This window comes from Gobio gobio, assembly GCF_949357685.1.
Source record: "Gobio gobio genome assembly, chromosome: 11".
Lineage (NCBI taxonomy): Eukaryota > Metazoa > Chordata > Actinopteri > Cypriniformes > Gobionidae > Gobio > Gobio gobio.
The window spans coordinates 24855428-24927516 of NC_137104.1; the positions used below are offsets into that span (position 1 = coordinate 24855428).

Below are 72089 nucleotides of genomic sequence, written 5' to 3' on the forward strand. Positions count from 1 at the left end.
GCACTAATGAACACTTTAGCAACCAAATAGCAACACCCTGTCAACCACCCACAACACTATAGCATCATGGCAGAAATGTTTGGCCAAACACAAAAATGTATTTGCACTGAGCAGAACAAAGTAAGACTTGGCTAACACCATAAAATGGCATTTTCAACATGTCGTCAACATCTTATAATTGTGTTTTCTATTCTCTCCATGGAAAACCCAATTATATGAGAAGTTCTGAATGACTCGAAAGAGTTTATTCTCAGCAGGAGTTTGGAAACAAGCAAACTCTAAATAAGTGCACTGATTGTATTAATTAAAAAAACACATAGGCCACCAGAAGCTTTGTCTTATTTAATTGCTTCTCATTCTTTTTATGGTAATTCTATTTACTCAAATGAACAAACTCTGCTCTGGTGATAGACTTTCTACCTCCCCTCTGTGGTATAAAGAACTAATGCCATTTTGTTTTTCTTTCTATTTATCCATATTGTGCTTCCCCTTCTTTAAATTTTAACAAACCAAGTCACTTTCAACTTAGCAAACTGAGGGTGGCTGTATTTGCTTGCAGTGAGACTAACAAGCTGTCCAAAATTGGGCACCTTTGATTTAAATGCAAAGTATGTAGCTGTCTGTTCTCTAGTTGTTGTATTGGAACAATATTACAACAAGGCTTTACTTTTCTTAATCAACGCCCACTCTGTCAGTGCCTATTGTGAGTCACTCAGTGGACAGGAGAGGTTTGGCTCATAGAGCTGACACATGGACACATACTTACAGCTCATGTGCAATTTTGTTTTATGAACTAGATTTTTATATATTCTGAGAAGAATATGAGTGGTGTTGCCAGAGCATAAGTTGACACCATTATGGGTGTTCTGATGGTTGCTTTCTGTTGGTCAAATCCAACAAATATGAGCAATAACCCAACTGGAGCATTCTCAGAACTTTATGACAAGGTTTTCTTAAAGTTATGAACAAATGTTCTTCGAGTATTGCTAATAGAAAAAGTTATATGGCCCTATCATACACCTGGCGCACCGTGCCAGGCACGACACAAGTGTTTTTTTGCTAGTTTCAGCCCGGTGCAGTTATCATTTTCACGTCCAGCGCCATGTGTAGCGACTATGAGTCAGATCAAATAACTCAACGGGGAATTTATTTAAAATGAGAGAGACTTGAATTACATTATAATTTATAAATAATTCAGAATTAATGTTTACATCTTAACTTATTCGTCCACCGATATGTAAGAACTTAAAGGGGACTCTGTTAAAGGGAAACATGTATATTTAGCTCAAATGAATGAATTAATGAATTCATAGGGAATTTTGAGAGTCTATTTTACAGCCGGGCAAATGTCTCTTCCAGCGTTCATTTGAACGGGCCGTAAATATAAACTCTGCAGTGGATATTAATATCCGAACAATAGTGAAACACTATTTAACACCCAGGTAACTTAGATCGGCAGTTCAAGACATTAAATTCGTAAGCACATAACACAAGAACAGTTATCTTTGAATACAAACGGAACTTTATTGATTACTCTCACACATCAAACTAAATCTATCATAAACACTCGCACATTCACACGCGTTGCAGAAAGGAAGGAAGTGAGGAAAGAATGAGTTTTAAGAGAGAGAAATGATGAAATCCCAAGCAATATATGCATTTATGACACATGACCTGAAGAAACCATTGATCAGTAATTTAACCTCCTATCGTTTCTTAGGCAGGGTTATTAAATTTGATCTAATGCACCAGTTCAGCTCGGAATCTAGAGGTATTACTTGCGTTTGTGTCTTGTGTGTCGTCTGACAAGGGGGATTCCCTTTTCCTGGGGAGAGGGGTTTTCCCGGGTCTTTGATTCGCTGAAGGTCTGGTCGTGTCTTTTGATTGACGTCTTGGGAAGCCAATCACGTGGCGTGTTGGCGGCTGGATGGAAGTCTTGTGGGCGTTGTTTGAAGTTGAAGCGCGCTGTTGGAGCCTCGTTGAGAAACTTTGCAGCAAAACTTAACAGAACCCGAGACTTAACAGAAAGAACATAAACTTTAAGTAAAAGAAAGGAAAGTGAGAGAAGAGCAGATGGCCTGAATGAAATCGTTGTTTAACCCATTTTCTCTGATCTTGGTCTGCCACGATCGTCAGTTCGTCTCCTGGGAGCTCTCCGTTCAGAACTCACTCTGGTCAACTGTTAGGACTCAACTCATCTGGTCAACTCTGAACGACTCTGAACTGGCTGCGAAGAGGCCTTGAACTGGCTCGAACTGGCCGCGAACAGGCTGTGAACAGGATCTCTTTGTCCGTGTTCTGAGGTTAAAACTCAAATATTTGCCCATCCCCTGGATGGGTTCTGGTCAATTAGGGTTCAGGGGTGACTGTGTTTCCACCCCTCCCACAAAATTGGGTTATCTACGGTAATTTAGTTTCCTGCTCTTAAGCAGAGAGTAAATTTAAACCTAATTTCTTACTATAAGGACATGATCAATTCTATAAAGATTTCATTCAGGGTTTTGGGTTCATCTGTTGGATTATACCCATACAAACAAAAAGATATCAAACATTTACATTTACATTTATGCATTTGGCAGACACTTTTATCCAAAGCGACTTACATTGCATTGAAGGTACACATTTTACATTTTTGTCAATTCTTGCTTTCCCTGGGAATCGAACCCATGACCTTGGCGTTGCTAGCGCCATGCTCTACTGTTTGAGCTATAGGAAAGCTCGGTGCCAACTCGATCAAACACGGTGCCTTTTCATCCACTCATTCAATACTTACATAATTGCATGAATTGGGAGTGATATACATGCAAAATAGTCACGTGTATCAGTTGTAAACACACTAACAAGCTATGTCGAAGGCTATTTGAATGCAAGTCCAATAATCAATGATTTAATGCACTTTATATGTAACAGTTTCTGTGAGTTTGCTTGGAGTTTTAGCTGTGTCACGTGGAGTTCATTTACCGGTCATTGAAAAGACAGAGATCTGGTTTGTTTCTTTGTCTTGTGATCACACCGAGTCTTTTGTCCTCTTTGTCTAAGTTTTGGTCAAAAGTTCATAGGCAATCGAGTAATTATTATTTAAAAGTAGTAGCTCCGGGCAGAATGGAGCCTCCGTTTCTTTGGTGATAGATGGTCGATTCCCTGGGGTCTGGAGCTGAATTGGGCTTTGTAAAGGGGTCATTTCTGATCGAATCATTTGAAAGATTCATTAAACTATGGTGTCTGCGCCCCAAAATTCCTACAGACGCTACAAATGCACTCGCGCCCATCTGTTCGCCCATTGGCGTGCTGGTCTGAAAATTAGGTGATGGTTTTGCTACTCTAGCCACAGTTTAATCATCATAGCTATTTGTAGTAAAACTGTGGTAATAAAATAGTAATCAATACACCAAAAAAACATGGTTACTACATTTTTACTATAACCATGGTTCATTTTCATAATATTCTCAAAATGTTTGCAAAATGATCAAATGCAATGTTGTCGTACCGTTTGTACAACAAAGAAAAAACATTTTGATAGTTAATGGATTTATAACTTAATGGGAACGGTTGCAAAATGTTCTTAGAACATATGTTTGTTAGCTGAGGTGATGCTGTCTTAAAGTCCCCATGAAATCAAAATGAAATTTTTTTTAGCTTTTAAATGAATATGTTAGCCTTACCGTTATCTACTATATGCTAGTGTGATCCAAAACAATGATATAGAAGATATACTGTAAGCATTCAAAACTTACCGTCTCTCATTTCCGTCAATATGGATCAATGATTTTGATGACATCCCTCAACACTTCCTTCTCATCAGATTTTCTGTCCAATTAAATGCTCTCTAGACTCTAAAGTGTCCCCCCCCCTACATTATAAATAGACAATGAAGCTGCGGCTAAAATCGGTCACTTGTTCACACATTTACTATTTTCTACTATGCGGTGAATGGCACATAGTGGACTAGGGATAGGGAAAGTTTTAATGTAAGCATGTAAATGCTTTCCATTGGGGCGAATTATGTCTGGTTTCACGTTAGTGTCACGCGAACTGGCGCAGCTCCGGTCCAGAGACACGACAGCACAAGGCAGAGTCGGCGCAGACCAGAACTCTATATTTTAAAGCGATATGGAGGAGATTATGAAGAGAAACGGTTCGAGATTTTGAGAACACAGAGTCTTTACCAAGCTCAATGGCCCTGGCTGAGCTGTGATATAAACAAAACGCTATTGGCTGTTTTTTTTTAAAAAGGGGAGGGGCTGTTCTATATTTCTATATTCCCTGTCTTCCTGTTTCAGTGCTGCACGTTTCAAGGAAGGCACTTTAGTGGACCTTTAACACCACTAATAATAACAAAACAGAAACTGTCTAGATAAAATGTTTTGCCTGTACAGGTGTAGTATGCTTTGCTCCTAAGAGTGTGAAAAAAACAGTGCCAGAATTAAGCCAGAAGTGCCTAATGTAAGCCAGACTCGGCCCAGACTTTGTTGCTATCTGGGTAACTTTTGATTTCTTACTGAGACATCACAGTTATCACGTTAAAAGTTCAATTTATAAGTGGTGTGGATATGTGTGTAATTTTTGAACAGGAGGAGTTTTATAATAAAGCGCTTCTGCCATCTGCTGGTTCCTTTCTCTGTTTTCATATGGTAAGTAATTTAAATTGTTTACCTTAAAAATAGTAATGAGATATAAATTATATCATTATTACATTACATACTAATTTCTATATTATGTTTTTCTGTATTGTGTGGGTTTTCCCCCCAAAATGTATATTTATGTACTTCAATTTTACATTAGTTTCCAATGCAACATTTCTTGTCTTTTCATGTAATGTTCATATATTATTTCAACTTTATTTAGAAGGTGTTTATAGGTCTTTGCTAGGTTTAGTTTTAGTTAACAATAACAACATAACAGTAACTAGTAAAGGCATAAAGTTATTACATTTGCTTAAAATCTAAAATAATGACCAGTTACAGGACAGTTAAGATTATCCACATGAATTTCTCTAATACGGCCACATCTCAAGACAGAATTGAGATGGAATTATCTTGGTGGCAAATGTTTGCTATTTCCTCTGATAACATTATGAATATGGCTAATGTCTGTGTTTTCATATATGGCATGGAGGCTGGCTTACGGGATGTTGACAGGGAAATACCTCAGCTGTGGTCTGAGACCCCTAGCTGTCTCTGTGGTGCCTCTGGGTCAGGAGAGGGAAAATAAACATACGGCCCCTCACAGAATGAATAGACTACTTGTTCAGGAACAATATTCAATTTTTTCTCCTTAAAAAGTCTTATACGCAAGATTTCACAAGTCACCCTAAGAGACCCCAAAGCCATTTTATTCCCTCAAAAAGTATCCGGTTGATACTTTTTGACTTTTTGTGTGAATGACATTGTGATACAACAACATTTTTTTAAATCACTTCCTGTTAAAATTAAAATAATTACGATATTTTGAATGGCCAGCTTTAGCAACATTTAGTGTAAAAAAATAAATAAAAAAAAGGATGTTATTTACACTGGGTGTAAGTAGATGCTGTTTGTACTAAGTTCGCCTACAGTAGAGCAAGATAGCCTACTAGGCCTATTGTGTTCTCACTACAGTGTGAAAAGATCTATTGCTAAACTAATATCTGAGCAATGTGGGTGGAGTTAGTGAGAATAGACTGTGAAGTTTATAATTTGGGTGTCTTGCCACGTGGTACTCGTGAGTTTTCTTTTCGCTGGTCTGGAAGGATCAATCACAGTCGTTTGTGATTAGAGGATGAAGCTATGTATGAAATAGAGATTATTGGAGCGGATTTTCATTTATTAATCCTAGAAATGTAAGTAGGCCACACATATCTATCTTCAATGATACACATCCCGAGATTAGAATACTGGTCTATAGTTGTCACGCGCCCCCTGCAGGAAGACAGAAGAGTTTCCGTCTCTTAGAAAAAGTTATTAGTTGGCATTGGCAACAAGCAGGCGCGCGCACACTGTAAACCTCTGCAGTGCAGTGTAGCAATGATGGTTAAAATACTGGCTCAGCTTCTCATTTGCTTTTGGATAACTTTGCCATTCTGTGTCACCGAAAAAGTTAAAGTAAGGAGCGCCCGGCAAAGAGACGCGGAGTTTACTGACAAGGTAGGCACGTTTTCAAGAAATGTTAAAAAGCAAACTCAGGTCAAATATAGGGAAGAGCCATCGAATCAGATGATAAATATTGTCCTCTTCTAGCCATTTATAAAATGTGTTTAAGATTGAAACAGACTGATGCGGAAAGATGAAAGTTGCAACTTCATTTGGATAAAGGAGTAAATTATTGTTAAAGTGCAATTGTTTTCTGTAGGCTTGTGATTAGTTTAATTGCGATTGATTAAACAAATCTATAAAAGTTCTTGGCAGAATTCAGCCTCTTAATGGATTCAGAGAATAGGTTCATAATGTACATTGGTGTGTTAACAATGGCTTGACTGTGGAGTGATGTTCGAATCGCGAATTAACCCTCACATTGATTTGGTATTCATTCAGTTGAATCGATTCGCAATGCGTTTGTAAGAACTCGATTGTAAGAATTTGTGAACCAAAGGTGGTTGACGTGTTGGAACCACAAACAACGCAAGAGCTGACGCGCGCTATGTAATTTAGGCTAATCTAAAATTATAGTCGGTAATTACACATCAACGGTGGAAAAAATCGGCTCAGAGAAACAGCCTTTTGAAGCTGAAACGAATCAATTCGCCAAAATGATTCGGACTACTCGATGGCCGTACCCTCAATTGACTCTTTAGAAAAAATGCTGCATGCTGTAGAATTGTTTCGTGAACACATTTTAAACTAAGTCTATAAAAAAAATATGTATAACGGTAAATGGACCACAAGATTGTAGTCTGCATATCACACACACACATTTCAAATCAAAGTTAAAGTCAAATAAAACTTTTATTTTTATAATAAGATAATAATAAAAACAACAGTGATAACAATATACTGAATTCTGTCATATGGTGTAATTGATTATATGCTGAACTGAAGAACAGTCTAATATGTAATAAATAAATTCAATATTGCTAATCAAGATCCACTAATTTCACTCAATTAATTTGATTTAATCTCATTCATTCAGCTTCTCACTGGAACAGAGACTATGGTAAAGTGTGACAGATGCTTAAATTGAAATTCTGATAATTTCCACAATGGCCAAGTGTGATCAAGATTTGTATTTAGTACATTTCTTGGTGAATTTTGAAATGCTTTGCTTGGCTACCTTTAAAACGCAAGTGAGTAATATATAACGAAACAAAAAACTTTCCACATTCTTATCAGCGGATGCAAACAAACCACAGCACTAAGACTCATTTGGATTTTTTAAAATCCCATTGGTGTTTATACATATGGGTATGATTCCATAAAACCTGTGAGAGATGGGCTTGGTCTGTAAAACTACCACAAGGCAAAAGAGAACTGTCATTATTGAAAAACCCCAAGAAAGTGAATTAAACTTACTCACTGGATGACAACTCAAGAAATCTGACAGACTAAAGGCCAGTTCAAATCAAGGACGATAACTAACAATAAAGATTTGTTTTAAAAAATAAATAATTTTAAATTTAAAAAGAATAGCAGAATTCACATCTATAATGATAACGGCACAGAGGAACGATATTGCTGGAAACACTTTCAGAACAATATTTTTTTCCAGCTGATGAATGATACAAATCTTTCTTGGTGTGAATGCGCCTTAATCCATATATTTTATTGTTATTATTATTTCATATTTATGTGTTAACAAACCCTCAAAATTTCCCCAGAATTCTGCCTGTCAGAATTCCTGTAAATATTCATGTTTTGTGTAAGAGCTTAAATAAAGTGACTGTGCTCAGGGGATTTAACAAGTTCTTCATCCAATTTTATGTTTTCATTGTTTTTGCCATTTCGGCACAAATGTAATCTTCTTTAAGAACAGCGTCACGGTGCTCTCCCACCCACAGCAGACTGTGCATCATGGTGAATCAGTGGCATTCTCATTAACAAGGCAAAAGCCTCTGAAAAGTACTGAAATAGTTCCATGCCTCTTTTCCTCATGTTTTTGTCATTAGTACCAGGCATGCATGCAGGGTGTACCTGGAGTGCAAGGCAGGGATGGGAACCCGGGGATAAATGGCATTCCAGGAACACCAGGAATCCCTGGGAGAGATGGACATAAAGGCGAGAAGGGAGAGTGTGTGACAGAGAGATTTGATGATCCCTGGAAACCCAACTTCAAACAGTGTGCTTGGAATTCTTTAAACTACGGCATTGATCTGGGCAAGATAGCTGTAAGTACTATGTTCTTAATGGAAGAGCTATTCAACTCCCTTAAATTCTCTTAATGTACTGCTAATAAGTGCTGAGTTTTGCTGCCAGGTTGTTTTGAACCAGTCACCTGAGAGTCATAAATGTTATGTGACTAATGACACTGGAGCCTCAGGAAATGACATCATCACAACACTGATTGGCACCACAAGAACATAAACGGAAAACCGTCGCTAGTGAAAAAGCTATAAGAAGGGGCTAACAGGGCCATGCCAGACTAACATTTCGATGGTAAAAGGTAAATAAGGTTTTCTAGAGCTAATCAACATAAATAATTATTGGTAACAGTAAGGTTCCATTTGTTTATATTAGTTAACTATAGTACATTGGTTAAAGCTGCCGTCCGTAACTTTTTTGTGTTCAAGATTTACAAAAAAATTATATAATGAGAATGTAAAACACGAATCCATTTTCCAAACCGTGTTTTTGTCTTACCCTGAATCATTATACACTTATAATAAGTGTTTATATTGGAACTATTTCAGACCGGTCTGGTAGGAACCGTTGTGGAGGAGACATAGACATAAACAGAGAGAAGCTCCGGCTGCAATGTTCTTCCGCAAGACGCATGCAGTTCTGTTTATTAACCGCTAGAGTTACGGACTGCAGCTTTAACATGAACTAACAATGAAAAATTAATCTTAGTTAAAGCTGCAGTCTGTAAGTTTTGCCTCTTTGACACATAAAATAACACAAAAAATAGTGCAGCATTGACTTTAGACCAGAGTTTTGTTGGTCAATGGCGCAGTCGCTTTCAGTTGCCTCAAAATAGCGCCTGAACACACCTCGTTTTCAGACCAGCACGCCATGGGCGCGAGTCCATTTGCTATTTAAAAAAAACGTGGCGCTGGACGTGAAAATGATAACTGCGTCGGGCTGAAACTAGCAAAAAACACTTGCTTTGCGCCTGGCATCGCATTGCGCCGGGTGTATGATAGGGCCCTTAGTGTGTATTAGTGTTACCTGCAACTTAGATTTCAATTTCCATACAGTCTAATCTTTTGCTTTTGACTACGGGTGAATCTCCAGTTGTCACTGATGATTGTCATTTGGACCTTTTGGATTACAATCCGCCATCAAAATGATACATCTAATTATTCCAGCTGCTGTGAGAAAAGGCTATAAATTATCCGCCACCTGCAGCATCCTCACATGCAATAGCCTTCTAGCCGGGACTCCTTCTTTATGTATACAGACGTGACGTAATGACACAAAGACTTGCTTGAATTTCCCACAGAAATCCACCAGTACCACTCAAAAATTATAACACATTATTACAAGCTTACCGTTGTGAATCGGGCTACGGTAAGGAGATAGTTTTGAACACTCGCTGGTTATGTACTTGTTCATAAAGCTCTTGTACTACTCTACACTGAAAATGAGTGGTTTCCGTCATTTGTTTGGAGATGAAAAGTTCAAAGGATGACATCTTTGTTTGGGCAAACAGCCAAACAGGACTGCTCAAACAAACACAACGTTTTAAAAGTGCTACCGTGTTCACATAGTCTTCAGGAAATCAACCGACAAATCAAATGGATTGGAAGTATTTTAACATTCAAACAAAATTACACACTTCAACTTTAACATCAATGGTAATGGCTTTAAACGTGTTTATAGAGTGCTGCAGTGATGATGTCATTTATGTCAAACTGTCAGTTCGCATTAGCCTAGTTCCCTCCACAAAAACCCAATAGTATTTTTCCATTGGCTTTTGGATTATTGCAGAAAATAACCTCTGTAACAAACAAAAGTTTATAATTCTTACACATTTTGTTCATCATGACAATTAACACTTTTTTTAATGGATTTTGAAGTACAGTCGCCATGAGTAAAAAGTTAAATGTAGGCTATAAACAAACCACACTACATTCACATGACTTCAGCATCACCATAGCTTTCGAGTCTTTGGTCTTTATTTATTTTTTTAATTCTCTGAAAGTTTGAGTTAGAATATATTGCAAAAGCACGATTATAAACATTATAAGGCTGTGAAAGCAGACTAGCATGATGATGTTTAATGTCCCGACTCTCAGACAGCCTCTGTAGTCCCATTTAGCCACTTGTTAGCAACTGCCTTTATCAAGACAAGTAAAAGCTTTAAAAACCACAAGTGGGGTATTACTGATGTATTTTATGTGGTGGACTAAAATAGCTTGAGCTTGGGTTAAACACAGACCTTATTTCAGGCGTTTAACCAAAAATCTATTCAAAAAACCCATTGTCTTCAGGGTGCTGGAACCGGAAGTGGTAAAATGCAATTAGTTTCCGGGATTTAGCCTACAAAAATACATCATCCTTCCAGCACTTTATTGTTTCCAAACCGAAATAGTCTATAAGACACTATAATATAGACATAGGTTAAAAATGATTATTCAGACATTCATTCATTCTGTGATTTAACAGTGGAACATGTCTTGATTTCTCTTTCACAGGAGTGCACATTCACCAAGCATCGTCCAGACAGTGCTCTGCGTGTGCTGTTTAGCGGTTCGCTCAGGCTTAAGTGTAAGATGGCCTGTTGTCAGCGCTGGTACTTCACCTTTAATGGGGCAGAATGCACTGGACCGTTACCCATAGAATCCATCATTTACCTGGACCAGGGCAGCCCTGAACTCAACTCCACCATAAACATACACAGGACGTCCACAGGTACCATTTACAAACTATATATCCTTTGCGTTTTACCTGATCTGTAAGATAAGATCATTGTTTTGTTTTTTTTGTCAGAACATTTACAAAATTGCAAAGATGATACAAATTGTACATAGTCAAATAAAATAAATACTGTGTAGACACTTAAAAAACACAATAGAAATATCGCCAATAAAATGATTAATAACATATTTCAAACTCATTCACTTTGATCTTATGATTAACTACATAAATATACATACATACATTAATTCATTCCCATATATTCTAAAATAAAACAGCTTGATGTCATAAAATATTTTTAACCATAATGCTTGTTTATGGCTGCATGTGTGAATCACACACTCTGCAATTATGCAGATACATTTCACATCTATTTATGGCTTTGTGGTTTCCAAAATATGGTACATAGCAAACATAAAATGGACTCCAATTGACACCACCAAAGTATATATTCCATTAAAATATACACTCCACATATATTGTGTACAAAAAGGTGTGCATTGAAAACTTCTGCTTCTAACCAGATTGTCAATTTTTTAATCACATGTTCATTAATCACATGACTTACACTTTCTCGTGATCAGAACTGTTTAAAAATATTGTTCTGTTTGAAATACCATTATTCCATAGCCATAATCCACTGTTGTAAAGATTCACACATTTAATTTTTTTGGAAGCAGAAACTCCCATGCAGATATCTTTATCACATGGATTCCTTTGAGTATTCTTTTGTGTGGTTAAAAGCAGTTTGGCAGTTTTTGTAACCATCTATGCTGCAATTACAGAGAGACCAGAGGAATTTGAGAGCTCTGTGTGGTTTCTCACCAGCTCACATCTCAGCATTCACTCTACACTTACTCATCATTGCTCATCTTATCTACAGTATATTGTACAGGGATTTGAGATACAATTTGAATTCATTTCGCAAAACTGAACTGACTGCACAGTGCACAAATAATAATACTAATAAACTAAACCGATTCCAGTGAAATATATGCCCTAACTGACATCACAAATAAATAAATAAAAAATTGTGATTAAAAAACTAAACTTGTAACTTGTTCAAATACTTTCTCTAATCCCAATTAAATAGATTAAAAACTGTTTGGATGAATATATACTGATGCCACAAACAAACAACTTTACATTATTTCATAAATATTTATTAATAACTGACAGCACTAATTAAAAACAATTGTGACTTGATAAAATACTTAAAAATATCAGTTGCACTTTATTTTGCACTTTCAAATTACTTACAGTGTACTTAGCAATAAAGTACTAAGTAATATAAAGGTAACTACATGAGTTAAGGTTAGGTTTAGGGGTAGGTTCAGGGTTAGTACCTAGTTATTACCCAGTTATTGTAATTACTACAATAAGTATATAATTTGTACATGTAAAATAAAGTGCTACCAAAATATCTATACTTAAGTTGGTACAAATAAGTTATTTCGTGCTATGAATATTTTAATACAATTATTTTTTTTATTTGTGTTATGAGTTTGTGTATATATATATATATATATATATATATATATATATATATATATATATATATATATATATATATATATATATATATATATATATATATATATATATATATATATATAATCAGGTTTAATATCGTCACCTTCCTAAAATAATTGCCCAAGTCATTTTTTCAGGTTTCTGAGAAAACACAAAAAACTGAACCAATAACTTCAAAGGTTGAGTAGATGGTCATTCTTCTTGATGCAGCTGCCATCTTGAAAAGCTTGTAAAATTGCCTAAATCTCATTGTCTTTTGACTTAGGCAAAATAAAACGGCCTAAGTCACACTCTTGACATTATACTACAGGGGTAGAATTGCATGATCTGTTCAACTGAGGATGTGGGTGATTTTACCAGAGGTGGCCAGCATCATGAGATGACTTATGCAAAAAAATCTTTTTTGTCAAAAAATTACTTAAAGGCCCCCTGAAATCAAAATTAAGTTTTTTAGCTTTTATGATTATGTTAGCCTTAAGTTTATCAATAAGCTGGTGTGTTCCAAAACAATGACAAAATTCGCATTTAGGAAATATAAGCATTCAAAACTTATCTCACTTCCGTTAAAATGGATCACAGAATTTGATGACATCATCGCAGACTTCACCTTCTCATCAAATCTTCTGTCCAATCAAATGGTCTCTAGAATCTGAAGCGCCCACCCCTACACTATAAATAAACGCTGAAGTTGCGTCTGAAATCGGTCAGCTGTTCACACATTTACTATTTTCTACATAGTGAATGGCACATAGCGCACTATACATGCGATAGGAAACGGTTCAGACAGTGTAAATATGCTTTCAGTTGAGGCGAATGAAGTCTGGTTTCACATTACTTTAATGCGCACCGCAGCAGTGCACACACATAGTCAAGACCAGAGCCGTTGACTAGAGACACGAGACGAGAGCGCAGCGCGGATCATATGCGCAAGTCGGCGCATACAACAAAGCATATCGGACCCATTTAAATTCTGCACAGAATGCTGTATTTCAAAGTGATATGGAGGAGATTATGATGATAAACGGTTAGAGATTAGGAGGAAACTCTGGCTTTACCAAACAGAAAGGTTCTAGTCAAACTGTGAAATTAACGAAACGCTATTGGCTGTTTCAAAAAAGGGGAGGAGCTGCTAACAGCTTGAGCCGTTTCAGGGGAAATTACGTCAACACATTGAATAATGCTGCGTGTTTCAAAGCACTTCAGTGGGCCTTTAAGGAATTATTTTAGGAAGGTGACGATATTATGTTTAATTAATATTAATACAAGAGAAATTTGTATCTGCCTATATAATAACACATTTATTACAATATACAATATTGATGAGCGCTACTGCTTGTGTTTTTTTCTGTCAGTTGAGGGTCTCTGTGAGGGGATCCAGGCTGGTCTGGTGGATGTTGGGATATGGGTGGGCACTTGTGCCGACTACCCTCGTGGTGACGCATCTACAGGATGGAACTCTGTATCCAGGGTGATCATCGAAGAGCTTCCAAAATGATCACTGTCGTCGTCACCATGGCAATAGAAGACAGCGACATCATGTTCCTTTCACAGAAAGGACCTTCCTCATAGAAATGGGACAAATTAAAGCTAATAGTGTTGCTTTGATTCTGTACAACTCTCATGTTGTATAAGATTATGATTCTCCGGCTCAGTATTGTGACAGTTAAGACTTCAGTATGTTCAGTATGCTCAATTTAGATACAGTTCAGACAATTAGAGAGAAATAAGTATCATGTTAGTACTATATGGTTCTTTGGAAAATACCATGATACAAATTTTAATGATGAAAAAGTACCTTGTGCTGATGGTAAATTAATATGGTAATGTTAACCTAAGATGCCATCACTTTACCATGTTATTGCCATCATATTGTTATTTTTTTATGTAGAGAGTCCAACAAAGATGATCCTTGCTTTGCTAATATTTATTTAGTGGTTCTTCTTTGTGCCTGGATGACTAGAACTAGATATTTTTGTATCCATTGTTTTTTTTTTATTACCAAAACGTCAGAGTCTTGTTTCACCTCACAATTAAAAAATGTAATGTGGAAACAAATCTCAATTTATTTACTGTAATATATTACTGTTCAAAAGTTTTTTTTTAAGAAATTAAAACTTTTATTCAGCAAGGATGCTGAATATGAAAAATGTTATATGGTTTCCACAAAAATTTGAAGCAGCACAACTATTTTTAATATGGATAACAATAAGATATACAGAATCCGAATATTAGAAAGATTGTGAAGAATCATGTGACATTAAAGATTGAAGTAATGACTGCTGAAAATTCAGCTTTGCCATCACAGGGATAAATTACATTTTAAAATTATTTAATATTATTTATTATAATAATATTTCACAACATTACTATTTTTTATGTATTCTTGATCAAATAAATGCAGCTATAAGAGCCTTCTTTCAAAAACGTTTAAAAACACGGTAACACTTTACAATAAGGTTTCATTTGTTAACATTAGTTAACATGAAGTAATAATACTTCTACAACATTAATTATTCTTAGGTAATGTTAATCTCAACATTAACGAATACGTTTTTAGATCCAAAGTTGTATCCTGTTAACATTAGCTATTGAACCGTGAACTAGCATGAATATGAACATTTTTAATAGCAAATATTAACAGGTTAATAAATGCTGTAAAAAATATTGCTCATTACACATATTGCATAAATCAAGCCACGTACAAGATTATCCTGAAAGAAAAATTGATTCCTTCTGCTCTGACAATGTTCCCCAACTCGAAGGATTGGTTTTTCGTACAGGACAATGCAGGATGGAGGACCACCAGATGAAGACCCTGTCATGGCCATTGCAATCTCCAGATCTGAACCCACTGAAAACCTCTGGATTGTAAGCAAGAGGGTCACCAGCCATTAAATAAAGCCAAGGCACTTGGATTTTTTCACCAGGAGTGGCATAAAGTTGCCCAAACAGCAATGTGACCGACTGATAGGGAGCATACCAAGATGCATGAAAGCTGATTGGAAATCGGGGTTATACCATCAAATATTGATTTCTGAACTCTTCTAGTATTGTGTTGTTTAAAAATGTATATAAACTTGTTTTCTTTGCATTATTCGAGGTCTAAAAGCATGGCATCTTTTGTCGTTATTTTTACCAGTTGTCATTTTCTGCAAATAAATGCTCTAAGTGACAATATTTCTATTTGAAATTTGGAATAAATGTTTGTAGAATAAATAAATTTTTAAAATTTTACTTAAACAGATATATAAATAATAAAACAAGAGAAACTGCTAATTTTGCAGTGGTCTCTTTAATTTCTTTCATTTAAAAACACACACACACACACACACAATATTGCCAAAAGTATGGGACACCCCTCCAAATCACTGAATTCAGGTGTTCCAATCACTTCCATGGCCACAGGTGTATAAAATCTAACACCTAGGACATTCATTCTAAACAACCTACATTCTAAACTATTGGAGTTAGGCAACATGTCTCAGGACCCACTCATCGCCTTAATCATACTTTAGACCTAATATTGTCACATGGAATAAATGTTGATACCGTTGAAATTCTGCAGCAGAGCGATGACATCTCAGATCATAACCTAGTATCATGTATACTTAATTTAGCTAAGGTTGCAAAGCCGTCTCCTCGCTTCAAATATGGCAGGACTATCACTGCCGCCACTAAAGATTGCTTTGTAAATAATCTTCCTCATCAGATTCATCTCCTCAGCATCCCAGATAGCCTAGAGGAACTCAATGTTGCAACAGAAACTATTGATTCTCTCTTTTCCAGCACTTTAGACACAGTTGCTCCCTTGCGCTTAAAGAAGATTAAAGAAAATAGTCCAATGCTGTGGTACAACGAGCACACTCTGGGCCCTTAAAATAACTGCCAGAAAAATGGAGCGCAGCTGGAAGAAAACAAAACTGGAGGTTTTTTGCATTTCGTGGAAAGAGAGCATGATTGCATACAGAAAGGCCGTAAAAACTGCTAGATCTGCTTATTTATCGACTCTCTTAGAAGAAAATAAACACAACCCTAGGTATTTATTCAATACAGTGGCTAAATTAACCAAAAATAAAGCTTCAACCTCTGATGTTTGTAAACAGCACAGCAGTAATGACTTTATGAACTTCTTTACGTGCAAGATTGATAATATTAGGAAAAAAATTATAACCATGTAGCCGTCTACTACAGTATCACATCAGACAGTGCATTGTGTCACTGAGGAAAAATTACACTCATTCACTGCTATAGAAAAAGAAGAATTGGCTAAACTCGTTAAATCATCAAAATCAACAACATGTATGCTTGACCCTATACCGACTAGGCTATTAAAAGAGATGCTCCCAGAGGTCATCTCTTCTTAACACCATTCATTCATCCTTTTCATTAGGATATGTACTGAAAACTTTTAAGTTGGCTATTATTAAACCACTTATTAAAAAAACGCAACTTGTTCTTACAGAATTAGTCAATTATAGACCAATCTCAAATCTACCCTTTCTGTCAAAAATTCTAGAAAAGGCAGTATCCTCACAATTGTGTTCCTTTTTAAAAAGAAATTGTATCTGTGAGGATTTCCAGTCAGGATTTAGACCGTAACATAGAACTGAGACTGCTCTCATCAGAGTTGCAAATGATTTACTCTTATCATCTGATCGTGGTTGTATCTTTCTATTAGTGTTACTCGATCTTAGCGCTGCGTTCGATACTATCGACCACAACGTTCTTTTGAATAGACTCGAAAATTATGTTGGCATTAGTGGAATTGCATTGGCATGGTTTAAATCATACCTATCTGACCGTTATCAGTTTTTAGCAGTAAATGAAGAGATGTCACACCGATCACAAGTTCAGTATGGAGTACCGCAAGGCTCAGTGCTAGGACCATTGCTTTTCACTCTGTACATGCTAGCACTGGGAGATATCATTTGGAAGCATGGCGTTAGTTTTCATTGTTATGCTGATGATACCCAGCTCTATATTTCTTCACGCCCTGACGAAACTTACCAATTCATAAGATTAACGGAATGCATAGTTGATATAAAAAATTGGATGACTAGTAATTTCCTGCAACTTAATTCAGAAAAAAATGAATTTTAAATTATTGGACAAAAAAACTACACAAGTAGTAACCTAGAATACTGTCTTAACACTTGATGGCTGCTCTGTCAAGTCCTCGTCGTCAGTGAGGAAACTGGGTATGCTCTTTGATACCAATCTTTCATTTGAAAGCCACGTTTCGAACATCTGTAAATCTGCATTCTACCATCTTAAAAATTATATCTAAATTAAGGCATATGCTTTCAATGCAAAATGCTGAACAGTTAGTTAATGCGTTCATGACCTCATGGCTAGATTATTGTAATGCTCTACTGGGTGGTTGCCCTGCTCGCTTAATAAATAAACGGCAGCTGGTCCAAAACGCAGCAGCCCGAGTTCTTACTAGAACCAGGAAGTATGACCATATTAGCCCGGTTCTGTCAACACTGCATTGGCTTCCTATTAAACATTGCATACATTTAAAAATCTTGCTTATTACTTACAAAGCACTAAATGGTTTAGCTCCCCAGTACTTGAGCAAGCTCTTAACACATTACATTCCATCACGTCTATTGCGGTCTCAAAACTCTGGCGAGTTGATAATACCTAGAATATCAAAATCAACTGCAGGCGGTCGATCCTTTTCCTATTTAGCACCTAAACTCTGGAACAGTCTTCCTAGCACTGTTCCTAGCACTGTTCAGGAAGAAGAATAAGCATACACTGTTTGTTAATTGGCCAGAGGAGAACTGGCGACCCGACTGAGCCTGGTTTCTCCCAAGGTTTATTTTCTCCATTATGCCCTCTGATGGAGTTTTGGTTCCTTGTCACTGTCGCCTTTGGCTTGGCTTGCTCAGTTGGGGACACTAAATTTTCAACTAAACATCCAAATAAATGTAATTACTAAACTAAATTAACTATATCAACTAAATTAATGATCTGCCCACATTGTCACTATATGATATTTGAAATGAGATATGACATCATCGTTTTCTCCAGAGCGGCTGTACAGCCGAATCAAATTCTGTTGCAAAAGTTTTCTGTTAAACATTGTGAAGCTGCTTTGAAACTATCTGCATTGTAAAAAGCGCTATATAAATAAAGTTAACTTGACTTGACTTGACTTAGGCATGCAGACTGCTTCTACAAATATTTGTGAAAGAATGGGTTGCTCTCAGGAACTCAGTGAATTTAAGCGTGGTACCGTGATAGGTTGCCATCTGTGCAATAAGTCCATTCGTGAAATGTTTTCACTACTAAATATTCCACGATCAACTGTTACTGGTATTATAACAAAGTGGAAGCAATTCGGCCTGCATTGTGCCAAGTAGAGGGTGGAGTTTGGTGGAGGGGGGTTAGGGTGTGGGGTTGTTTTTCAGGGGTTGGGCTTGCCCAGTGAAAGGAACTCTAAATGCTTCAGCATACCAAGACATTTTGGACAATTTCATGCTCCCAACTTTGTGGGAACAGTTTGGGGATGGGCCCTTCCTGTTCTAACATGACTGCGGACCAGTGCACAAAGCAAGGTCCATGGATGAGCGAGCAAGTTTGGTATGGAGGAACTTGACTGGCCTGCACAGAGTCCTGACCTCAACCCGATAGAACACCTTTGGGATGAATTAGAGCAGAGACTGCGAGCACGGCCTTCTCGTCCAACACCAGTGCCTGACCTCACAAATGCGCTTATACAGTTTATATATATATATACACACACACACACACACACACACACACATTGATCAGGCATAACATTATAACCACTTTCCTAAAATTGTGTTGGTCCCCCTTTTGCTGCCAAAACCGTCAGCCCTGAACCATCGTGGCATGGACTCTACTAGACCCCTGAAGATGAGCTGTGGTATCTGGCACCAAGATGTTAGCAGCAGATCCTTTAAGTCCTGGAAGTTGCGAGGTGGGGCCTCCATGGATCTGACTTGTTTGTTCAGCACATCCCACAGATGCTCGATTGGATTGAGATCTGGGGAATTTTGAAGTCAACACCTCAAACTCATTGTTGTGCTCCTCAAACCATTCCTGAACCATTTTTTGCTTTGTGGCAGGGAGCGTTATCCTGCTGAAAGAGACCACAGCCACCAGGAAAAATACTGTTTCCATGAAAGGGTGTACATGGTCTGCAACAATGCTTAGGTAGGTGGTACGTGTCAAAGTAACATCCACATGGATTGCAGGACCCAAGGTTTCCCAGCAGAAACAGTCGGTGCCATGGTTGGTGCCAACTGCGATGCACTGTGTATTCTGACACCTTTCTATCAGAACCACCATTAACTTCCTGAGCAATTTGAGCTACAGTTGCTTGTCTGTTTGATCGGACCACATGGGGCAGCCTTCGCTCCCCACGTGCATCAATGAGCCCTGGCCGCCCATGACCCTGACGCCAGTTCACCACTGTTCCTTCCTTGGACCATTTTTGATAGATACTGACCACTGCAGACCGTGAACATCCCACAAGAGCTGCAGTTTTGGAGATGCTCTGACCCAGTCATCTAGCCATCACAATTTGGCCCTTGTCAAACTCGCTCAAATCATTTTTCACACATCAATTTTGAGGACAAAATGTTCACTTGCTGCCTAATATATCCCACCCACGAACAGGTGCCGTGATCAAGAGATAATCAGTGTTATTAACTTCACTAAAAATGGCCACATATATGTAAATGTGGAACAATGTAGTTTTGTAGTACAATGTAGTACCCTTTTTAGTAGTTTTGAAAAAAAAAAAACACTTTTATGCATATTAAAATTACTTCTGTTAATAAAATTAGTTCAGACCAACTGCTCGTTAATTAGCTTAAAAAGCTAATGAAAAAAGCAAAAAGCACCACATAAAAAGGGGTGTAGATGGAAAATGCAGTGAACTGCACTGTGTGTAGCATGACTAAGGCTTGGAATGTCTGGTGTGGTATTGAAGTAGTTTTGCAGCTGTTGTGCTGCTGAGAATTCAATATTAAGATAAATCAGATACCGGTTAAGATACACTGACTACACTTAAGTCACTTAGAAATGTGTGACTGTCATTGCATTAAAGATAGCACACAAAAAAACACCAATTTATTGTAAGAACAAACAAAAAAAGACAAAAAAAAGTGTATTTCTGAGAATTCTCTTGTGAAATGAAGTACACTTTAGCATACTTTTAAAAAGAGTACTTATCAAGGAAGTAATATGCTTTAAAATAATATATTTGTGCAAACTAGATGTAATGTTTTAGACACTTAATTGCACGTTAATTGCAATGTATGATAGTTACATTTATATTAAATGCAATTAGCTGAACTTCAGTGATCTTTTGGACCTACTTCCATAGAACTTAGGAGTAGCATTTATGGTAAAAACTTGTATTTCATGTATTTAAAAAAATAATAATTGTAGTTTTGTAACAATGAAGTTGCAATTTAGTTTACTTAGTTAAATATATTAACTTTAAATGTAATATTAAATAATGTAAGTGTCACATGACATCACACAGCTTGCCAAGTAGTTTATAGGGTCACTGTTGGTTCTAAAATATAGTTTGTACAATAGCTCAGGGCCGTTGTCTGTTACATATACGTATTTCTTTTATTAGATGTGTAAAAATGGCTTGTACATACATCAACTCATCTTTGTGCGTCACTGACAATAGCACATTTATATATATACATACACAATGGCCTCTCAGTTGCTACTTAACGCAGTTCTTTCTTTCACGTTTCCTCTTTCATTCCAGTTAAAGCGTTCCTTTCTTCCAGTAGATGTCATCTACATACACACATCTGGTTAAAATCTGCTCCTGTCCTCCAGTAAAGTATCAGTTTCTCCCAGGCCTGTGTGCCATTATCCTGTAGCGTTACATCATTTCCTGAGCATGCCCAGTGAGTTTCACCCCAGGCACTACAGCCAGCGGAGATCTGCTTAGTGGGTGAAGGTAAACGGGTTCATTCTCTCGCATAGCTCAGCAAATATAGCAGCTGTTTAGTGAAAATATCGTAAAAAAAGACAAACATCTTCTTAAGTTTTGTGTTTGGTGAACACTGTGTTTGGTTGCATTGTCACAGGATGGCTTGAATCCACTTTTCCCAAGACCCGTTCTTGTCATTGACTACTTGAAATCAATTCAAATCTTGAAATTACACTTTTTCTTTGTTGAATATTTATACATTTGTGAGACAAATATGAATTATCTTTCTTAATAAACTCAACAATACAACAACTTTTAAATCTCACATATATGCACCTCTATTATCTTCTTTTCATTCAGTGCACACGCTAAATTCTAGTTTTGTCTGCATGTCGAGTTCAGAGTTAAACAGGAAATGTTTCATATTCCTGCTCGACTCTAACACACATACATAGTCCTGGGATATTGTGTTGTATTGGTCCCGCATGTGACTCCTGAAGGTTTAGTGATACTCGCCCAAAAGTAAGCGTGACACATTTTCGAACACCAAGAAGGTGATGCAGCACGCTGGAATGACTCGCACCAAGTTGGGGATCATCCCTTTGTAAAAGCCCTCGATCCCCTCGTTGCTAGAGAGAGCCAAACACAAACATGTTGAGATGATGTAAAGTCAGATGAGTCACAATATTCCTGGTAGTTCTATAATATGTCCTCTCAATCCATATGAAGATTTGCTAAAAAAAGGAGCTAACTAAAATAAAGCTATTTAAAAGGGCAATATCTTTAAACAATTAAGTATAATTACGGTTAAAAGGGTGTTGTTAAAGTCAAAAACTGTCAGGGGGATACAACTGTCCTGATATCATAATGAAGAAAAAATTATAATAAAGTCTCAAAAAAGTAGTTTTGCAAAATCAGGTACTTCTATTCATTTAAAATTATCAATTAATATTATTAAAAATTATATAAAAAAATGTATTCTATGCCATATCAAAGTCATATGGAGATTTGCAATTTCCTTAAAACGGGAAAGGACACCATAGAGAGGACCCTTGCAGACCCTCATGACTGTGTCATGGTCAAAAAGCCTCTTAAAATATCTAATAGTTTGCCCTTTTTATGGCAATACAAGGTTAGTTCAGGTTGTAAAATGTCATGTGGTGTGGCTACTCAAAACATAATGACGTTTTACCTTAAAATGTATTCTATACCTTTTTCATAAAATAATGATTAAGATGACATGTATTCAATATTAGTTTTATTTGATGGTTTCACCACATACAATTTTTGGAGTCAATAAATGTTTTTTTTCTAAATTACATTAAACCAAAATTAACATAAATAATACATTTCTATGAACTTGGCACATGTATTTTAAACTAGATTTTTTAAAAAATATTTTTTTTGTTGTACATTTTCTTTATCATTTTTATCATGGATACCATTATAAATCACTGACCCCATCATAAATATTCATTATAAATAAACAAAATATTAATCAAGCACAAAGAAAGAATGAGAATTTTCCTTCAAGAAATTAATACTAGGTGGCCTACAATGTACTAACATTTTAATTACATTTGATTTGCACTTATTGTGTACATGTTTTTACATTGTACTTACATTTTAAAAAATACCTGCATGTAATTACGTCTGTAATTCATTTCTGTAGTTACATTTGTAATTACACTGTTGACACTTCCCTTACACCTAAAGGAAAGCTACCCTTAAACTTACCCATACCACCACACCTGTCCCTAACCCTACCCGTATCCCACCTCAATATCTGCAAAGGTGTTTTGCAATACAATTTGAACACAGTAAGTACATTGTACTTATTTTTTGATGAAAGTACATAGTACTTAAGGCCACCTAATATAAAGTGGGGCCAATACTTTTATTCAGCAAGCATGCATTTAATTTGCCAAAAGTGACAGTAAAGACATTTATAATGTTAAATATATATATATATATATATATATATATATATATATATATATATATATATATATATATATATATATATATATATATATATATATATATATATATATATATATAATATATATTTAAAATAAATGCTGTTCTTTTGAACGTTCTATTCATCTATTTATCTATGAGTTTTTTAAAATTGTAATATTTCACAGTATTATGTGAAATCAAGACTATTCGTTTTTTTATCAAATAAATGCAGCCTTGATTTGCATAAGATACATCTTTCAAAAACATAAAAAATCTTACTGAACCCAAACTTTGAATGGTATTGTATATTTACATTAAATACTATAAAAAAACTAATTTATTTAATTATGGAGGGTCAAAAACATGTCAAAACAATTTCAGTCATATGAAGCTTTCCTGACAAAACTGGGCAGTACAAATACCAGAGGTATTGAACATTTTTCATTTGATCAGAATTTTGAGATAAAAGTGATGCTGTGCTGTCCCTCCTCCTATTTTATTTTCCTAGTCTATCCTAAAACGTAAGGCTGGTTTTATTTCCTCATCAGCAGGAATTCAACTGAATTGTGAATGATTTTTAGATCCAATATCTTTCTACTTTACGTTACATGTTTTTTTGTTTTTTTTTTCTGAGATGAGGTAGGGCATTTTGGTAAAGGCAATCTCTAAATCCTCTGTGATGGAGTTTGAAGGGAGTTTATGTGCCATTTAAATTTCATACCTCCACGTTCTCCTGACGACATCCACGATTCCACTGTAGTTGTTGTGCTGGTCCTGCAGGCGAGCGCGCACCACCTGATATGGGTAGGTCACTGCTACAGCAAATATTTTGGAAATGGCTGCCATGGTGATGTATTCCAGTGGAGACTGAAGCAGAGACAGACAGGAAGGAGAGACTGACTCACATCCATGAAACAAAGATTACTGGTTCCAGTACACATACACCTCTCTTTCTAAAGGTTACAATATAGTCAAATGCCACATAATCATGAAGGTCATTCTTTGTATGTGGTGCCTTTTCACCTTATGAAATGGATGAATTTATAGTTTTCGACTCAAGAGTTTGGGATTTTATTAGCTATAACCATTCTAAAAAGAATTCCAGAATGTTGAATGTTTGACTTAAAACCTGAAAAAGTCATGGAAATGTACATATATAGTGTATAGTTTTGTTCAACAACTTTAGCAATATTTATAAAATTAATTTATAATATGTATTTATTTCCAGTTATCATAAAGGACAGGGGCATTTCAATTTATTGGTCAAAAATGTTGTGTGTAAAGTATCATTTACAGTCGTTTGACACTTTCCTGTCCAAAATGGCCAGTACTTGGCCAGAATAAGCTAAAACAAATCTACCACAGGTATAGAAAAACTTCATAATTTTAATTTGAGCAGAGATTTGAGATATGAAAGTCATGCAGTGCTGGAAAACGTAAGGCTGGTTTTATTTCCTCACCAGCAGGGATTCAGACGGCATCTTCTTATATTTGTTCTGCTCTCTTTTTAGCTTTTCGTAGGTCATGAACTGCAATGCAGCATGGGAAGTCCCCACCAGCCCAGGCACAAAACCCTGCAGTGGTAGAACAACAAAATGAGGCTCACAAACGTACAAAGCCACAATCACACAGTTACCTCATAGTCTAAGAGGAACTAAACTAGACTAAACTAGAGTGAAGTTTACTAAAATGTGTAATAATGTCAGGACAATTTGGCGTGTCTCACAAAGAGTTTAGCATATACTGTATTTAGGGCTAACTTGAACCACAGAGCTGTATCAATCCTTCAAATATAGTTCAATCACACCCTCTTGTGGCCATAGAGAGAACTACAATGTTAGAGAATAAAAGGATAGATCACTCCACTATTTAAAGTCAACATGAAACTCATTTAAATCCATTATGTGACTTATATCAGAGTAAACATGATATTCAACGAGAATAGAGGACAAAGTTATTAAACTCAAACATTAAGAAATAACTTAAAATACACTTATTTTGATGTGTTGACTAACATGCTAAAGCACATGTAAAGTCTTGATTCTAATTTTAACTGCGGTGTGTAATTCAATATTTAAAGTTAACATTTCAAATGTACTAAATTGCAACTTCATCATCACAAAAGTATTATTAAAAATGTATTGCAATACATGCGATACAAGTTTAAATACAAATTATGCTAAAGTATCTTTTAGTTTAAAGGTGCACTGTGTAAACTTTAGTGGCATCTAGCGGTGAAGTTGCGAAGCACATAGAGAAGCTACGGTGGCCGACACAGGATAAAGATGTCGTCGTATGAGACAGCAGAGAGTAGCTGGCGCTCTGTAGAGCAGTTTGTCTGTTTAGGGCTACTCTAGAAACATGGTGGAGCAAAATGGTGACTTCCATGCCATGTAAGGGTAACCGCGGTGTATGTAGATAGAAATGGCTCATTCTAAGATAATAAAAGCATAACGGTTCATTATGTAAGGTCTTTATACACCACTGAAAACATTGTTATGTATATTATATTGCACTTCTGTCAATAGATCCTCCTAAATATTACACACAGCACCTTTAAATGCTTGTCAGTACATTTGGCAGTACACTTTAACCATCCCTTCTTTTTTACTAATTTTACTGAGTATCAAAGATATTAGCAACTACTTGACTATATTTTTTAATAAGTACGCTATATGTACTTTACTATACTTTACAGTGCAAGTATGCTTTACATTATTTTATTTATCCGTTATATTGAAGAGACCGTTTTGAAGGATATTGGTTTACTTATTTCCTTTTTGAGCACTTGAGCTTAACTCAGAATTGAGTATTTAAGAGGCTGTGTTAACCTTGATTTATTGCAATTGTGAGGCGTTCAGTTCTATTCAGATTTTAGAAAATAAACGTAATCGCTCTGCTCACATATTAACTGTTTCTTGTTTTGCACTGGCACGTCTCTTAGGTGTCGAGGACTAGTGCATCTTTGAACCTACATTCAGGACAAGTAAAATACTTTAAAATCAGATACTCTAAGGCCAGGTTTCACAGACAGGGCTCAGACTAAGCCAGGATTAGGCCATAGTTCAATTACGACATGTAAGTAGCTTTTATAAACGTGCTTTAGAAAAAAAAAAAACATTACTGGTGTGCATCTTGAGACAAAACAATGGCACTGACATTTTAAGATATGTCAGCTCAAACATGCATTTTAGTCCGGGACTAGCATAAGCCTGAATGAAACCGGGTGTAAGACTCAAGTCGTATTGTATCTTCTAATGGAGTCGTTTTCACTGTAAGGTATCTGTACTTTTACTCAAGTATGGTTTTCAAGTACAATTTTGATTTCATGTTGACTTTAATCTTGAGATTAGCACACATGAAAGCTCTATTACACCTGTAACAGGATCTCAGGTTAGTTTAAAATCTGTAGATGTACCCTGTATAGTCCTGGGATACCCTCGTGACGGTATATTTTCACGAGGGCGTCCATCATTCCCTTGTACTGCTTCCGTGACGGGTCTGCATTGTACTGCAGCACCAGCCGGGTCTTTGTCACCCAGACCGGGTTGGTGAGGCAAAGCGTCAGAATGCCTGGAAACATGGAACAGGGGACCTTCACACCAACATTTAACGAAGTCACTCTTCGTCAGTGCTCTGTTTGAGATCGTTTTACGTGTAAAAGAGACCAATCAGAATAATAATACAGACCCGTAGTCTTTATGCAGGCTGAGGTTGATATGTGCTTTGGTAATCTTGTTAAAGCTGAAGTATGCTAATTTCTTATTAGTTAGAGATAACATTATATTGTGCTGATATTTGTTGGTCAACACACTATTTTTTGGTGTGCAAAGGGGGGGAAAAGCTGACTTCATTTTGCCGAGACCACAGTTTTGCTGCTTCTCTATTTTCCAATTTTTGTCAGTTTCAACATATCCACATTGAAAACTGTTTTGAAGCTGGTCATTCCTGTTATGCAATATATTTTCATATCCCCATTATGTGTATTTTAATATACAGGATCAAATATTACAGCCCTTTTTTAACTTTAGAGTAAAAACTAAAATAAGTAATTTTGAGGCAAGTCACAATTACAAGATATGGAGTTGCAATTAAAATAAATAAAAGTTACATTTACCTGAAATAAAGTTACAATTACTGTTTTTTAATTTGAGGCCAAAAAAGAATTCCATACAATTATGTCAATATACAGGTTCATTTTAAATGAAGTACTAGTTGCTAATACTCGGACACACTTTACAGACACGTCTTTTAAGATTTCTATGAAACAGCATTATTTTCGGTAAAATGTGCTCATTAAGTGGTAAAACTGACTGCATATTATTCTTGCATAGGCTGGAATAACTGTGACACGGCAAAGCATTTTTACCATATTTCTTCAAAGAAATCAAATGGCACATTAATGTGATTAAAATCTGCAGAGACTGCAAATCAGAATTGAGGCCAACGCTTCACACAGCCAACTGAGGAGTCTCAATTGAAAGCTGATAACGTTAGTGTGAGTGAAGAGAACGTAGTTTACTATGCTATTGTGAACTCTTTAGTTACTATTTCCTCTACTGTTACCGGAATCAATATGTAATTGAATTAATGTTAAGTTTAAGTTAGTGACCTGGCAACAACGTTTTACCATATTTTTTTGGATAATTTCAGTAAAACTAGGTTTAAAACCATCCAAACACACAAATCCTACATAGACTTGTAAAGTTTGGGGTAGGTAAGATTTTTTTGTAAAGTTTTTGATAGAAGTCTCACCAAGGCTGCATTTATTTGATCAAAAAACTATGAAGCCCAGCACAAAATATATATGTATATATAGTGACACGGAATGACCAGTGACCAGGAATTGCGAATTTTTTAAATTACTAATAATAATTAAATTACTAATATGTCAGTACGTTTTACTTTCTGTCAGGACCACTATCGTCAAAGATGATTGATTGACTATTAGCATATAGTTTGGATTGCTGGTATGGTTCTGTTCTGGTCAAGAACTCCCTGCGCATCCATGCAGCCTAGCATGGATAAGAGCAGGGAGAGCCGCAATAACCCCCCTTAGGGTAAACAGAACAGAACCAGCATAATGTATTGCAGATATCATTAATGTTGATATTACATGTACAATGTGATTCAGGAATTTAGTCTGATTCAAGGGGAATCAGAATACCAAATCCTGACTGACAAGAGGAGGAGTTGTGGGTGGAGGAGGGTAAATGAGCTCTGGAGAAACGCGATAGCTGCTGATAGTACAGAGGAGCTATATATATGCAGCCATAGACGTCGTATTCCTATAGGTAGACGTGATCAGCTGACAGTCAGCTGATGCGATTTTGACTAACGTGACCTGCCAGAACTGACGCTATACGCTTGATAATTAGTTCCCTCGTTTTAGTAAATCATGGCCATGTTTTGTCTTAACTCTGGCGCATATTGAAAACTGTCTCTGTTAAAGGTGCAGTGTGTAAATTTGAGGCATCTAGCGGTGAGGTTGTGAATTGCAGTCGCCCACTGCTCACCCCTCCCTTTCGAAGCACATAGAGAAGCTACGGTGGCCGACACAGGACAAAAATGTCGTTGTTGGAGAGAGCAGAGAGTGACTAGCGCTCTGTAGAGAAGTTTGTCCGTATAGGGCTACTGTAGAAACATGATGGCACAAAATTCACTGTAAGGGGACCTGCGGAGTATGTGGATAGAAATGGCTCATTCTAAGGTAATAAAAACATAACGGTACATTATGTAAGGTCTTTATACACCAATGAAAACATAGTTATGTATATTATATTGCGTTTCTGTCAATAGATCCTCATAAATACTACACACTGCACCTTTAAAAAATAAACAAAACTAAAACAAGGGAACAAGTTATTGCACCGTGGCCATGATTTAGTAAAATGGGGGAATTAATTATTATATCATGCAGACGTGCACACGATATACTAAGAATGAAATTGTAAAACGTGCTGACATGAGTAAGTATTTGCAACGTAATACACAGTAATATTGTGAAATATTATTGCTATTTAAAAGAACTGTTTTCTATTTTAATATTATTATAATTTATTCCTTCAGTCTTCAGTCACATGATCCTTCAGAAATCATATTAATATGCTAATTTGCTGCTTTTAAAAAAAAACTATCATCAATGTAGAAAGCGTAGTTGTTCTGCTTAATATTTTTGTTGAAGCCACAGAATTTTTTTTTTTAAAGGATTTAAGCTGTAAGTCATGAACTGCATTTAAAGCTGCTGTCCGTAACTTTAATTGTGTTCAAGATTTACAAAAAATGATATAATGAGAATGTACAACAAAAATCCATTTTCCAAACCGTGTCTTACCCTGAATCATTATGGTACACTTATAATAAGTGTTTATATTGGGACTATTTCAGACCGGTCTAGTAGGAACCGCTGCGGAGGAGCACAGTCCCTGCGTGACTCGCCATAGACATAAACAGAGAGAAGTAGCTCCGGCTGCAATGTTCTTCCGCAAGACACATGCAAGAACCGCCAGAGCGAAAAAGTTACGGACTGCAGCTTTAATGAACAGAAGATTCAAAAGAACAACCTTTATTTGTAATAGAAATCTTTTGTAACATTATACTGTCAATGTAATGCATCTTTGCTGAATAAAAGTATTAAGTATTTAATTTCTTTCAAAAACACAAGTGTGTGGGTTTGATCTGGTATACAGCCTGGTATATATTTTTATATATCGAGCATACTCATTTCACAGTTGCTAGTTAAGGAGTGGACGGCACAGCCAAAAGGCTCGGCATAACAGGAAAGACCCAGCTAGCTCAACACATAGTCTCCAAGGCCTCTGACATTCCAGTTGTTCCAGTCTGAGCTACAGATTTAGCTGTGTTTCGTTTTGTCAAGCTCACAGGTGGCTCTTTTCTCATACTGACCCGCCTCCGCTGCAGACACCAGGTGTTCGCCAGCACTCAGCTCTGTTTGCCGTCCCTCCTGTGTGTACGCTTTAATAGCATTATAACTGTGGGAAGATGAAAAAGGACCACATTATGTTCCTGAGAGCCAAATAGCACATGGATGTCTATTGTACAGTGCATTAACAGTGCTGTAAAATGAGCATCCTTTATATAATTGTTATTGAAACACAATGGGGATTTTAGTGAGGGTAGGCTTACATTGATGGAAGAGGAAAAACTAAAATGGTTATGATTTACTCACTATATGACTTGAGTAAATCATCACATCATTTATTTTTGGGCCAATGCTGCTGTATTTAAACCCCTGCTGGATATAAGATTGTGGAGCTAAATCTTTTCATCGTCTGATTTTACCTACTTCATTTTTGACTGATTTTGTAAACAAAATATTAGGGGATAAGTTCCTCTTAATATTACAGCGTACCAGTACTTATTAAAGGATTTTGAAGGACAAAGAACAAATTAACAAGGCTCTTGCTACTTATATTTCAGTGTTGCTACCCGTATAATGTTTTTGCACATGAACACTTTGTTTGCCAGGGATCCTGATCTGAAATTAGGTCAGATAGCTTTGTGGAGTATCTTCATAACGTATCAACTGACACAGCACTGTGTGTTTCTTTTTTTGACCTGTGAACCTGATGCCTTTTCAAAAAAGTTCACTTCTATTTTTAATTTTTTTTTAATGAAAAAAAAGTCAATATCAATGCCATTTATACTACTGTTCGAAAGTTTTAGTGGGTAAGATTTCAAGGTTTTCAAGGTTTTTAAAGGCTCTCATGCTCACCAAGGCAGCATTTCATTGATTAAAATACAGTAAAACCGTAATATTGTGAAATATTATTACAATATAAAATAACAGTTTTCTATTTAAATACACTATATTGCCAAAAGTTTTGGGACGCCGGCCTTTACATGTACATGAAATTTAATGACATCCTATTCTTAATCTGTAGTGTTTAATATGGAGTTGGCCCACCCTTTGCAGCTATAACAGCTTCAACTCTTCTGGGAAGGCTTTCCACTAGGGGTGTAACGATTCGTTTTAACAACGATTCGATTCGTATCACGATTTGAGGTTGTCGATACGATTCAAGGACGATATTGGTTAATTTAGAACGATACGATCCGAAACGATTCAGTGACTTGAAATCGATTCAGTAACTTTTTAGCCAAAAATTGTGTGACTGAAATAAATATCTGGATACTGCTCAATGCAGGTGAAGTTTCCTAGATTCCTGTTGTTTCTTGTAAGGGAATCAGGTATCAATTAATTATGGATATAAACAAACAAGTAAACAACAATTAATGGCAAATGCATTCAAATTTTATTTGAATAAAGTGCAACCAACAGTTTAGGATGAATTAACAGGAAGATAACCTTTTCTGCTCTCATTTTCAATATTCAATACATTTTCAATAAAAGCACAGTAAGTGCAACCAACATTTCAACAGTAGGTTAACCTGCTACTTCTGCTTTTGTTTTCCAACATAAAAATATTACAATATTAATATAAAAAATAAAGTGCAACTAACTACTCTTCAGGTTTAATTAATAGTAGGTTTACCTGCTACTTTTGCTGTTGTTTTACAACATTAAAATAATACAAATACAATATTAATATCAAAAATAAAGTGCAACCAACATTTCTTCCGGTTGAATAAACTGGCTGAACCTGCTACTACTCTCAGTTTAATAAACAAACAATATTTAACAAAGATAAAATGTAACCAACTACTCTTCAATGACTCTACAGATTTCTTTTTCAAAAATATCAACATGATCTGACCGCAGAACACTTCTCTGTGCGTTCACTATGTCGCCAGCAGTACAAAAACTCGCTCTGCAGGCACACTGGTGTCAGGAATGCACAGGTAACATTAGCAAGGGTTGAAAGTACAGGTAACACGTTACTAACTTAGCTCTTTCTCCTGGTGGCTTGATAATTTCTCACACGTTGGCTTCTCTGTCATCCGCCATGCTATGTTTTGTTTTCTTAGCGCTGCTGCTGGTGCGTGCGTTGCGATGATGTCACAGATAGGCAGACTTAATCGAGTAACGTTTAACGGCTTTATCATTAAAAGTGCTAAGAAAAAATATCCATATAAAGTCTGACGTGCTTAAATCCAATGTGTTATTTCCCATGATCGATACAATCGATTGATTACCTTTTAAAACGATGTTAGATCGATATATGTCGTCCGGAAGGCCAACTTGCCGAGCACAGATCGATGTAGTTAGATCATAAGAAAATAAATCGATACATCGATGTAGTAGATGAATCGTTACACCCCTACTTTCCACAAGGTTTTGGAGTGTGTTTATGGGAATGTTTGACCATTCTTCTAGAAGCGCATTTGTGAGGTCAGGCACTGATGTTGGACGAGAAGGCCTGGCTTGCAGTCTCTGCTCTAATTCATTCCAAAGGTGTTCTATCGGGTTGAGGTCAGGACTCTGTGCAGGCCAGTGAAGTTCCTTTGCACCAAACTTGCTCATCTATATCTTTATGGACCTTGATTTGTGCACTGGTCTGCAGTCATGTTGGAACAGGAAGGGGCCATCCCCAAACTGTTCCCACAAAGTTGGGAGCTTGAAATTGTCCAAAATGTCTTGGTATGCTGAAGCATTAAGAGTTCCTTTCACTGGAACTAAGGGGGCAAGTCCAACCCCTGAAAAATAACACCAGACCATGATCCTCCCTCCACCAAACTTTACACTTGGCACAATGCAGTCAGGCAAGTACCGTTTTCCTGGCAACCGCCAAACCCAGACTCGTCCATCGGATTGCCAGACAGAGAAGCGTGATGTCACTCCAGAGAACACGTCTCCACTGCTCTAGAGTCCAGGGGCGGTGTGCTTTACACCACTGCATCCGACGCTTTGCATTGCTCTTACGAAGGCTTGGATGCAGCTACTCGGCCATGGAAACCCATTCCATGAAACTCTCCACGCACTGTTCTTGAGCTAATCTGAAGGCCACATGAAGTTTGGAGGTCTGTAGCGATTGACTGCAGAAAGTTGGCGACTCCTGCGCACTGTGCGCCTCAAGATGCGTTGACCCCGCTCTGTGATTTTACGTGGCCTACCACTTCAAGGCTGAGTTGCTGTTGTTCAAAATTCACAAATGGACTTATTGCACAGGTGGCAGCCTGTGCACGGTACCACGCTTGAATTCACTGAGCTCCTGAAAGAGAGACCCATTCTTTCACAAATGTTTGTAGAAGCAAGCAGTCGGCATGCCTAGGTGCTTGATTTTATACACCTTTGGCCATGGACGTGATTGGAACACCTGAATTCAATGATTTGGAGGGGTGTTCCAGTACTTTTTGCAATATAGTGTATATATTAAAATGTTATTGATTCCTGTGATGGCAAAGCTGAATTTTCAGCATCATTACTCCAGTCTTTAGTGTCACATGATCCTTCAGAAATCATTCTAATATGCTGATTTGGTTATCAGTGTTAATAATATTTATGTGGGAAATGCAATACATTTTTCCAGGATTCTTTGAGGAATAGAAAGTTCAAAAGCAGCATTTGAAATGGAAATGGAAATCTTTAATACTATTATAAATGTCTTTACTGTCACCTTTGATAAATTCAATGCATTTTTGCTGAATAAAGGTATTAACTCTTTTTTTTAAATGGTGCTGACTCAAACTTTTGAATGGTAGTGAATACGGAAGTTTCAAACAGGAAATTCCATTCTGTGCTTCCCTTTTTAACACAACTTCAACTACTTACAAGAGGAAGTAAAGGCCCCATGATGCCCCAGTCCCCCAGATGTTGGGGGTCACACCCTGATAGAGACCTCTAATTCCTTCCATCTTCCAGATGGTCTTCATGCAGTGCACCATGCCATCGTATTGGGGTCGCATTTTCAGACCATCACTTACTGGAAAGAGTAAGAAACAGTGGGGGTGATAACACACTCACACTTCTGCTTCAATGTAGTCTAAAATATCCTTAAAATGGAATTAAGGCCAGTGCAAATGTACAACTACCTGTGTTGCGCCCTCTGTGTCTGTGTTTGTTTTTCTACTGTTTTTGGCTGTGTCTCAAAACCTAGTGAGCATGAAAACAACATGCTTTTGGAGATTGTGAAACTTGATCCAAAGATCATTTATTCCTATGTTGTTTGTATAGTAACACTTTTTTGAATACATGCACAATTGGGTTAAAATAACCATGAAATCAAAATGGACAATTCTTGTTTTGGAATACTGCAGCATTTATTATAAATAATTTATCCATGCACATTATTATTATTTTTTTCTATTTATGCGTCTTCATAATGTTTAATCGAAAAAGATTCCTCTCCCGCTTGCGACGACATCTCTTCTCTTCTCTAATGATGTGTTTACTGGCGTGAGGGCGGGACAACCACACTCATGGATCACAACAATAGACCCTTTTCACAGACGGTGATGACACGTTTTAACGGTCATCAATATCGTAAATCCTGCAAAGTGTTTTGTATTTTTTTTTTTTTATATATACATGTACATTTATAACTCTAATACTTTGTATTTGATTACTTTTGCATCAAATTACAAAAAACAAGTTACCACTGCTGTGAGGGTGTTTCTAATACAGCGTCTATAGGAGTGATGGTAAAAATGTACATATGTCTCTTTTGACTGCCGTTATCAATCTCAATCTATTTTTTCCCTCTTTTTGAAAGTTGTGAAATCACTATTGTGGCATTTTCTTTTGCTATTTGAGCAAATAGGCACACAAAAAAATATTTAATGTATTATCTCTTTCACAGCTATCATTTTTAACCCAACTATGACGACTTCCGCTCTGAGAAACCCGGAAATGTGAAAAGGGTCTATAGCGATCCAATAAATTCCTGATGGACTAAATCTAGTACCGCCCTGCATTTTTTCTTGTTCGAGAAGCTATTTCACAACTTCCGTTTCATGCCAACTTTAACATTTTAAAAGTGATTCATTTATCAGAAATGATTGGAATAATGATGGACATTAATAATATCATTTTAAAATAATTCATTTTTATTATTATTCAGTGAAAACTTTACAAGGCAAGTGCCTTGCTCTCTGTTCCTTACACTTGTAGAAATAATAATGACCCGACAATGTACACATTTATATTAGATTTCATATAATTTTTTTCCCCCTGTTAATATATAATCAGTTATTGTGTTATTTTATAATTTAACTAAAAAGCTTTTCTAGACAGGATTTATTTTAATGCATTCACGTGCTATCTAGGTAGGCAGCTCTATAGGTTTTGAGACACACTCTGCAATATTAAATAATGTGAACGTACTTACCTGCAAACCTGATTTTGATCAGATCCAGGGGGTGTAACACCATTGTGGAAATAACACCCCCACTCAGTCCAGCTGCAAGATTTTCATATTTGATGTGTTTAGAGAGTCGCAGGAGGCTTGCTGTAATGGAAAAAGAAGAACCAGAGGAGTCTGCAGCGACTGCAGCATGTCTCTGCCTGGAAATGGTAGCAGTCATGTTTGTTTACGTTCTAAAGACGGACACCCTGAGTGCGCAAGTGGCAGTCAAAACACTGTGAGTGCAGACAGCGACACACTAACCCTGTTATTAAAGAAAAAACGTCAAATAACCAATTTCCCTATTAAATTCAATAGCCACCGCTGGGCCATTATTGAGCGCTATCATTTCTTTCAACGTCTGTCTGACCTCCACTCCTCTCCACTGTGGAAGAAGGTAAATAACAGAGCGTGATGACGCATGTCAGTGGGCGGAGCAACATGCATCGCAGCAGCGGATCTCCATCACATATTATATGATGTCTTTCAGAGATCAGCCCTCTCCACAGGCTCTACAAATCTGTGCATGTGAGCTTTGTTTTGAGATCAAGCGTGAGCGACTATATTTGACAATGACTCATTACATTATATTTACAACTATTTAGATATTTATAGTACATATACTATACATACAGCTTTGTATTATATTCTAATATGACACGTAGACGTAGTATAGGCTATTTAAGTTAGATCCAATGCATCATATTGCCACACGTTTTGAGACGCCTGCCTTTACATGCACATGAACTTTAATGACATCCTATTCTTAATCCGTAGGGTTTAATGTGGATTTGGCCCACCCTTTGCAGCTATAACAGCTTCAACTCTTCTGGGAAGGCCTTCCACAAGATTTAGGAGTGTGTTTATGGGAATTTTTGACCATTCTTCTAGAAGCGCATTTGTGAGGTCAGGCACTGGTGTTGGACGAGAAGGCCTGGCTCGCAGTCTCCGTTCTAATTCATCCCAAAGGTGTTCTATCAGGTTGAGGTCAGGACTCTGTGCAGGCCAGTAAAGTTCCTCCACACCAAACTCGTTCATCCATGTCTTTATGGACCTTGCTTTGTGCACTGGTGCACAGTCATGTTGGAACAGGAAGGGGCCATCCCCAAACTGTTCCCACAATGTTGGGAGCATGAAATTGTCCAAAATGTCTTGGTCCTTTCACTGGAACTAAGGGGCCATGGCCAACTCCTGAAAAATTACTATTTCACAGATGTTTGTAGAAGCAGTCTGTATGCCTTGGTGCTTGATTTTATACACATGTGGCCATGGAGGTGATTGGAACACCTGAATTCAATTATTTGGAGGGGTGTCCCAATACATTTGGCAATATAGTGTACATCAGGTTTGGACACATTTTACAGGATTTATGTTTCCTGTGACTGACCTGTCGTGGAAAAAAAGAAGATAATAATCATGGTGAAGCTGGAATTGAAAAACACAAGTTAAGGGTCTTTAAAAGCTTTTATTCTTGCCAAGAATCTCAATTCGGACATGCAGGTTGACAAAGTCCCTCACTCGTTCTTTTATACTCTCATTTCAAGGGCGAGGGCCATTAACACAAAACACAATAACAAACACTTAGTTGGTGTTATCTGCAGCTGTTCCACCTTGAATGAAAACGAAACTTTCCAAGAACCTGTTCAAGGCTACAGACAACAAACACTAGTTCTATTGAGAAGATTAAAGTTTATAAAACAAAAATGTGTTTACTACAGAAAACTAGAATTCCCATTATATTTAACAAAAACATCTTATATGAGTTTAATATCAAAAACACCTAATATGGTTTGATATAGTTCGTTATGTTCAAAATTTTGTTTATACTTTCTCAATCTATACATCAGGTTATTTAAATTAATTTAATAAATAATACTTTATTTTAGAATTATCTCTCTTTTTTAACACAAATATTTTGTATAACTCTAATCTATTGTTTTAAACATAGTTGTTTAAAATTAACTTCTGTATAACTCAGCTCTTGCCAATGCTGACATGGCATTAAATCTTTAAACTAACTCAGTCAATTTTGGTAATTTTGGAGAACTGTAATAGTTCATAATAGATCCATTGATCCATATCATTAACTCGGTAACCACACTGTAGGTAAGCTTTTCAGAATTTTGCTTTAGCAAAGCATACTTCACCGATTTTCTTTTTTGCCCTGTATTGCGCACTTTAATCATAATATTCAGACCTTCAAAGTGGCTTATCACATTCCCTCTTCTTAGAGAACTGTTAACTAAAATTGTAGCATCTGTGGCTGTAATGTCTTCATTAGGATTTTAAAACCCTCAAGTTTAAATTAATTAATATTTTTTTTATTTTACAATAATGTTAGAATCCCTATAGTCTATAATATCAATACATTTTCCTCTTTCAATTTACATGTACCTGGAATATTTTCAACTAATCAAATCATGAGATCTATAGCAATACTCAATCTTATAGTTGAATCAAATAAAATCATCAAAAACATCACACAAACTGATTCTTCTGCTAAAATTAAACCATTAGTTGGTTCACATCTGATCATCTCTTTAGACCCGTGGATGGTCCATCTTCACCAGGGTGACTCTTTGCGAGCCGTTGCAATGGGCTTTCCCGTGTTGGCAAGGGAGAGTCGTTACTAGCACTCACCCTTGATCCCTGTGTTGGATTTGCTGAGGCTGTTTGGTGCACAGGGCAAGCTCACTTGCTCTCTGCCTTCCCACGTTATGCGCTGCACAGGTGTGGTTTCTTTCTGCCACAACAATAACTCAGACCATGATAGTTAGCCAAATTCATCCATGGCCATTATTTTATCATGAGGTTTGAGGCCTTTTTCATGAGCAATTGAGCTCAATGGTGCCTCATCATTTGCATAATTTGGAATAAATGTTCAACAGTAAGCGCACACACCCAGAAATGACATTAACTGCTTCTTTGTTGCAGGTTTTTGAACTTTCTGGATTGCCTCCATGCACACGTTTTTTGGACAGAGATGTCCCTTCTCCGTCCCTTATTACATGACCTAAAAATGTAACCTCTCATTGTGCATATTGTAGTTTCGACAGGCTAATCTTGTGACCTTCAGTTTCAAGAGTTTCACTGTATCCTGTTCGCACTGTTGCTTACTCGGACTACAGATCATATGGTCATCCACGTATTGCAACAACGCTGTACCTGACGTGAGCTGTAATGGTTCTAAGCCTCTTCTCAGTGCCTCATGATAAATGGTTGGTAATTCACATTAGCCTTGACAAAGCCTTGTGAATGTATAAGATTTTCTATTGAAATTAAATCCAAAATTGTCTGTCTGGATGTTCAGGCACGCTGAAAAAGGCATTATATCGACAACAGAGAACCATTCACCATCATTCGGCACTTGTGACAAAAGGGCTTGGGACACTTGTGGTATGCGCATGCTTCATTGACTGCTTGTAAGTCTTGTACAAAACGCCACTCGTGTGCTGGCCAGCCTCTCTTATTCCCTTAACTGGGAAAATTGGCGTATGTATATTATCACACGGCACAATAATGCCAGCTGCTTTTAATAACTCAAACACTGTAATTCCATCGATGGCTTCCTGTTTCAGTAAATATTGTTTTTTGTATGCTGTATAGTCAGATTTTGGTGTTATACCGGTTCCGCATTTTTTGCACAAATGGTTTCTGGGACGTCCCTTAGGGCTTCAATATTGGCTGCCACTTCCTCTGAGAGGAGACAGTGAGTTACGCAGCTGTGAATCTCAGTACTTAAAGGTCCCATGGCATGGCATTTTTCTATTATTTTATAGTGTTTCCTGAGGTGTACTTATATTGTTAGTATGATTTTTACGTCATAAAATGTCATAATTTAGAAATAAAAGGCATTTTTTCTATACTGCTGTTTGCCCTGTGGCTGACTGCCCTGTTTCAAGAGGCGTGTCTGCTGTGAGACTTCAGTAAAAACGCCCACTGTTGTGATTGGCTGACATCTTTGCATTTGAAATGAGCGGAGGGGGCGTGGTTTAATGAGGTCTACGACGCACGAGCTGCTGCCAGAGAGACGGATGGACCTGAGTTCATTTCTCATCAGTTCTCTCAGCATGTCTCAGTTCAGGGTGAACTGTTGTAGTTACTAGAATATACTTCAGGTTCTTAGTTTATTTCTAGTCGGAGGGGCTGTCACTCATGTCAGAAAGTTAGTAACTTTAGTAAATTATGGATCAGCGCTGACTGGAGACGCGAACCGTTTAGAACGATTCAGTCCGATTTGGTGAACTGGTTTGGTTCACTAAAAAGAACCAATTCAAAAGAATGATTCGTTCGCGAACCGGACATCACGGAGACGGAGCGATTGCTAACAAAGTTATTTATAGTAACTACTGAGTTGTGAGAGCGCTGTCTGTCAGCGCGAGTTTATTGTGTTTGTATCTGAGAGTTCTGAATAAACACGAGTCCCAGTCACGCCGAGTCCATCTTCATCATTATTCTACCAACTTTGTAACACATGCAATGTACCATTACAGCGAGATGAACGAGTTAGTAAGTTTGATTAAAGCATTATTTCTAGATATGTTCCAATTATATGAAAAGCGTCAGTGACGCGCATTGAGTAACTTACACAGCGCAAACAAAGACACAACAGCAGTAATCGAATGTAATCCAGTTTATTGTGGGGAAAGCTGGCTAGCTTAGCCGGATACGCTCACGCTTACCCCCCGTCTGCTTAATCTAACGCCGCGTTTGGTGCCTCCGCTGTGGGCCAGATGCAGTACTGGGGGTCGGGGATGTTGAAGGCCGAGCTTCGGCGTGCGTGAGGTTTATCTCTAAAGATGTGGCTCTGCCGATGTTGAGCAGAAACTCCCGACTGTATGCACATTTAAGAACAGATAGATGCGACGAGGACGTACAAAAACACTGACTCACAAGATAGAAAACACGAAAACACCGTTCTGTCGGGAGAGAGAGAAGCCGCAGTGTGTGCACGAATAATAAATAATTAGCTACACATAAGAAATCACTGATCACAGATCAGAAGGAACTGAAAAAAGACTTCTGTTTTCATTTGTACATCCAAACACTGGAGAAACTGCCAGCGTTCACTCGTTCACAACCCATGATCTCTCGAGTGTTTGCATGGGCGTGCCAGATTCTCTGGGCGGAGGAAAGGGAGGAAACCGTTCCTGCTTGGACGTCAAACCAGGAGACTTCAGGATTGGCTAGTCTGGCCTGTCATTTTCTCAAAGGCAGAGAAAGACAGCCAGAACTCGGTTTTACACCGATCAACATTTCTATCCACTTGGGGACAATATTCAGGCTAGGGGAACTCATATTAATGTTGAAATACCTCATAAAATGAAAATTTCATGCCATGGGACCTTTAAGTAAAAGTACAAATAACTAGAGACATATTTACTTTAGTAAAAGTATAAGTACCACAATGACAACCCTACTTAAGTAAAAAGTACCTGATATTAACTGTACTTTACGTATTAAAAGTATAAGTACTTTTAATAAAACAACTTATTCTCTTAATGTCTATATTATAATAATAATAAACAGGATGGGCTGTGGCATTTTAATTAAGTTAGTTTTGGGTTAATGTAATTGTGCTTACCATCTGTGGCCCAGTTTACATTCTGACTTACAATTATGGTTATCTATCAGGGTGATCTGCAGAGTTAAATATCATTATGAAGCAATATTCTCACTAGTGTTCAATCTGCTTTGACGTATTTAAATCTGCATATTTATGATATTTTTACCTTTTATAAAGGGCATTTTCCCCCTTTATCTTATAGGCTATGCTTCAGCTTTCCTTTTATATTCTTAAATGTGATCAATACATTATATTATAATAAGACACCGCTGTTAACAATCAAATTACATAATTTACATTGAAAAATTACAACTGCATTAAATAATGTTATGAGATTGTTTTAAAACTTTTTTGTAATATAAATAAGAAATGTTGGAAAGAATGTTTAAACATGAAACTATGGTGGCGCAGGTCTTAATTTATGAATCGGCGAGAATAGTTTTTGTGCGCAAAAAAACCCTAAATAACGACTTATATAGTGATGACGATTTCAAAACACGGCCTCATGAAGCTTCGAAGCGTTATGAATCAGTGAGTCGAATAATGATTCGAATTGCGTGTCAAACCGCCAAACTGCTGAAATTTGGCGATCCAAACTGCTCATTCGACTCACTGATTCATAACACTTCGAAGCTTCATGAGGCCTATTCTCGACGATTCATAAAATTATTTTAGAACCACTGTAGTGAGATGGACTTTGTAACGACGTCTTTAGTACCTTTTAAGGGTCTTGAGAGTGAACCGTGCATTGTGCCAATGGAGGCCTTTCAGAGCCATCAGATTTCAACTAAAATATCTTCATTTGTGTTCCGAAGACGAACGGAGGTCTTACTGGTGTCGAACGACATGAGGGTAAGTAATTAATGACAGATTTTTCATTTTTGGGTGAACTAACCCTTTAAGTAAAGTACAGATACGTGAAAAATTGACTTAAGTAAAGTAACAAAGTATTTGTACTTCGTTACATTCCACCACTGGAGTTAAGTTATCGTCCACATACATTACGAATAGCCTAACTTCAACATCAGTTTGACATATTTTTGTTTAATATTCTTTTTCTGCAGTATCTTGCCAATCCGTACTAGTCAAGTCAAGTCAAGTCACCTTTATTTATATAGCGCTTTTTTTATGCCGATTGTTTCAAAGCAGCTTCACAGTGCAACAGAATTTGATTCGGCTGTACAGCCACTCTGGAGAAAACGGCGATGTCATCCAGCTCATTTCAATTATCATATAGTGACAATGCAGGCAGATCAGTAATTTAGTTGAAAATTTATTTGAATATTTAGTTGAAACTTTAGTGTCAGCAGCTAAAACTCAACTGTTGTACTAAACATGCATATTTTCACAAATAGGCCCAAATCTTCCCAGTGGTCACAGTCTGCTCTTAACAGTGACACATGGGGAAGATAATTAAACACATAAAAAAATACTGTTATTCCCTTAACTTTACAGAAAGTGTAAAGTAAAGTAAAGTTTACTTTTTTTCTCACACCATAACCATGACATAGACAGCAAAACCTCATATTGTAGAAAACATTTCTGTTCACTCTGGTAATCGGGCCCCATGAGACATGTGAAGTGCTGTGTAAATCATTAGCTTGCATAAACTCAGAATCAGGCTATTGATATCAGAGTCGCTTAAAAAAATAATCTTTCAATTGATATTCATAAAGCAAATATATATATATTTTTTCATTTTGACTATTGTTTGAATGGCCCCTTGCATTATTGTTATGCCCTCTGGATTAGAGAGCAATGAAATGCCTAACTTACACATTAAATCTTGTCCCAATAAATTTACAGGACATACATCTGAGAGTAGAAAACAATGTTTGGATGTCATCCTCTGTTTAACCCTCTGGTGCTCTTCGTTTAGGGGTTGCATTGGTTGTCTTCCCGGTCATAAGTGACCGGACACCTAAAAATTAAACTTCCTCCACCCCAGTAAAACCAATGCAATTTATTTTTCTTCAATAATATTTTTTCTTTTTAATTTTGTATTTTGAGATGATTTGATGGTATTTTTTAATATTTATGCAATAATTATGGTTAGTGGATGTGTCAGTATCACACCTTTACTGCTGTGTACTTTTTTTCAGCATCGTGGCCGATTTGTAGATTGTACACACAAATATTCTGAGAATTTTTGTGTTTTTGCCGATTTTCCATTCATTTCTTATGGTCGGTCATTTATGACCGAAAACAATGAACGCTACTTTTTTTTTTTTTTACGACCAATTAGCATGCTCGAATCGTGACCCCAATTTTTGTGTGTGTTTATATACCTAATGCTAGAAAAGTCACAAAGTTTCATATCATTCCGATGAAGCAGTGATTTTTAAAAACTCAAAACAGAAAATTTTCCGGTCAGAAATGACCGAAGAGCACCAGAGGGTTAATGGAACAGAGAATTTCTCTTTCAATGTTTGGCCCAATGCCCCCACTGACCAGACTTAACTTAGGCACTGGTGTGATTTCTTCTATTTTAATCACACTGTTTGCAGCTCCTGAATCGATTATAAAAAAGAATTCAACATTTCTGATCCACATTCTTATTTGGAGTAATTGTTTCTAAGCACTGTCATTGAGATGAACATGTGCCTACCTTTTGCGGATTTTCTGGTTGTCTAGATGCGAATATTTAAGCGAGCAAGCATTTCTTCATTGCTGTGAGAAGAAGTTAGTTTTGCAGTGTGTGTGTGTGTGTGTGTGTGTGTGTGTGTGTTCAACCTTCCTCCTTTCCCTCCGTGCTGAGGTTGACCACTCCCACTTCCCCTGCCCCGCTCTGCTCTCAGTCTTTAGTCACCGCTCCAGTCACCATACGGGTTTCCAGGGCTTTCATTCCTCCAATGCCCTTTCTTTCCACAGGCAAAATAAGTCTCAGGGTTCGTTTTCACATACCCTCTGCCTCTTCCTCGGCCACCTTGTCCTGGTCCACAAGATTGTCTTTGTCCTTTTCCACCTTGTGTTGGGCCACTTGTATCTGTCAAACTTTGGTACATTGTTAGTGCAGCCATATGCAACTCTTTGTATTTCCCTTCTTCTTCTTCTTCTTCTTCTTCTTCTTCTTCTTCTTCTTCTTCTTCTTCTTCTTCTTCTTCTTCTTCTTCTTCTTCTTCTTCTTCTTCTTCTTCTTCTCCTTCTGTTGTCTTTCAGCATCTTGTCTTTCTGATCAGGTCCTGACGGGCTTTGTCCTATCCGATTCAACTTAGTTTCAGCTGCTAACAGTTCTGGCCTCAAGCCATTGAGAAAAATGTTGTGCTTGTGCCACAGACTCACAGTGATTTCTCTTTCTGGGGGTTCTGACATTCCACAGTGTCGATTGAACAGTTCGTTTAATCAGGCATTATACTCTTGCACCATTTCATCTTTATCTTGCTTGCAGGTGCTTATCTTTGCAGTGTTTATTTTTGCAGGTAATACTTCCTTGATGCGTGTACACAGGTCTTCGATATGTTGTCTGTGCACTGCATTTTCAGAATGCTTCCAGTTGACATTGCTTTTTCTCAAATATGTTGTTGGAAAGTGGGCTTTGATCTTGTGCCACTCTGCTGGCCCCAACCGGAGCATCAGCAATCGTTTTAGTTCATTTACCATGAGACTGAAATCTTGGCAGAACAATAGAAACTCTGCAGCAAACTTCTAACCCAATTCAATGGGGTCAGAGAGATGAGTCATTGCTTCTTTTAGGTCTTTTTCTGACCAGCATGGCTCCTTCTGGTCCTGAGACCTCCACCATTGGTGCCATGATGGTTGGTTTGTCTTCCGATTAGTCATTTTCGTTGTCTTCCTCTTCACTGTCTGTTTCAGCTGTCAGTTCTGACAGGACGAGCCTTTGCTTGAAGTCGCTTCATCTTTTCTTCTTCTTCTTTGTTCTTTGTGGGGTTATGGCATGGTGGTATTGTAATACAGAGTCTTTGTTTTGGAAGGTGATCTTGGTCTGATCCTCCTGCAGCCTTGCTGTAATCTGGTGGTGCTTCTTGCTGCCGTGGTGCACTTGGAAGCGATGCTCTAGGGCTGGAGTCGAGGTTGTGGCTCACCTTTACACACTGCAATTCTGCATTGGGATAGAGAGAACACTTAGCAGTATCCGTTATCTTTTTCTCTGTATATATGAGAGTACTTTCCCGGCTTGTTTTATTTCACGTCTTTCTGATCCCTCTAACCGCATTCAGTGTTTTCTGATATATCTAAAACTTATCTTCTTGTCTATCCTTCAAACTTATTTTGCTTTTCAATTTTTCTTCATGGTTTTTCCATACATTATTTAACCTTATTTACAGTGTTGCCACAGTTACTTTGAAAAATTACTGATTACTGATTACTCCTTTAAAAAGTAACTTAGTTACTTTACAGTTTACTTGATTTTAAAAGTAACTAAGTTAGATTACAAGTAACTTTATTTACATTCAGCAGTTGCCGACAACACCCCTGCCGCCTCAACATAGAAATGACAACCGTTTTTGCCAACACTCACTTTATTGGGAGTGCATTTTTAACAGTAACGTCAACAATGTATCTCCTGAAATTTTAAGTTGAAATGAAAAAATATTTCCTGAAAAAAAACATGTTTTAATAAAAAAATAAAAAATGTAATAAAGACAGTCTTTCTTGACTTAATATAAATACTCTCCCCGAGACGCAAGGAGAAAGCAAAAATATATATTTTTACTAAGGAAAATCTAAAATAGTAACTCACAGTGACTTGGATATTACTTTAATCTGATTACTGGTTTGGAAATAGTAACGCGTTTATAGATTACTCGTTACTGGAAAAAAGTAGTCAGATTAGAGTTACTAAGCAACGCGTTACTGGCATCACTGCTTATTTAACACTATCTCAATCATTGTACCCTTTGCTGGAAAACAATAATTTTCTATCCAGTCTAATACTCAGCCATTGCTCTATTTCCATTTTATTTTTATTTTTTTCCTGTAAACGGGACTATCCAAGTCCTCTGCAGAAACTTGTGTTTGCCATTTCCAGACCCCATACTTTAACCCTGAGTACTTTAGATGCGTCTTTCTTTATACCTTACACAGTGGTCGTCACCTCTGTGTCTTGACTGCACAAACTTGTACAGGTCTTTTTCTGCATGAACTTGTACAGCCTCTGTATGAACTTGTACAGACTATTACGGATTTATAAAAGATTCTTACGAACTTGTAAGAAATGTTTCATGAACTAGTGAAACCTTCAGGTATATTTCTGTTGTCTGGAAATGTCAGTCACTATTCACTATTATGAATTTCAAATCAGTCTCACCGTTTTCCTTTTCCTTTGTTCTTTTGAGATCCCGCTGGTGACAGTCCAGGCCCCCAGCCATCAGTCCTCTCACCCCTCTTTCTTGGGTAGAGACTAACCTTCATGTTCAGTTAGGATGGCCAATCACCAACGCTGTAGGTCCAGACGAATCACTCACGGGATCCTCATCCTCGTAGCCAGATTGTTGTGGAAAAAAGAAACTTTAATAACTATCATGGCGAAGCTGGAATTGAAAAACACAAGTTAAGTGTCTTTAAAAGCTTTTATTCTTGCCAAGAAGGTCAATTCGGACATGCAGGTTGTGCAGTCAGGAAAGACAAAAAAACAAAGTGAAAAAACCCCTCACTCGTACTTTTATACTCTCATTTCAGTGGGTGAAGGCCAATAACACAAAACACAATAACAAACTCCTTAGTTGGTGTTATCTGCAGCTGTCCCACCTTGAGTGAAAACAAAACTTTCCAAGAACTTCTTCAAGGCTACAGACAACGAACACTAGTTCTATTGAGAAGAGTATCAAAGTTTATCAAACAAAAATGTGTTACAGAAAACTAGAATTCCCATTATATTTAACAAAATCATCTTATATGAGTTTAATATCAAAAACACCTTTGATAGTTTATGTTCAAAATTTCCATTACAGACCATAGATGCATTTTGACCTAAAAGATTATGATTTAATGTTTGAAATTCGTTTTATATACAAGTAGGCTATAAATTGTAAATACATATGAATGTAAGTTGTATTTACTTTACTTAATCGATGATAAGAGAGAGAAGAAAAAGTAGCTAACCAGAAACATAACCAGATAGACAACTCCTTTAATAACATCCTGTATATGAACCTCATGTTGAAATCATGTCTTAATATCTGTACATCTCTTTTGCTTGTCAGTGATCATTGATTACTGTATCTATCTGGTGGCAGTGTTGTATGCGAGACTTGGTCTTAGTCTCAGACTAAGAGGACTTGGGACACAATTACGGGGATATCACTAAATCGCCAGCTTTGTCTGATTTATTTGTTAACATCCTTAATGTGATTGGATGTAAAACTTACTTCTTCAAATGCAATCAATAACTTATTTCTAATTGATTTCTTTCTTTTTTTATATTGTTGTGCCAGGTCAGAAATCAATAAGGAAGGGATTGTCAAAAATGTCACCAAAAGTAACACAAAATTCAAGATATGATTGCAAAAAAGTATTTGTATATTGTATTGATTTTTATATTATAACATAATATATAATTAAGCAATATCACAAGAGCAAGAGAGCTGTTTTTACAAATATGAGCATACATGCAAATATTCTTTTAATTTTGGTCTTGGTCTTGACTCTGTCTCTCCCTGCCTTGGTCTTGTCTTACAGTCTCAACCCCTCAAAGTCTTGGTCTTGTCTTGGTCTCAACACACACTGGTCTTGGTCTTGTCTTGGTCTTGGTTTAGGTGGTCTTGATTACAATCTGGTGGTAAGAAATGAATGGCACATACAAATCACCAAGTCATCATGAAACTTGAATTGCATAATATGATTGCATTATTTCTTATTTTATTAATTCAGTGAGCTAATATTGTTTAAATTGTATGATATTATACCATTCAAAAGTTTGGGGTCGGTAAGTTTTCTTAATGTTTTTGAAAGAAGTATCTTATGCTCACCAAGACTGCATTTATTTGATCAAAAATACATTGAAAACAAATATTAATACAATTTAAAATAACTGTTTTAAATGTAATTTATTCCTGTGATGGCAAAGCTGAATATTACTCCAGTCTTCAGTGTCACATGATCCCTCTGATATCATTCTAATATGCTGATTTGCTGCTCAAGTAAATTCATTTTTACTATCAATTTTGATAACAGTTGTGCCTCATAATATTTTTTGATATGATAATGTTTGAGGATGCTTTGATGAATATAAAATTTTAAAGAACAGCATTTATTTGAATTAGAAATAAGAATATCAGAAATGTATTTACTGTCACTTTTTTTACTGACACCAAACTATTGATCTTTTGATTTAGAGTATGCCTACATTTGCTTATTTGTTCTGCTAAGGTCCAGTTTAATGAGAATTAAAATATATTATTTTGATATTTAATTTGATATGGTATAATTATAATATGCCACTCAATTTTTAGTTTTGGGCTGTGTCTTTCAGTTGCATAATGGCGTAAAAAAATCTGGGTTCATGTTTGGGTCAAATATGGACAAACCCAACGTTTTTTTTTTAACCCAACGGTTGGGTTTGTTCATATTTGACCCAAACATGAAACAACCCAGAATTATTTAGAGTGTGGTCTTCCAAGGACACGTGAATAATTTGATGCAGTTAAGTAAGTTATAGATATTAACATGCTTCTTAAAGAGGTCTGTGGATTTTTTTTTAAAACTAATAGAAAGAGTATTTAATCCATTACTATCTGAGACATAAATCATAAAAAAAATGATGACTAGTCACCATAGCCTACATCACAGCTCCAGCTCCTCTCGCGCCTCCTGTCAATGAACGTATGAATGTGTCCGGGCGCGCGCACTTCCGCTGCCCCCGCCCGCGAGACTGGACCATCTGATCTTCATCCTACGTAAGACCGTCGCTCCGCCTCGCTCGCCTATCAGACCGTTTCCCCTACCGCATCCATTTTTGTGCATTCAAGAAATCTCTTGGAGTTAGCAGCAGCAACCAGGAGGGATTCGCGGGAAAGGTTGCGAGCGAGGACGCCGATAACCGCAATAAGGGATCGCGCGCCCTGCCATTGGACGATGCGCGGGAGCTCTCCATTCGCAGCAGCAGCCATGGGTTAGACTGCATTCATCATGATTGGGAAATAAAAGGCAAGCACTCGTTTTCTCTCCAAACACATTCGACAGGCATGCTCGGGATGCCCTCGGCTCCCGGAAACCGGCATGTAACTCGAGAAGCCCCAAGGGTTTTACACCTCATTCTCAGAAGATGCTTGTTTTTATGAGCCAGCGTGACGAGCTACACTGTGAACCGTAGTACACGCGTTCCCCATGCTGTCACGGGGTTACACTGTTTATCGTTTATAATGTTCTAAATGTACCACATCTACCATGCACACACTCCGGCTGTGTGTGATGATGATGATGGTATCATAGATGAACTAATGTGTTAAAACATACCGCCTTCATGATCAGGCCATAATGGAATTTAAAATATATACGCTACTATACACTCTTAAAAAGAACTGTTCACTGAAAGGTTCTTTGGGGTACTAAAAATGTCTCTTCTTTGGCATCACTGTCATTTTTAAGAGCCAGATCAATACATTTATGCATCCCATAAACACAGGCAGTCTATAGTAAGAGCACATGTGTAGGCTGCACGGATTCTCTGCAGATGTATTTAATGTTCACCCATTGCTCTTTCAGGAGCAGCTCCACCTGAAAATGTCAGCTCGGGGGGCCCCGGCCGCATCCCCTGCGGCTCCTGCTCCGCCGGACATGCCGGATCTGAGCCACCTCACCGAGGAGGAGAGGAAGATCATCCTCTCGGTCATGGACCGACAGAAGAAAGAGGAGGAGAAAGAGCAGTCCATGCTGAAGTAAGCCAGCGGATTGTGTTCAGCGCCCTTAATAGGGGGCGAGAGTGGCACTCTTACAAATACTGGTTCTTTATTGGCATATGGTTCCATCGAGAACCTTTTAACGTTTCATTCCACAAAAGGTTCTTAATAGTGGAAAAGGGTTCTTTAGATTATTCGAATGTTCTTCAGCCTGTGGTTCTTTTCAGAACTGTTCACTGAAAGGCTCTTTAGGGAACCAAAGACGCTTCAACTTTGGCATCACCGAGATCCCCCCCCCCTTTTGGAACCTGTATTTTAAAGAGTGTATGCGGGCTCGCAGTGCTGCAGTCACGGGCTCGTGATGGCTGCATTTGTCTCTTTAAAACGCTCCCTGTCATTTTCAGCTTGACTGTCTCCTGAAATGTAATACGTCTGCTTACGTAGACTGTCAATATTAGGCTATTGTTGAGAGGGGCCCGGACAAAATACCCGGGTTAACCACCAGAGAGGTCGATGTCACGCGCCTCGGAGGTTTTCGTAGCCCGCGCCGTGTGTGCATGTAGTATTTTGTCTTAGTTATGGTCATTCTGTGAGGCTCTGGTGGGTTGGGTTAGCTGTGGGCGCCATCTTCGCTAAAAATCCCATCAGCTGCCGTTTACCAGAGATTACTACACGTTTTAATGCGTGCTGTCGAATAGGTCAGACGTTAAACATTAACGCGACACGCATATTTGCGCGATTGCGGTTGCCATGGAAGCTCCGCGCGGTGTTTTCAGCACCACGGCGCTGTCCACTCGCGCTCGCAGTGCGGATGTCTGTTTTCTCCCGAGTCGATGCACGTATGGAGCGCGGTGTGTGCTGACAGAAAGCTCAGCCTCTCTCTCCGTGCTTGTGTTTGCTTGACATGCTGTATTAATCGCAAGGGTGCACCTGTTAGTTGGTGGGTAGTTGACATGATGTCAAGCAGTGACAGTGAGGTCCTGCAGTGTAACATGCAACACTTCCTCTACTTCTGTGTTTGTAATAGTGTACAGATTTTAGAAAACAATGAGCTTCAGTGAGATTATTAGAATCTGACCTTTTGGACTCAGCATAGTCAAAAATATACCTTATTAAATATGCCTAATTAATTTTATTTTGGATGCGACTAATCATTTGACAGCAATATATATATATATATATATATATATATATATATATATATATATATATATATATATATATATATATATATATATATATATATATATATATATATATATATATATATATATAAACCTGGAAATAAACTTTTATTTATGACATGACATACACAAATTAAGATCTGCACTATTTCTAGGTCACTAATCAAAGAAATATAAGCATATTTTTGACTGTGTTGAATTCAAAAGGTCAGATGCTTCCAATGAAGCTCAATGTTCTCAAATCATGCTGGATAACATGGATTAAACATTTGCATTTCTTGGGTCAAATGCTACTATTTGTGCTATTCCATTACATTTTCATTTCAAACTACATTAACAGCATGACAATTTGAGTGAAAAAATTGGCATGAATTGTTACATTTCTTAGTATTTAATTCGCCCCCTCTTTTGTTTTACCTCATGCACTTGAGTTTGTATGAAACCTGATGATCATGTTTTCCAGCATGATTCGAGAAGGATCCAAAAGAGCATCTTGTGCTTCAATGGAATCACGAGCATCTGAACGTCTGCGCGAATATGATCATCAATTACTCATAACTTGGATTACGCTATGTTACAGTCATGTGCTATTTCTGTGTAAGCACTGCTGGACTTTGCTTTACTAGAGACAAAGTGAATTGAATTGCATGATTTTATCCACATTTCACCTAGTGTATTGCTCAAGGCCCCAAGGCACTGGAAAGAATGTAAAATATTTATATTATACTATCCCATAATTAAGCATCTGTTTATCTAGCAGTTTATCTGTTTATCTTTATTTATCTTGCAGTCTGGTTCTGCATCTTCCCATTAAGATGTGCTCTCAGATGCGGTCGGCTCTCTGTTTAAAGAGAGAGAGAGAGAGAGAGAGAGAGAGAGTAGACATTATTTACTGGCGTGGCCCACTTGGCTCTAAGTTCCAAGGCTGGAGTGAACCCAGTGAACTTCCAATTCTGTGCCAGTGTACCCGCTCAGGTCTGTTTGTAGGCCACCTGACCACCATCGGTGCCAAACAGCGTGAGCTCCAGCTGCAGTATACCTCTGCCATGTGCCTGCTTGTCAATAGAAAACTGAGACTATTCTGTTATGAACTAACCAATTGAAACTGGTGTAACTCACCTCCCATGCTTAAAGGCCCATTCATACCAAGGACGATCACTATTAATATAACAATAAAGATATAGTTCTAAAAATTGTTCTCAATATTAAAAAAATAGCAGAGTTCACACAACAGCTATAACGAAAATGGCACAAATAAACTATATAGTTGGAATCACTTTCAGAACGATTTTTGATGAATGATAAAAACGTTGACAGCCAATCAGAATCCATCCTGCTGTAATGAGCTTGAGCATTTAAAGCGGCAGACAAGCACGTGCTTCGAATGAACAGAATGGTATGGTGTGGACGATAATATAGTATATATATATAATATAACTAATATATAAATATAGTTATCGTTCTTAGTGTGCACCGGCCTTAAGTCATGTATTATCACCTGATTTAAAGTGCACTTTTGGGATAGTGGCATGTTTTGATGCCTCTATAGTGTTTATAACACTTTTGTGGTGGCAGGTCAGAAAAGACAGTTTCTGATAAGCCATATAATTGAACGTTAAATGTTCTGCATAATGTCAGCATGTCTGAATTATGGCTGAAATGGTAACTTTCTTTTTTCTTTTTTCTTTAAAAATATTTAAATCGTGACAGTAAAGACATTTATAATGTTAAAGCATTTTGGTAACACTTTACTTAAAGGGATAGTTCACCCAAAATGGTCTGAATAATGTCTGAAAATTCAGCAGGAATATATTACGTTTTAAATTACAATAGAAAAATATATTTTAAATGGTATTAACAGTTCACACAATTACTGTTTTATTGTGTTTTTAATCAAAGCCGTGGTGAGCCAAAGAAAAAATCTTAAAAAAATCTTACAATGTGTGCATATAAATCTGTAATGTTTGTGATTTTTGAGTGCAAATTCTTCAACTCCAAATGATCCGTTAACACTGTTGTTGTGTAGGACATTGATAGCTTAAAAAATCAATGCTTTCACTCCCTGACTTGACCACACGGAAGTAACACTATAGCATGAGGAGTAAAAACAATACATTTTAGAACAGGAAGCCTTTTGGTCACATTTCAACCGTCCAATTATCCTACATTACTAATTGCTATGCACTGTACTGTACTTCACTCTAATTAATGATGCTTAAACAAAAAAATCACTAATACTCATGCTCATACTTTGAGTTAGAATTTAAAAAACAAATGTAACTACATCTCTCTAATCAAACCTCATTAGGAATCATTCATGTTGTAAAACATTATATGAACGTCGGTTTTATTCTTCCATTTGGAGACTTTAAATGAACATAATCTCTTTCTATGGCTGTATTGGCACCTGACATGAACTCGTTTAACTGACACAGTTTTGTAAGGCCTGTGGCAGTGGAGATCTCACAGTCACACGGTCAGATGTCAATCTCTCTGATCTGGGTTGGATACTGTGGCTTAATCTGATCGCTGCGTTATTAATTAGTAGGCTGTGTAGTTCACCAATGTCTTTCTCACAAATGTGTAATTAAGTGTCATGGATTTAAAATCGAAGAATAACAATTAAGAAGAGTGTTTTAGTTTTCCCAGGGGTATATGACAGTTTGAGTCCAGTGAGCAGTTATTGGTGTCTTTTAGTTTGTATGCTACTCCAAAAATACAACTTAAATTGATGGTAGTTTTATAGTATTTGGGTTTAAAGGGGTCATAAATTGAGAAATACAATTTTCCTTGATTTTAACACATATGACGCTATTATTCACCCGGCACAATGTGACGCCAGGTCTTTTTTGCTAGTGTTTTTGCTAGTTTCAGCCCGGCACAGTTATTATTTTCACGTCCAGCGCCACGTTGTTTAAAAAGCAAATGCACTCACGCCCATCTGTTCGCCCATGGGCCTGCTGGTCTAAAAACAAGGTGTGTTCAGGCGCGTAGCAATTTTGAGGCAACTGAAAACGACTGCACCCTTGACCAACAAAAACCTGGTCTAAAGTCAATAGCGCAGTCTTTTTTGTATAATATTTAAAGGACGCATTAGGAATATGTACACTCTGCTTATTACACACACAGGGATGCGCTGCAGCACACGAACATTTTTTAAATATGAAAAATAAAAGGATTGCTCTCTGGAGAAGCGATCAGTCTTTCCGATCGCAAATTCCTCCATGTAATTAGCGAATCAGCCATGGTGCAAGCGCAAGTGGCTTTTAAAGGGAATGGGAGATGAGACTCTGGTTTAACACAAACCAAACGTTACGCACGTTACGCCAAAAACACACCCATGACTCATTAAGAGACTAGGTACAATCCTTTTGGACCCTGAGCCTGGTGCGCCGACCAGTTTTTCCGTCATTAAACTAGCAAAAGTGGATTTGGACACGCCCTAAGTGCACCTGCGCCATGTGCTTCAGACCAGGTGTTTCAGACCATGTGCTCAGATCGTTGAAATAGGGCCCATAAGAGGTCATTGAACTATTAGCATATCCTGTAAGTTTCAGAACTCAAAACTTCCTTGTTAGTCAAAAAACAGCTTTTATTGCCAGAGTGTTAGACCGCCTCTGCAGAAGATCAATGCCTACTTCTACATCATGGCCTTTTTAGCCACACCCACCAATTCACGCATGTCATGTAGTAGGGTTGGCCGATATGCCGGAGACACAATTAACCGGTAGAAATTTGTCAACTGGTAGAGATTTTGGACTATCGTCTCTATCGCGGTTATGCTCATGCTTATGCGTTGCTGTGCGGCACAGTCATGAAAGCTTATCGTTTGCATATGTTTTTAAGCATTGCGGTTTAAAATCTAAAATGTAAGATCCCCATTGACTACCACAGTAGGTAAAAATACTATGGAAGTCAATGGGGTCCAGAAACTGTTTGGTTTCCAACATTCTTCAAAATATCTTCTGTGTTCAGCAGAATAAAGAAACCCATACAGGTTTGGAACAACTTGAGGATGAGTAAATTACAGAATTTTCTTTTTTGGGTGAACTATACCTTTAAGTGAACGTTAACAGCTGAGAGAGAGAAGCGCACATAATATATATTGGATCTGTGCAGTCGGTCTTAAAGGGTTAGTTCACCCAAAAAATAAAATTAGCCCATGATTTACTCACCCTCAAGTCATCCTAGGTGTATATGACATTCTTCTTTCAGACAAATAAAATCAGAGTTACTGTTTATTAAAAATGTCCTGGCTCTTCCAAGCTTTATAATGGCTGTGAATGGCTGTTTCTGTTTTGAAGTCCATAAAGGTGCATCCATCCATCATAAAAGTGCTCCACACGGCTCTGGGGGGTTAATAAAGGCCTTCTGAAGCGAAGCGATGCGTTTGTGTAAGAAAAATATCCATAGTTTGTGCTTCTTGCGTCTTTGCATTGCCATCCTTTGTGATTCTAACATTAAGAAAGCGTGGATGAACTTTATTTCGTTGATGAAGTTTGAGTCAGATCGCATCAGTAAGACACTGTTCGTTTGTTCGCTTTATTTTGCTGTGGATTCGTTTTTAAACAGTGGGCATTTACTTTCAAGTCTTGAATGCGGCATGCCAATCAAAATGGAGTGTTCGGGAGAGAGGGTTAAAATCAGGATAGAAAATAGCTTATTACTTCTAAATTAGGATGTTTTTCGATGTAAAATCTTGATAACATTATAAGTGGACATCAGAGAACATTATACAAATAATAATAAAAAAGTGCAGTTCATAACCCCTTTAAATCATACATTGAGACACCCATGCTAAAGTTGAACGTCAGTTAAAAAAAAAAATCAGTCTGTTCATGTTATACAGTTCAGAGTTCACATTCAGAGTAATCTGTTGCAATTGCATGTGTAAAATTAGGAAATAAAAGTAAAAAATAGTTCAAGACTTGTGTTGAGCAATCTGTTTGATTCTATTTGGTCCGTCTAGCTGTTTTTGAATCTAGTTTTGCACAATATCAGTGGCTGATTTTGAAATGTGTTTTGGCAGAGCATGCTAAAAGAGCACAGCACAAACGGTCATCTGAGGTGACACTGTGCTTTCTAGCAGATACGTTCATATCTTGTGCACTCACTCCTGAGTATTAAGTGCTAAGAGTGATGATCTATGGAAAAATGAGGCTTCTTATGAAGATTAGAGAGTTTTTGCAAAGTCAGTCGAGTACTGGTTAAGTATTCATCAAGAAGTGCAGGCCCTCTGCTACATGTTAGAGTTTGTATCTTCGTCTCTGTGTGTCTGATTTGATAGTAGTACTTAAGTCTCCGCACATGCTCTGCTTTAAGAGGCGTCTGGTGGGTTCGTCCTAGAGAATGGAACAGTGGTCTGATAAACCTCTGATGGTGGAAAAACTCTTATACTTTGTTGAAAACAGATGTTGGTGCATTTAAGTTTAGAAATGCCCACATTGACAGCCGTTTCAAACAGGATTTAAAGGTGAGGTGCTTCATTTATAAATGTTAAATTTTTTTAATCTTTCTCGTGTTTTAGTTTAATGTGCAGATTCAGCTCTAAGCCATTTATAGGTTGACTTGGCAAACATGTGACTTTAAAACTTTGTTCGCTTGTTTGACCATTCTGGGATGCCAGATTTTGGCTGTACCCGTCGAGTGAGTTTGGAAGTATAATTGCGTAATTGAATTGTTTTGAATATGTACTTGTTGTGTACATCAAATCTTAAAAGAATTTCAATTGCAGATAATAGTAAAAAAGCCACTTAAATGTACTTAAAGAGAGTACACTTTCATGACTTAAGTGCACTTTGTAATAATGTCAAAATAAAAAGTTTTACTTGAGTACGTCTTAAATAATTTTGTTTTAATAATCTTTTTTCATGCAAATTACATTATAATATATTTTAGTTTACCATAAATGCTTGTCTGTACCATAGACTAGTGTTAGACCGATATATCGGCCGTCCGATATATCGGGCCGATATTTTTACGTGTATCGGCATCAAGATACAAGGCTGCTGCGTTCGCCGATATTTTTTTCCCTGCATTATTTACAGACAGGCGTCCACAGGCAGCTCTCACCGTCTTCAAACTGTCTTGCTCTCCCTCCCTCGCGCATATTAATCAAAATCAATTGAGAATTGACACAATGGTAAAAGGTTGAAAGACTGAAGTTTCACGTGGAGCATTGGGAGATTTTTTCAATGTCTTCCAATTGCTGGGTTAGTCCATATTCAACCCAACTTGGGTTATTTTTAACCTAGCATTTTTTAGAGTGTAACCATTAAATGACTAGGTTGTAAATAGTTTTAAAATTAAGTATAGTACAGTTAGTGTGCACTATATTATGCTGCTTGCTTGTTGATACTGTGTGCAATAGTGTAATTATTTTATTTATGCTTAAATATTTATTTTCAGAATTTATTTTCACCACTGAACTCTTTTTTTTCTTGTTCTACCTCACCTGTTTTTACTATTTGTTAAATATAGTTTTTTTTAGTTCAATAAATGTTCCTTTTTTAAATTGTAAATTTTAAATTGTTATCATCATGATCATTGTGTCATTTTTATGATTGTAAATTGAGGGAGCAAAAGCAGTATCGGCTCCAAATATCGGCTCAAGAAACTCGGCAGCCCGTAAAAAAATCGGTATCGGCATCGGCACAAAAAAATCCATATAGGTTGATCCCTACCATAGACTGTAAAAAAATATGGACGTAGTGTCCGTGACGTCACCCATAGGATTCTGATGAGCAGTTTTGAAGCGTAAAGTATGGACGAGATGGCCATTGCCATCTTGGCAGCTCATCATCGCGCGTGACTCCCGGATAACAGAAAATGGACAAAAAGGCGGGACGTGGGCGAAGCTGAAGTGACGCGATGACTAACAGACAGCAGATAAATGGCTATCCACCTGTCACTCGAAGTGGCCACGCCCCTAATTATGCAGAACTTTAATGCTTTATATATAATGTAAACGAATGAGTTATAAAAAAATTCTCCCCCCTCACAGTTGTCATGAAGGGCAAAATTAGCCGTGTAGACCAAAACCACAATTTGTACCAGGCTGTAAACATGTTTTAATCTGCTGTAAAGTTGGGCATTTTAATTTTAACATGGCTTCTGGAGCCTGTCCCTAGCGGCCAGTCAATGAATTGCAGTATATGTCACTTCCGTATTGGCTTCAAGAGAAACTGCGGGAGGTTGCCGCTTGGTCTGTACATTCGGCAGTACACTTTAACCATATTTTAAAGATAGTAAAATTAATTATTTAATTATATATAAAGTACTACATATACGATACAATGTATTTAATTCCTACTTAAGTGGGTCAAAATGTCAGCCTTTGTCATAAATAACTAATACATTTTCATTTAATTTCAATTAACATGCATTTAAGTGTATGAAAACATTACATTCAGTTTGCAATTAAAGGGATAGTTCACACAAAAGTAAAAATTTTTATTTCAAACCTGTATGACCTTCTTTCTTCCGTGGAAAATAAAATAAGATATTTTGAGAAATGTCTTGTATATTATTATATCATAAATAATGTATATTATTTCCGAAATAAGTACTCTTTTTTAAAAGCGTTCTTTTTTCACAAGGGTGTCTAATTTGTCTGAACAATGAAAAAAACAATGCAGAAAAGATGGGATTTTTATTTTAAATAAAGCAATTAAAAGTTATTTATTTTAGGCAGCGGCTATTTGCAAGTGAGAATAGCATATTTTCTTAGCGACAGATGCTATTTACACTAAGTTTAAATAGCAATAGATTCTATTCACACTAAGTGTGTTCTGGCCAGTACATTCCATACTTCACGAGAAAAGCAGGTGCCGAACATCTCCGTTTCTCCGCAATAACCCCGCCCACTTTAAAATTCTGACCAATCACACAATAGTTCTCGGACACCCACAAGAAAAAAGTTCTGCTCTGTCGAGAACAAGCTGTGAGAACCTGGGAGCGAGAACTTTTTTCTCTGTTCTTGCGGAGTATGTAGCGGCCTTTACACCAATGGTTCATTTACACTGAGCGGGACAGTGCAGTACAGTATGGTACGCAATTATTTCTGTTTCGATTGTCAGAAGTTGTGAATGGCACAAAATACCAAATGCCTTTCTGATCTGATGTGATGGGAAAAGGGAGTAGAGCGAGTTCGGCAAAAGGCGGATTCGAACATGGGTTGATTTGCGTCAAAACTTTCTGCCACCCCTGCATGCTACTATTGACAATGCAGTGTCTTCCGTAATTTTATCTGGCCCAACCAGACGTCAGTAGGTGGAGTTAGTGTGAATAGCCTGCACTTAGTGTATCAGATTATTAATTTCTTGTTCACTAAGCATCTAGCATTATAGCACACAAAAATGTGCAAGTGTTGACTACAGTTTGCAGTACCATGGTTCACAGAAATATTCAATGCATATAACTTCTTCATCTATGCTGGGATTGAGCCTGTTATGTCTGGTCTGGTCTGGTAATGTTAATGTTGCTGGTTTAGTGTCAGGTAGGGCCACTAATGAAATGAATTACTGGGAACCGCCTGTCACTTCTGTGCCCTTGGGTAAGGCACTTTTCCCCAGGATGCTCCAGGGGGAGAGTCCCAGCAATTAGCACTCCCTAATTTGCTTTGGAAAAACATGTCTGCAAAATGACAAATAAAGTTGTCTATCTAAAAACGCTAAATTCAGACTTCGTTTAACATCTGAGTTGGAATTTGATTGAACTTGTCTGAACTTGTCTTTGTAACTGTGTCATAATGTCACATAATGCACAAAGACAAATTTAAAAGAGAAAATCCTTCGGGTATTCCTGATTAGAGCACACTGTGAGTGGGGCATTTAAGAATTGGGGAATGCTCTGCCTCTTGTTTAATGAAGTCATTAAAAGTCATTCAGTCCCTTTGTGATTGGATGCCTGGTCAGATACACTTAGCCACTTAATGAAAAGGGATAGTTCACTCAAAAATGAAAATTTGGTCATCGTTTACTCACCCTCAAGTTGTTCCAGACCTGTATGAATTTATTTCTTCTGCCAAACACAACAAGATATTTTGAAGAATGTTGGTAACCAAAATGGGCCCCATTGACATCCATAGTATTTTTCCCCATACTGTTACCCATTTTCTTCAAAATATTAAAATTCATACAGGTCTGGAACAACTTGAGGGTAACTGAATATCAACATTAGATGTGGTTTTGCCCTAGAATTCTGAACACATATTAGCTGAGCAAATATTGTTTCAGTTTTGGAATTTGCCCCATTCAGAGTAAAACGGTCTCATTCTATGAAGTGCCAAAAGTGATGTCCGGCCTTGGAAAATGTAAACTGTATAAAATATTTTGTAAGCATATTGCGCAGTTCTGCTTGGTGTGTACAACTAATTGTTTTACCTGGAACGTTATTTTGTGGGTTTTAGTGAAATGGCCAAAAGGAAGGAACTGTTCTCTGCAACAAAAGAGGATATTATCAAAATGACTAAATATTGGTCAATTGACTTTGGATATTGCTTGTTGTCTGGATTTGAGTGATCACAATGTCCACAGAATTACGGCAAAGCACCGTGAGACAGTTCAGAATGTAAAGCACTGCACAGATCAATAAAAACTAGTGAACATTTTCACAAGAGATTGAAAACCACCTCACTGGTTGTACGCTTCAAAAGAACGTCCAAAGTCTTGGGTGAGACATGCAACTGTGAGGAACCTCCAGCTTCATCTTCACCAGCGAGTACGGAGGATCTGTTTGGAGATCGAATGTGTAATTTTCGAAACACAATAACAATCCTAAACACACCATGCACAATGCTACAGTGGTGCGAGTGCACTTGATCTCTGCATCAGAGCCTTACTGTATTAGGACTTAGTGTCAGGCATTTGGAATGGCCAATGCTGATTGGATAATCACAGGTTGTAATCTCTTTACTTGCTCTGAGGCACAGTGTTTAGCTGGTCAAACGTACACTGGAATTTCCACAGAGGACTGATTGCTCTTTGACCATAAAATATTTCCATATTAAAGCCTGAGAATTTCCTCACCCCCCGTGATGCCATAAACTACTTTCTGTGACATATGAGACCTCAGCCTCAAGTAATCAGTCTTATGTCAGACCTGTTGTGTAACAGGATTAACACTTATAGTAACCTATGCTTATTTGCACTGCCTTCAAAAAGTTGCTCTACAAGTATGCTACATTGTACACAGACTATAGTATGCAACAACGGCACAGTAATTGTATTTTTTTTTTTTTTTTACAGTTGCAGTTAAAAGGGTACTATTCCATATTAGTGTCATGTTATGGAGTCCAGATATGATCTTTAAAAAAAAAAAATCGTTTTCACTTTTTATGTTATGTGTCAAATATATTTTGTCAGTCCAAAAAACATCTGTGATTTCCAACATATTACTGTAAAAATACAGTAGAATCATTTTAGGTTTCAAGAATTTACTTTAAAATTAACTGATATAATGATAAGGGAGTCATGGACGGCATTGTTTTATAATGTTTCCTGTGGTCCACTTGTAATGTTATGATTTTTACATCAAAATTGTCATAATTTAGAAATAAAAGGCATTTGCTCAAAAGGCAAATAAAACGCTCTGTTTGAAGGGGCGTGTCTGCTGTGAGACTTCAGTGTAAACGCCCACTGCTGTGATTGGCTAACATCTTTGCATATGAAATGGCTAAGTATTACATGTGGAATTCTCTCAAAAACTTTTAGCATGTGTAAATTTCAGTTTAAATGACAGATTGACAGAGTCGTTCTCTGAGCTTGGTTACAATAAAAGCCGTTTTTGGACTAACAAGGAAGTTTTCCGTTCTGAAACTTACAGGCTATTTTTATAGTATGATGATCTCTTATATGTAAAAAGCTCAAGGAAAATTAGATTTCTCAGTTCATGACCCCTTTAATATACCAAGTGCTAAAATGTGTTTTATACCTGTAATACACTTACAACCACCATAAAATACAAATGGCAAAGAGCCACATGATTAATCAAAATTCATCACAAGTAGCTTTTCTACAAGCTGAGGTTTACATACTAATATATATATATATATATATATATATATATATATATATATATATATATATATATATATATATATATATATATATATATATATATATATATATATATATATATATATATATATATATATAGTGCACAATTAGTTTTTCATTAGACAGGAAATGGAAGGCCAAAATGAGCACATTGCATTGTGGGATATGGTGTCCCATGCAGTGCGTCCTGGTTGTATGCTGCACATTTGAGCATACAAATGTGTAGAGTATGCATACTTTATGCTGCAGAAATAATGAGAATAGAATAGTAGTCTCCTGAGCGTTGTGGATGTGATCTGTGTGTCAAGTTATACAAATCATCATTTGTGGGGTTTTACAAAAAAGGTCTTCAGATTAAAAATGAATTTAACATTACGATACCAAAAAACACGTATAAGGCAAAACAGTTCTATTTCTCTCATTATATATGATTTATTCTCTTTTTGTTCAAATGTTTCATATGTTTACATGATTTTTTATTTCGTGATGGTTTATGTATGTGTCTGTTTCTGTAACACCCATGACTCATGTTTATTTTTATAATCATCTACCTATTTATTGGGGCTGCCTTTATTGATTTCATAATTTTCTTTTATTATCTAAAATCTTATCTCAAATGTTAAATTTGAATAATTTTGTATCACAATATATTAACAGAAATATTTCCATTGTAAAATAAAGTTTATACTAATAAGAGTTGCAAAAATAGTCATCTGCAGTGGGTTTAGTATTATTTTCACTACAGTCCTCCTGTGTGAAATCTCCAGCACACTTGTACAATCTGAACTATCAGAGCCATACATGTCCAGCCTACATTTCAAACTTTGAAAATGATTAAATACTATAGAAGCTTGTTTCTGCCACAGAAAAAAAAATATATATATAAAAAAAGGTAATTGCGACTTTTCATCTTGCAATGCAGACTTAACTATAAGCACAACTGCTGGAAATAAAGATATAAACATCGCAATTCTGACTTTTTTAGATATAAACTTGGAATTCTGAGAAAAAGATTCCAAATTGTGAGATAAAAAGAAAAAAAAAATTGCGAGAAAAATAGTCAGAATTGTGAGATAAAAAGTTGCAGTTAGCTTATTTAATTTTTATTCTGACAGAAACAAGCTTCCATAAAATGCTGTCTTGGCAAAGTCATGATTCTTAAAGGTCTACCAAATCATGCTAAATATATAATTAAATAGCATTAATAGCATGAAATGTAATGATAATATTATTTAATAATATTAGGCACATTATTTTGGCAGCTCTAATATTTGCTATAATTTGTTTTCTGACTTCATAATGCCATAATTTTATTTGTTTATGATTTGTCAGTGTTTGATTTTGTCTTATGTTTTGCCCTGTGTGTGTGATGAGCTGTTGAACATATCTTTTTAGGGAACCTCCTAAAGAAGACACAAAGCCTCAACCAGCTCAGTGAGTACAAGCAAATTCTTTCAGTGTACTTTGAGCTTTTTTCACCCTTTGCTGTCTGATACATCCCTCAGAGCTGGCCTGTGATCAGTTATTTGGCTTTATGATGTTCTATAGTTGAAATCTCAGTACTAGTCCTTCTAGGGCCCCTTTCCCTATTGGATGTATTTTATATCTCTTAATACAATACTTTGATTTACTGAAACTGTTCATGCTTTCTCATCTTACTAACCTCTGGGTTGTACATTTAATAGCAAATTTGTGTTGCTGTAGTGACCCATATGTACATGTAATTGGTTAGTTGCCCCTCCACAGTGCTCCCGTACAGAACTACTGTCCTCTTGTGATTCAAACTCACCTGCTTTCGTATTGTGGCTTCTTTCTCCACCCTTAATGCTGCTGTTTCTCTGATCACAGATCTATTGCATTACACTCTTGTTTTCATGAAAAAAATCCTTCAAACAAGATCAGTTTACTTGAGAAGTAGCCTAAAGCTGAAACTTGTTTTAAGAGACTATTGGCCAGATTTACTAACAGCTTGCGCCAGCGCAAACCCCTTTTTGGCATTAAAAAACTACTGTTAGGATTTACTAAAAACACACATTGGAAAATTAGGGGGGAAAAGGCGTGGACGGGGTTATTTTTGTGGCTGACCTTATTGCATATGCATTTGTAGGTGCCTCCCTTTCAGATGCAAAATTTATGGGAGGAGAGTATTTAAATGAATCATGCAAGGTGATTTACTAAGATTTGCCCTCGTTAATTTACTGGTATTTGCGGCATTATTTACCACACAATTTGCGCTAATTTGCGTTGCTCTTGGTAGATTGTGTTGGTCATTATGGAAATTATCTGGCTGCTTCTGTGTTCTTTAAAGGGTTAGTTCACCCAAAAATGAAATTTTTCCATTAATGACTCACCCCAATGTTGTTCCACACCCGTAAGACCTCCGTTCATCCTCGGAACACAGTTTAAGATATTTTAGATAAAAATATCAGCGTCTTACGCTGCTGACGTAAGACGCTGTGACGTGTTATCTGGTGCGATAGCAGATACCAGATACACATGTCACTGTGGCGTCGTGAACGCGGATTCAAACAAAACCGGAAGAGAAGACAATGTTTAATAAAGTCTTAGTTTTTGTTATTTTTGGACCAAAATGTATTGTCGATGCTTCAAAAGAGTCTAACTAACCAAATGATGTCACATATGGACTACTTTGATGATGTTTTCATTACCTTTCTGGACGTGGACAGCAAAGTGTTCATACACTTACATTCAAAGGACTGAAAGCCCACGGACTAAATCTAAAATATCTTAAACTGTGTTCCGAGGATGAACGGAGGTCTTACGGGTGTGGAACAACATTGGGGTGAGTCATTAATGGAAGAAATTTCATTTTTGGGTGAACTAACCCTTTAATTTGCGCGTCATCAGTAGATCACTCGCAGAACTTTCCACTCCCACCGCTTTTTCCGAATTACTCTCTAACGCTAATTTTCCCTGTTTAGTAAATCTGGCCCTATATCTTTAAGAAAGTTATATTATGCCTTACCCCATTAGAAAATATTTTTTACAGTGCATTAGAAAATTATTTATTTTTTATTTTTACAATGTAATGACTGTAAAATAGGGTTCAGTAAGATTTTTTAATGGGTTTGAAAAGTATTTTATATTTACCAAGGCTTCATTTATCTGATCAAAAATGCGTTAAAAACTGTAATATTCTCATGTATTCTTACAATAATAAGCGTTTTCTATTTTAATATATTTTAAAATGTAATGTCTTCATTTTCCCCTGATCATTCAGAAATCATTCTTAAATGCTGGTTTGCTGCTAATATTTCTTATTATCATCAATGTTGAAAACAGTTGTGCTGCTTAATATTTTAGTGGAAACCATGATATTTTTTTAGGATAATTTGATGAATATAGTGTTCAAAAGAACAGCATTTATTTTAAATAGAATGTATTTAGTGTCAATTTAATGCATCCTTGCTGAATAAAAATATTAGTAAATATTACTGACCCCAAAGGACTTACTGACTGATGAATGTTTCTAATATTCACAGATTTGTGGCCTAACTGTTGTTATACGATCATTTACAAATCATGAGCTATTGCTGGTGTTTTTAAAGGGATAGTCCATCCTAAAATGCATTTCTGCCATAATTTACTCACCATCATGTCTCTCTAAACCTATTTGACTTTCTTCTATGGAACACAAAAGGAGATATTAGACAGAATAGCAGCGTAAACTGTGTGCTAAGCATCTCCTTTTGTGTTCAGGTTTGCATTGACATGAAGGTGAGTATAAATTATGATTTTTTTTTTTTCATTTTTGGGTGAACAGTTAGAAGATTCTATTTATTCACACAAACATTTGCAATTAAAGCACCATTCAATAAGATTTTTGGGATTCCTTGGTGTACACCCACAAGGTGAACGTGATTTCACCAAGTAAAACATCCTTGTTGATCCTGGAACAACATTCTAATCAAACAATCATATTAGGTTTAAGTTATGGGTAGTGTTAGGTTTAGAGGCAGGGATAGGGTTAGGAGTAGGACTATATTTTTAGACAGGAATGTTGTTCCAGGATCAACAAAAGATGTTGATCCAGGAACATGTCTTTCTTGGCAAAATCATGGTGCCCAATCCCACAAAATGCAAAGAGTTAGCGGGACAGAAAACATATCCCTTGGTTCTTGCCACTTGATGTTGCTATGCTTGTCTGAACAGGTGGAACCCTTTCAGTGGAATCACTGAGCTGGTTAGTAATGTTCTTCAGCCTCAGTCAAAGTCCCCGAGTGAGGAGGAGCCAAAGCCGTAAGTACAGTGCAGGGGCTTCAATTCATGCCGCTAAAAGTAGCTAGTTCCCTTGTGCTGTGCTAAAAATCCTTTACAATTTGGTGTTCCATCAAAAAAACCCTGGACTTTTAAAATCTCTGCTTTTAAATCACTCATTATACTATATTATCACCAAATATTGGATTCAATTTCTTTGTTAGCTTGTTTTTTTTTTTCCAATTACAGATTATGTAATCAGGCATAACATTAAGACCTAATATTAGGTCCTAATATTGTGTTGGTCCCCCTTTTGCTGCCAGAACAGCCCTGACCCGTTGAGGCATGGACTCCACTAGACTCCTGAAGGTGTGCTGTGGTATCTGGCACCAAGATTTTAGCAGCAGATCCTTTAAGTCCTTTAAATTGCGAGGTGGGGCCTCCATGGATCGGACTTCTTTGTTCAGCACATCCCACAGATGCTCGATTGGATTGAGATCCGGGGAATTTGGAGGCCAAGTCAACACCTCAAACTCGTTGTTATGCTCCTCAAACCATTCCTGAACCTTTTTTACTAGAGGCAGGGCGCATTATCCTGCTGAAAGAGACCACAGCCCCAGGGAATACTGTTTCCATGAAAGGGTGTATGGTCTGCAACAATGCTTAGGTAGGTGGTACGTGTCAAAGTAACATCCACATGGATGGCAGAACCCAAGGTTTCCGAGCAGAAAATTGCCCAAAACATCACATTGCCTCCACCATCTTGCCTTCTTCCCATAGTGCATCCTAGTGCCATGTGTTCTCCAGGTAAGCAACACATGCTCCTGGCCATCCAAGTGATGTAAAAGAAAACGTGAGTCATCAGACCAGGCCACCTTCTTCCACTGCGCCGTGCTCCAGTTTTGATGTTCACATGCCCACTGTTGCCGCTTTCGACGGTGGACAGGGGTCAGCATGGGCACCCTGACTGGTCTTAGGCTATGCAGCCCCATACGCAACAAACTGCGATGCACTGTGTATTCTGACACCTTTCTATCAGAACCAGCATTAACTTCTTGAGCAATTTGAGCTACAGTAGCTCGTCAATTCACCACTGTTCCTTCCTTGGAGCAGTTTTGATAGATACTGACCACTGCAGACCGGAAACACCCCACAAGAGCTGCAGTTTTGGACATGCTCTGACCCAGTCGTCTAGCCATCACACTTTGGCCCTTGTCAAACTCGCTCAAATCCTTACGCTTGCCCATTTTTCCTGTTTATAACACATCAACTTTGAGGACAAAATGTTTACTTGGTGCCTAATTTATCCCACTCACTAACAGTTGCCGTGATGAAGAGTTTCACTGAAGCTTATTAACTTTTTAACTCTTTTTTTTTTTTTTTTACGTATATGAGGTGCATAATCTCAGATCAATGAGGCCTTCGATCAATCAGTTCCAAATACAAAACCTGTGCGGATTTAAAGAAAACAAGTTGATAAAAAGATTGAATCCAATGTTTGACATAGCTTGAGAGATTTAAAAGCAAAAAATGTTTTGTAAGCCGGTCATAAGTCAGTACATTTTTATAACATTAACTAGCTTTTTTGGGGGAAACAAAATCCTGGGTCTTAAGTAGAATTTCAGGAATTTCTTTGGGTCAAAATGACTGGAACACAACGTGGTTTAATCCAAGTGTGCCAAGCAGAACTGGTGTGATTGTCTAGTAGTGAATTTGACCCCCTGTAGTGAATAGTTTGTCACTATGAAATGCTCTGTGTTCAAAAGTACTTAAATGGATAGTTCACCCAAAAATAAAACAGTAATTTACTCACAGATCTCGCTCCCCATTGACTACCATAATAGAGGAAAAAAATACTGTGGTAGTAAATGGGGGATCAGCTTGGTTACAAACATTCTTTTAAATATCCCCCTTTGTGTACAGCAGAACAAAAAAACTCATACAGGTTTGGAACAACTCGAGGGTGAGTAAATGATTACAGAATTCTCATTTTTGGGTGAACTAACCCTTTAAATCAGGTGAAAGTTACCATGTGCACAAACAGATAAAACCCTGCTAACAGTATGCGCATACTCAAGGTTTCATCAATCTACCAAATTGTATGTCAACACGTTCAATCCATTAGCCATGCGTGACCGATGATAGTGGATATTCATGTACTCTTGCAGAGAGACAATGTCAGATAGTTTCAGTGTGGACACATTATCGATTTTTAGGGCTCAAACTGAATATCATGATCTGTAGTACATGTACAGTAAAACCCATCCCTGTCACATAGCCTACTTCACTGTTCCATGCGACTTAAAAACAATGGAAAATACCCTCTGGATCAATAATCACGTGATGAGTAAGTGTTTTCTCTAGATAAATTATTGATTGAGTCTGTCTGCATTAGATTTGGATCTTGTCAAACTGGAACTCTCTCTTATCATCTTACGCATCTTATTAAAGTATACGCATCCTGTCAATGGTTACTGTCTTGTTTCACTGATGAATGTAGAATAGGGGGAATTAACCCATGCAAAGCTTAGAGCCTATTATATTAATGCAATTACTGTGCTCTCTTAAACCCAAAGAACCACAACACTCATGTGCCAAACAATTAAGGTTTTAGACACTAACTGTAAGAGTGTATTTGCACTTTTCATTAAATTGGTACAAATCTGTGTTATTTTTGTATTTATTGTATACAATTATAGCATTTATTAATATTCTGAATTAGTTTTTATTTAAATTTTAGTTTTTGTAATTTTAAGTTGTTTTTTTTACATTTCTATTTAGCTTTTTATTTCAGTTTTAGTTTAATCTTAAATGTATTAATTAGTCATTTGCCAAGGAAACATTTCAGTTTTTTTCATATTGTATTTTTATTTTATTTCAGATTTATTAAAATGAACAAAAATATTTTTATTCTAGTTAACAATAACAACACTGGTACAAATTAGTGTCTTAAAGCATTTAAACGGCAAATCTCACATTTGTTGGAGAGCTATTATAGAGACTACAGCAGGAATGAAAATTCAAAACCAATCAATCCAATCAAAATCAATTATTTTACACATGAATTTGTTTGATTCGTATGATAAAAAAAAAAAAAAAAAAAAAAAAAAGGAAGCATAAAGGACCACCCCTCAGTTTGGTGTAAGCAGTTTGCACAAAAATGTATGAATACGATGAATACGATTCAGACAAATTCACCAATAATTTACAAAATTTTATGAATTGCTATGAATGTTGAAAAACATACCAGTTTTGGTATTATCCATTTTGTTCAAGTTTAGACATCAAGAAAGTAATCTTCTACAACATGATGGGAAGATAAGTAAACACTCACCTAAAGGATTATTAGGAACACCATATAATACTGTGTTTGACCCCCTTTCGCCTTCAGAACTGCCTTAATTCTATGTGGCATTGATTCAACAAGGTGCTGAAAGCATTCTTTAGAAATGTTGGCCCATATTGATAGGATAGCATCTTGCAGTTGATGGAGATTTGTGGGATGCACATCCAGGGCACGAAGCTCCCGTTCCACCACATCCCAAAGATGCTCTATTGGGTTGAGATCTGGTGACTGTGGGGGCCATTTTAGGACAGTGAACTCATCGTCATGTTCAAGAAACCAATTTGAAATGATTCCAGCTTTGTGACATGGTGCATTATCCTGCTAGGGTAGCCATCAGAGGATGGGTACATGGTGGTCATAAAGGGATGGACATGGTCAGAAACAATGCTCAGGTAGGCCGTGGCATTTAAACGATTCCCAATTGGCACTAAGGGGCCTAAAGTGTGCCAAGAAAACATCCCCCACACCATTACACCACCACCACCAGCCTGCACAGTGGTAACAATGCATGATGGATCCATGTTCTCATTCTGTTTAGGCCAAATTCTGACTCTACCATCTGAATGTCTCAACAGAAATTGAGACTCATCAGACCAGGCAACATTTTTCCAGTCTTCAACTGTCCAATTTTGGTGAGCTCGTGCAAATTGTAGCCCCTTTTTCCTATTTGTAGTGGAGATGAGTGGTACCCGGTGGGGTCTTCTGCTGTTGTAGCCCATCCGCCTCAAGGTTGTGCGTGTTGTGGCTTCACAAATGCTTTGCTGCATACCTCGGTTGTAACGAATGGTTATTTCAGTCAAAGTTGCTCTTCTATCAGCTTGAATCAGTCGGCCCATTCTCCTCTGACCTCTCGCATCAACAAGGCATTTTCGCCCACAGGACTGCCGCATACTGGATGTTTTTCCCTTTTCACACCATTCTTTGTAAACCCTTGAAATGGTTGTGCGTGAAAATCCCAGTAACTGAGCAGATTGTGAAATACTCAGACCGGCCCGTCTGGCACCAACAACCATGCCACGCTCAAAATTGCTTAAATCACCTTTCTTTCCCATTCTGACATTCAGTTTGGAGTTCAGGAGATTGTCTTGACCAGGACCACACCCCTAAATGCATTGAAGCAACTGCCATGTGATTGGTTGATTAGATAATTACATTAATGAGAAATTGAACAGGTGTTCCTAATAATCCTTTAAGTGAGTGTATAATACATTTTCAATTTATTATAGAAAAAATACTTTATTTTACAATTAAGAGGGTACAAGAGGTACAATTTACAAGAGGTACAATTTAATATGTAAAGTTTATTGTTAGAAAAAAATTTTTTATTAAAAATTATGAATGCTTTAACTGAAAAGACACCCCATCGTGTAACCAATTTGGTGTTTTTTCCCTTTTTTTTCCCGTAACATTGCAGGGTAAGCTGAACATAATAGCACTTGAATTATTCTCATATCCCTAATCAGTTTTGCATAAATGTTAATTAACAGGTGACAAACCTGTCATTGCACAAACTCAGGAGCCATTTACACGACAAACAGAAAAAAACTGAATTATGCATTTTGGTCATTCATTTGGGGGCCTGAAAATGTAGTCTGTAGTCCCATTTAGCCATTTGTTAGTAATCACCGTTTACAAGATACATAACAACTTAAACAACACAAGTTGGGCTTGAGCTTGTGTTCACCACAGACCTAATTTCAGCCATTTAGCCAAAAACCAGTTAAAAAAAAATATTGACTTTGGGATGATGGAACGAGAAGTGCTAACTCGTTTCTGCGTTTTGGCCTACAAAATGATGTCATACCTGCACCGCTATATAGGCGTGTAGTGTTTCTTTACAAAGTGAAATCACCAACTACTGGCATGGCATGCATAATGCAGTTTTTTTGTTTTGTTTTCACAAATCTGTGTGAACGGGGATTGCCTTGACAGTGTTGTCATCTGTATGTGAAAAATGCAAAGGAAAAACTTTGTGTAAACGTACCCTCAAGTTGATCCAGGAGCAGCTCTTCACACCTGACTCTCCTCCTCAAATGTAAAGCAAGACAATTACAAGAAAATACTAAAATGACCCAAACCTAAATGTCCCCTTCTGCTTTCCACAGGAAGTTGCACCAGCAGTTTGAGATGTATAAGGACCAGGTGAAAAAGATCGGAGAGGAGGCTCAGAAGAATCCGGAGCAGAAGGGAGACTCGCCCACCTGTGGGATCTGCCACAAAACCAAGTTTGCCGATG

The 72089-nt window shown here is 37.1% G+C and overlaps 3 protein-coding genes across 3 annotated transcripts in view; 2 read left to right on the forward strand and 1 right to left on the reverse strand.

The window, feature by feature from the left end:
- Positions 1-5934: 5934 nt before the first annotated feature.
- On the forward strand, positions 5935-14672 carry cthrc1a (collagen triple helix repeat containing 1a). Its single transcript, XM_079829526.1, has 4 exons — positions 5935-6122; positions 8078-8296; positions 10766-10982; positions 13874-14672. The coding sequence occupies exons 1-4, from the start codon at positions 6003-6005 to the stop codon at positions 14014-14016; spliced, it is 699 nt and encodes a 232-aa protein (XP_079685652.1). The 5' UTR covers positions 5935-6002; the 3' UTR covers positions 14017-14672.
- A 5926-nt stretch (positions 14673-20598) lies between these two features.
- On the reverse strand, positions 20599-36080 carry slc25a32a (solute carrier family 25 member 32a). The gene is made up of 7 exons (XM_079829524.1): positions 35670-36080; positions 34115-34265; positions 30328-30413; positions 26840-26994; positions 24882-24995; positions 24143-24288; positions 20599-22088 (listed from the first exon to the last, which is right to left on the reverse strand). Exons 1-7 carry the CDS (start codon positions 35863-35865, stop codon positions 21962-21964), a joined length of 975 nt encoding a protein of 324 aa, XP_079685650.1. The 5' UTR covers positions 35866-36080; the 3' UTR covers positions 20599-21961.
- A 13323-nt stretch (positions 36081-49403) lies between these two features.
- Positions 49404-72089, forward strand: part of LOC307133442 (regulating synaptic membrane exocytosis protein 2-like) — a gene marked incomplete at both ends in the record, with an annotated part of 22922 nt that continues 236 nt past the window's right edge. The window contains 3 exons of the mRNA XM_079828527.1: positions 49404-49430; positions 49915-50087; positions 71959-72089. The exon at positions 71959-72089 is cut by the window's right edge and continues 80 nt beyond it. Coding sequence (XP_079684653.1) covers positions 49404-49430; positions 49915-50087; positions 71959-72089 — 331 coding nt within the window. The remainder of the gene's footprint in view (positions 49431-49914; positions 50088-71958) is intronic.

Bases quoted from the DNA above. Each gene is read 5' to 3' on its own strand.
- cthrc1a (XM_079829526.1), top strand. From the start codon at position 6,003: ATGATGGTTAAAATACTGGCTCAGCTTCTCATTTGCTTTTGGATAACT. The intron at 6,123-8,077 runs GTAGGCACGTTT...TTTTGTCATTAG, and splicing joins ACGCGGAGTTTACTGACAAG to TACCAGGCATGCATGCAGGG. The intron at 10,983-13,873 runs GTACCATTTACA...TTTTTCTGTCAG, and splicing joins CATACACAGGACGTCCACAG to TTGAGGGTCTCTGTGAGGGG.
- slc25a32a (XM_079829524.1), bottom strand. From the start codon at position 35,865: ATGACTGCTACCATTTCCAGGCAGAGACATGCTGCAGTCGCTGCAGAC. The intron at 34,266-35,669 runs GTAAGTACGTTC...TACTCTTTCCAG, and splicing joins GATCAAAATCAGGTTTGCAG to TAAGTGATGGTCTGAAAATG. The intron at 26,995-30,327 runs GTCAGTATGAGA...CCATGTTTCCAG, and splicing joins GGTGTCTGCAGCGGAGGCGG to GCATTCTGACGCTTTGCCTC.